General features: G+C 51.0%; 5 protein-coding genes across 7 annotated transcripts; 3 read left to right on the forward strand and 2 right to left on the reverse strand.

Moving 5' to 3' along the window:
* Positions 1–748: 748 nt before the first annotated feature.
* Positions 749–2,828, reverse strand: ERICH4 (glutamate rich 4). The gene is made up of 2 exons (XM_080645540.1): positions 2,615–2,828; positions 749–1,523 (listed from the first exon to the last, which is right to left on the reverse strand). The coding sequence occupies exons 1-2, from the start codon at positions 2,786–2,788 to the stop codon at positions 1,293–1,295; spliced, it is 405 nt and encodes a 134-aa protein (XP_080501666.1). The 5' UTR covers positions 2,789–2,828; the 3' UTR covers positions 749–1,292.
* A 2,324-nt stretch (positions 2,829–5,152) lies between these two features.
* DMAC2 (distal membrane arm assembly component 2) lies at positions 5,153–11,281 on the forward strand. 3 transcript variants are annotated; one of them, XM_080645542.1, is made up of 6 exons: positions 5,153–5,205; positions 6,536–6,732; positions 7,930–8,010; positions 8,739–8,875; positions 8,980–9,142; positions 9,587–11,281. In XM_080645542.1, exons 1-6 carry the CDS (start codon positions 5,188–5,190, stop codon positions 9,762–9,764), a joined length of 774 nt encoding a protein of 257 aa, XP_080501668.1. In that variant the 5' UTR covers positions 5,153–5,187; the 3' UTR covers positions 9,765–11,281. The 3 variants fall into 3 exon arrangements, with proteins under 3 accessions (XP_080501668.1, XP_080501669.1, XP_080501670.1); XM_080645543.1 differs by having other exon boundaries at positions 6,536–6,702; positions 9,587–11,232; XM_080645544.1 differs by lacking the exon at positions 7,930–8,010 and having other exon boundaries at positions 5,164–5,205; positions 9,587–11,224.
* Positions 11,282–13,360: 2,079 nt separating this feature from the next.
* On the forward strand, positions 13,361–15,855 carry B3GNT8 (UDP-GlcNAc:betaGal beta-1,3-N-acetylglucosaminyltransferase 8). Its single transcript, XM_080645546.1, has 2 exons — positions 13,361–13,479; positions 13,793–15,855. The coding sequence occupies exon 2, from the start codon at positions 13,828–13,830 to the stop codon at positions 15,019–15,021; it is 1,194 nt and encodes a 397-aa protein (XP_080501672.1). The 5' UTR covers positions 13,361–13,479; positions 13,793–13,827; the 3' UTR covers positions 15,022–15,855.
* Positions 15,856–16,058: 203 nt separating this feature from the next.
* BCKDHA (branched chain keto acid dehydrogenase E1 subunit alpha) lies at positions 16,059–38,730 on the reverse strand. The gene is made up of 9 exons (XM_080645545.1): positions 38,582–38,730; positions 28,186–28,368; positions 28,010–28,096; positions 22,391–22,499; positions 20,090–20,251; positions 17,919–18,125; positions 17,598–17,739; positions 17,295–17,466; positions 16,059–16,593 (listed from the first exon to the last, which is right to left on the reverse strand). The coding sequence occupies exons 1-9, from the start codon at positions 38,687–38,689 to the stop codon at positions 16,423–16,425; spliced, it is 1,341 nt and encodes a 446-aa protein (XP_080501671.1). The 5' UTR covers positions 38,690–38,730; the 3' UTR covers positions 16,059–16,422.
* Positions 38,731–39,037: 307 nt separating this feature from the next.
* Positions 39,038–48,911, forward strand: EXOSC5 (exosome component 5). Its single transcript, XM_080644731.1, has 6 exons — positions 39,038–39,326; positions 44,553–44,666; positions 45,168–45,289; positions 46,508–46,648; positions 47,773–47,862; positions 48,733–48,911. Exons 1-6 carry the CDS (start codon positions 39,179–39,181, stop codon positions 48,823–48,825), a joined length of 708 nt encoding a protein of 235 aa, XP_080500857.1. The 5' UTR covers positions 39,038–39,178; the 3' UTR covers positions 48,826–48,911.
* Positions 48,912–52,086: the final 3,175 nt, after the last annotated feature.

Raw genomic sequence — 52,086 nt, forward strand, 5'->3', positions numbered from 1 at the left:
CAGGTTTGGCTCAGTGGATAGAGCACCAGCCTGTGGACTGAGGGGTCCTGGGTTCGGTTCCGGTCAAGGGCATGTACCTTGGTTGCAGGCACATCCCCAGTGGGGGGCGTGCAGGAGGCAGCTGATCGATGTTTCTCTCTCATCCATGTTTCAACTCTCTATCCCTCTCCCTTCTTCTCTGTAAAAAAATCAATAAAATATATAAATAAATAAATATAAAAAATTAAACATAGAATTACTATATGATCCAGAAATCCCACTTCTAGGTATAGACCCAAGAGAACTGAAAGCCAGGACTTGAACAGATATCTGTACACCCATGTTTATAACAGCATTATTCATCCTAGCCAAAAGGTAGAAACAACCCAAGTGTCCATGGGCAGATGACTGATGAACAAAATGTGGCATGTACACACTATGGGATATTATTCAGCATAAAAAAGAAAGACAATTCTGGCACATGCCACAACATGGGTGAACCTTAAAGACGTTGTGCTAAGTAAAATAAGTGAGACACAAAAGGACAAATACTATATAATCCCACTTACATGAGGTTCCTGGAGTAGCCAAATTTGTGGAGACACAAAGTAGAAAGGGGCTGAGGGAAGAGGGGCATGGGGAGCTGTTTAATGGGTAGTTTCAGTTTTGTAAGATGAAAAGGGCTCTGGAGATGGATGCCGGTGATGGCTGCGCAACAATGTGAATGTACTTAATTAACACTACTGAACTGTACACTTACAAAGTAAGTTAAAACCATTAATTTTAATGTACATTTTACCACAATAAAAATCTTAAACAGGTGAAATTAGTTTTAGTCATATTTTATGTATTACAATATACTCAAAATATTATCATTTCATTGTAATTTTTAATGTTATTGAAATGTTTTACATTCTTGTTGCCATACTAAGCCTTTGAAAATTTAGCATTCAGCATGTATGTTACACTTACAGTGCACCTCAGTTAGGGCCTGCCCATTTCAAGTGCTCAACAGCCACACGGAGCCAGTGGATGCCTTGCTCTCAAACCTCATCTGCAAGCATCTGCATTCTGCTTGCAAAGGCCCACATCTCCCCTGCAACACTCCTGCAGCTCATCTGCAAACACACCTGCAGTTTTTCTGAAAACGTCCCACACCACCTTCAAACACGCCCACAGCTCCAGGCCAATCCCCGAATCTCATTGCAGGCATCTTCAGAACCTTCGCAGGTTGATCTGACCTTCAAATCACTCCTCTTTGCATAAATTTTCATCAAGTTCCATATGCCAATGAGAAACACCCTGGCAGGGCCTCAGATAGTCATCTCAAAGTCGGGGAGCCGGTGGCCTGAGGCTGGGCAGGAGACCCCCAGATGTACTTCCTCTTGCTTTCCCTCTGGCTCTTCATCCTCCTCCTCTTCCTTGAAGATCTCCTCCTCCTCCTCTTCCAGGAAATCAACCAGCTCCTCCCGCAGCACCGCCATCTCCAGCCCCAAGCTACACAGCTGGCCAAGCAGCTGGACATCCACTCTGCGAAGGTTCTCCTGCCAGAGGGAAATGGAAGTCATAGGCATTCCACCTAAGAGAGTATCCTGCCTTCCTCTCCCCCATCCCACCCCCCAACCTGGGTGGGAGCAGGTCCCAGCTCAAGACCTAACAAAGATTCTTTGCTTGACAAAACTTTAGTCAGTCTCCTGTATCTTTTCCTAGGCCTACCGCTGCACCTCCTTGTTAAATCCACTTTTAGCGAGAATCCCCAGCCTCCACACCTGAATACTCTCCATATCCTATCTAATCGGGTTCCTCATCCTCCCATTTCCCCCAGGTGATGTCTGATCACCCTGGCCCCCCTTCAGCAGGAATCCTGCTGAGTCACTTTACCCAAAATGCCCCCTTTCCGTTCATGTAATTTTCTACCCACTAATCCCCAGCGGCTCCTAGGTTGTAAATTTCCACTTGCCCATGCTGTATTTGGAGGTGAGCTCTCTCTCTCTCTCTTCCACTGCACAATCCCATCACGATGGTCCCTGTACCCATCACCTTACCACCTGTAACATGTGTTCTTGGGCAGGTCCTCACTATGTCCCTGGACCTAACTGTCACCCTGCTTCTCAGTGTCTCTTGATCTGTTTCTGCATTTCATTGTCCCTCCCTGTCTCTACCTCCCTCTGTATGTGTCTGACTCCGAATCTCTTTTGTCTCTCGTTTCCCTCTCTTGTTATCTATCTCTGTGTCGCCACCTGTCTTTGTCTCTATGTCTTTCCATATCCATCTTTCTCTATTTCTCTGTCGTCCTCTTTCAGATAATCTGAGTCTGTCTCTGTTGCTATCCTCAATCTCTTCTTTCCATCTCTACCTCTTTCTTTCTGGGTCCCTCTCTGTGTCTCTGTCTCTATTCCTATCTCTCACTCTTTGGGTCTATGTGTCTGTCTCTCTGTCTCTCTCTCTTTAGCTGTGTGTGTGTGTGTGTGTGTGTGTGTGTGTGTGTGTGTGTGTGTGTGTGTGTTTATTTCTCTATTCCTGTCTCTCAATTTCTGTCTTTCAATCTCTGGCCCTTTCTATTTTCAGACATTGCCACTCATTCACTCTCCCGCACCCCTACTCTATCTCTTGCCCCTCCAAACTCCTCACTCACCAGCTCCTCCCAGATCCACAGCAGACTCTCCCTGGCACCTTCAGTGTCTGTCCCTGGGGACATGAGGGTCTGGCCAGCTCTCCATGCTGGGGGGACACCCCTCAGGGCCCTGGGGGGTGGTCCCAGCCCTGGGGGCACCAGTCCAGCCTGCCTCAGCTGTCTCCACAGCTCCATAGTCTCTGAGCAGTGGCCAGGAGCAGGAAGTAGCAAGGTCCAGAATGACCCCACCCCCTGGAGATCTGGGGGGGTGAGGGAGTAAAGGGCAGTGGAAGGGTGGTGGTAGGAGGGTCTGACATGGCGTCCCAAAGTCCATTCTTCAGTGAGAATCAGCATTTTTTTTTCTTTCTGAAATCTAACCTCAACTCTGTTCACAAGGGTCCATCTCCACCCCCAACCCCCACCCCCACCCCCACCCCCTCTCAGGCCTAACCCCTTCCTGTGTTTGGTGTCTATTGATGCCTGGCCTCATCCTGTCTAGCCCTCTCCTGAGTCCCTCCCACCACTCATTGTCAAACCCCAGGGTGGTTCTTGCCTTTCTCCACTCAGGCCACCCCAGGGCTTCCCAACCAGTCGCCTGAGGAGCCAGGAGTAGCTTCCAAGAGAATGGTCCCTCAGCAGGGCTGTCTCCGTGTCCAGGCTGCTGACTTTCACTGAGCAACCAATTCTGCTGACTCTAGACTTGCCCACAGATATTATTACTATCAGCATAGGGCCCCGCCAGGGAAAAGGTTGGAACACACTCCAGGCCTCTCTGCTAGAGCCCCTTCGTCAGGCCCAGGCGTTCGAATTCCTTTGATGTGTCAATGGCTCCTAAGTTCCTGACTCCAGTCCTGACCTCCCTCCAGAGATTCAGACCCCTGCTCAGCCTCTCCACCTGGATGTCTCAAGGTGAATATGGTCAAAACAGAACTCCCAGTCGGGACCTTCCCCATTGTATTAGTTTCCTGGTGCTGCTATAACAAATTACCACAAACGTAGCAGCTTAAAATAGCACCAAGTTATCCTCCTACAGTTCTGGAGGTCAGAAGTCTGAAGTGGGTTCACAGGGCTCGGTTCCTTCTGGAGGCTCTAGGGGAGAATGTTTCCTAACCTTACCCAGCTTCTAGAAGCCACCCACACTCCTTGACTCATAGCCCCTTCCTTGCATCACTCCACCCTCTTGCATCTACCATCAGGACTCTCCTGCCGCCGTTTTATAATACCCTCATGATTACACTGGGCCCCCCTCAATTATCCAGGATAATCTCCCCATCTCAAGATTGTTAAACTTAACCACATGTTTTGTTTACCATAGAAAGTAACATATGTACAGTCCCAGGATCAAAACATGGATATTGGAGGCGGTGGGAGGTTGGGTCATTTCCAACCTATCACACCTGTCCTTCCAAACACCTGCTATTCCCCATCTCTATCATTTTAGTTTCCCAAGCTGTTGGCCCAACCTTCAAAACAGACTCATAAACTGAACACTTCTCACCATGTCCATTGCCCCATCCCTGCTCCTGTCCCCTCATCTCTGGTCTGGATGATGACAGTAGCCTCTTTGCTGCCCCCTGCTTCCACCCTTGCCCTCTAAGATCTGTTTTCAGCCTGGCAGACAGATTTACACAAATCTGTCCTGTGAATGGAATAATATCCTACCAAGCTCACCTCCAAATACAGCTTCCTGCCCTCCTGTCTGACCCCGTCTTCTACCTCTCTTTTCAAGATGGTTCCCATCTCTGGGCCTTTGCACTGGCTGTTACACTTCCAGTGCCTGGAACATTTTCCTCCCAGAATTTTGAATGGCTGTTTCCTTCTTATCCTCCACTTAAATGTCACCTCTTCTGATGGCCCTATACCACAGTCACTCCCTATTATATTACCTGTTTTTATTTGCCTCTTATCAAATACTAGCTGAAATTATGCTGCTTATTCATGTTTCTTATCCACCCTCTCCTTGCCTGGAATGTTGACTCCCTGAGAAAGGGGCTGGGTCTGTCCTGTTCACCACGGTAACCTCAGCACCCAGAGCAGTGCCTGCCCCATGGTACATGCTCAGTAAATATCTGTGGGATGGATGGATGGATGGATGGATGGATGGATGACTAATTCTATCCACAAGGCTTCACATTGAAGCTTCACTTTTAACTCCAAACTGAAATCACAAACACATCACAATACTAATCTTGAGACCTCACCTCCTCCTCTTACCCTGAAGTCTAACCTCACGACCCACTCCGACCTTTTCCCCTTCCAGGGAAAAGAATGCTGGTCAGCTTTGGAGGTGCATCATTCCTTATTGTAAGGAGGTAGCGAGTGAGAGCTGGAGAAGAGGGAAGCTCAGGGGAACCGTGGCTGCAGTCAAAGGAAAGGAAGGTACTCTGACAGGAAGGACTGCCCACCCTCTCCTCGGGAAAGGCTAGGGTCCCATTATAAAGCCTACAGAGTGGGCGCTCAGAGCAATCCCTTTACCAAGAGTAAAAAGTGCGTGTGCCTTTAAGAGGAGACTGCAACCATAAAAAGATAAAGACAGAGCCAGGTGGGTGGGATAAGAAAGGAGCGGCCCCTTCCGGTTACATAATGTCAACAAGATGGCGGCGCCCAGGGCGGTAGGTCACGGGGTTCCTAGAATCCCCAAATTGAAGTCCGCTCGGCTGCCGCTGCCTTCGGGGCCTCTGCCGGCGCCCAGGAAGCGAGGGGCGTGGGGTAGCAGGAGGACCCCGGCTAGGCCTCGCGCTGGCAGTGGAGACGTGGCTCTTGGGGGCCGGGAAGGACGGGTGTGGATCGCAGGCTGCTGGGGAGCTTCTGAGAGGAAGAGGGGGCGGGGACTGGCAGAAAGAAACCAATAAAGAAGCAGATAATACGTTCCGATTGGCTCACCCAGCCAATCAGAGGCAGGGATGAGGGAGTCGAGGGGCCAGCGAGATTGGGACTTGCCCTGACCGGTAGTTCAGTGGTTAAAGCAACGTGTTTCCCGACCCACCGAAGGGTTGCGGGTTCGATTCTCGGCCAGGGGCACACGAATCTGGGTTGCTGGCTCGATACCCTGAGGGAGGCAACCAATCTCTATCTCCCTTCCACTCTTTCTAAAACATTGAGGGGGAAATATCCTCGCGTGAGGATTGACAAAAAAAGAGAGTGAAACCTACAAGGGAAAGGGGGTTTGGAAGGATAAGACTCCAAAGAGTCAGGGAAATTCAGGACAGTTAGGAATCTTGACGGAAACCAAAGGGATGTTGATGGGATGGGGGAACCAAAAGGAAAATACCTGGGAGGATTAAGGGGAAATTTTTCAGTATTTGTGGAGAATTTTGGAAAGAATTGGGTAAAATCAGCAATGAAGTTAGAGAAAATTAAAATAAAAGGTTGAGAGCTTATGAGGAATTTTGAGGGGACATAAAGATTTGGGCAAGTTTTTGGGAAAAAAGAGAAGTTGGTTAAAGCATAAAAAAAATTGGGGACAGGCCAAGAATACTTTGAAGAGAAGTTGAAGGAAGAGTTTGAGGGTGGTTTGAAAACAAACTAAACAAATTAAGATTATATTTGGGGGAAAGAATTTGGTTATTCAGGAAGACTAGGGAAAATTGGGTAAAATTAAGGGAAGAATTTGTGGGAAATTAATAGGTCAGATAATGGAGGTTTTGAGAGAAAATAAGCATTTGAGGGGAAAATAGAGAATTTGGGAAAACCAAGAATGTTTGGCTAAATCAAAGAGACAATTTAGGGTTAAGAGGAAGAACTTGGGGAAAACATGGAGGGGAATTTGGGAATCCCAAATGCAGAATTTGAAAATTCTGAAAGGATTTAGTGAATCAGGAACATTGTGTGTGGGGGTTGGGGGTTGGGGGGAGTGTTCATAAACCAAGAACAGAACAGAGGGGTTCAGCTCGGTCTCACAGGAGGCTCTCCAGACTCAGCCTCTCCTCTCTTCCTTCCCAGTCCCTGCACCTGGTGGCCCCCGTATGGAATTTGGGTACCAGCGGTATCCGTGGTCTGAGCAGTGCAGTGACCCCAGAGGGCAATCAGAGGAAGGGGAGGATGCTGCTCCAACTCCTGACTGACCGCTTCTATGATGTGGAGGCTTTGAGGGAGTATCTGTTCCAAAGGCAGGTGTCAAAAGTGCGCAAGGAAAATCGGTGAGAACCCCTGGCCTGCAAGACCCTACTGCTCTGCCTCACTGGTCAGAATCCATCCCTGCCCTTGCCACTCCTAGGTGGTCCTGTGGCTTCTAGTACTCGCCATGTGTCTTATACCCTTGTATGGCTCCTACCCTTCCCAAGGACTCCAGTTCATGTAGGCAACCTGCTGCCCACCATCTCCTCTTGGTCTAGCTGGCTCCTCAGACCTAACCTGGTTAACAGCAAACGCTTGATTTCCCCTAAAAGGTCTGCTTACCTCCAAGCCTTCCCCATCCCAATAAACAGCACCACTGCCCACCCAGTTGTTCCGGCCAAATTCTAAGGAGTCATCCCTGATTCCTCTGTTTCTCTGCCGTCTACATCCAGTCGGTCAATAAAATACTAGAATATCTCAAATTTGACCAGATCTCACCTCCTTCAGTGTTTGTAGCCAGAGCAGAGACTCTTCACTTTATGGTTGGATTACTGCAGTAATCTAGCTGGTCACTGTTTGCCCCTACAGTCTCTTTATAGATTACAAAGCAGCCAAAGGACTTTTTAGAAAGTAAAATTAAGAACATTACCATTTTGCTTGAAACCCTGAAACGGTTTCCTGTTGCAACTAGAATGAAAGCCAAACTCCAAAGCCCAAAACCTGGTACCTACAGAGCTTTGAGACACCTACCAGGGACTCTCCTCACCCCTGCAACATGGTGTCTTTATTGCTGTTTGTTCCACTGTCCTAATTTGAGCTGCTGAGCCTTGCACTAGCTGTTCCCCTTGGCCTGGCAGCCTCATGCCTTGACCTCTGCATTCCTTCCTGCCACTCAGATCTCTGCACAAGTTTCACCACCTCCAAGAAGCATTTCTTATCAGCCAAACTGCATTAGCCTTCTCCATCCCCACCCTGACCCAAGCCACTCCTAGTCAGTCTCTGTTCTACTCTCCTCCTGGAATTGACACTGCCTGCCACTCTGGTTTATTACTGTTTCTTCCTGTAAATTAACTTCAGAAGGGCAGGGACAGTTATCTGCCTTGGTCACCACTGCCCCCCTGTGCCCAGCACTTAGTAGTCACTCAGTTAATATTTGTAGCCTGACTCTGTGTACCCGTCAGTCCTGATACTGTGGACTCTGACCGTCTCAGCAGCACTGGGACATGGTGAGGGGTGCGGTGCTCCCCAGGCCTCACCCTCAGCTACTGTTCTCTCGGCAGATCCTTCACCGGTATCAAGAACCAATACGGCCCATACGTCGCAGGAGCCTATTTTGTCCTGAAGCAGGGAGGCGCGGTCAAGTATGACAGCAAAGGTGTCAAACGGGGATGGGGGAGGCCAAAGATGGGCTCTGTAAGCCTCAGGCTCTTCAGTCAGACAGGCTTCCCTGTGAGTTCCCCAGCCTCTGCCCCCTACTGGCTGTGGCTTGGGGCTTGGTCCCAAGCTTCCGTTTTGTCATCTGGAACATGGAATGGTAGTGTACCTAACCTATAAACACATTTTGCAATGTAAATGCTTGTAACAAAGTCTGGCATGGCACATGTGTTCAATAAACACTAGTTTCTTTTCTCTCCTTCTTCCCTCTTCCTCCTCCAACCTTTGGGAGATTCCCACCACCACCTTTTCTTTTCTTCTTGCTTGAAAAGCAAAATTTATGTAGACTTTACCTACTTCTCATCATTCTAATTAAAATTTTTACTTGGTTTGTGCATTTCCCCCAGCACCTTCCTTAGAAAAGGTTTACGTATCTGAAAATGACTCAACTTTTGCCCATCTAGAAAGGTTCTTACATTGTAGCTCTTTTACATTATCAGTAATGTCTCCAGCCCTCAGCTTCTAGGTATATAAAACTGGCCAAACATTCCATATTTGACAGGATCATCATGGGATCCAATGAGACCAGATGTGTATACCCCTTAGAACAAGAGCAGACACAGTACCATCATTGTATTATATGGGCTGGGTAGTGGTCTCAGGAGGCTGGAGGTTTGGGGACAAATGGGGTACCCACCTGGAACCTCCTTTCTAGATTCCAAGGCAAAGAGTGGATTCGGTCCACTGAGCATGGCTACTCCCCTCTCCAGTTGTTGAATTTCCAGGCAGTACCTATAGAGGCGGTGGATGCCAGTGACTGTGCCATCAACTACGAAGGCCTGGACCACCTCTGTGAGTGGGGTGGGTGGGGTAGAGATGGGCGGGGCTCTGCATTTTCCCTTTCATGGTGGGCTCCAGAGGGGTTCTCAGTGCCATCTGCCCTCTCCCTTCTGCAGTGGCCCTGAAGGAGCTGCAATCCCTGTTGCTGCAGCGCTGTCCCCATGTGGATGACTGGTGTCTCAGCCGCCTCCACCAGCTGGCCAATTCATTGCAGGAGCTCTCGCTGGCTGGTTGCCCCCGAATCTCCGAAAGGGGCCTCGCCTGCCTCCATCACCTCCAGTAAGACCTCAGCTCAGCCTATCCCCTAACCCCACACTCCCACCCCCCGAGCCAGGGCAGGGGCTCCCACCCAGCTCACATATGGGAAAGTGGGGCAGGAGCAGTGTCAGGCAGTTCCCTGTCTCCCTGCCTCCGTGACAAACCTAGTGTTTGTGGTGGGTAAGCACAGATAAGCAGTGGCAGTGAGTCTGGGGGAATTAAAGGACTCCCTAGTTTTTCTTTTGGTTTTAATGAAAACTCCATGATATTTACACTGTTGTAGAACCATAGGAGCCAGAGGTGTCTATTTGTAATTAACACAATGGATTCATGGATTTGGGCATTCTCTAGACAGTTAAAAGATTTTTTAAGAAGCTAGGGGTTGAATGGGGGCCAGTGCACCCCCTCCATACACTCTCACAGATGCTGTCCTTATGCGGGCCTTCCCCCTTCTTGATTCCTCAGGAACCTCCGCAGGCTGGACATCTCAGACCTACCTGCTGTGTCCAACCCAGGCCTCATTCAGATCTTGGTGGAGGAGATGCTGCCCAAGTGCGAGGTTCTGGGGGCTGACTGGGCCCAAGGCCTGAAGTCGGGGCCGCAAGAGCAGTCTCGGGACACAGCCAGCCCCATCCCTACCTAGTCACAGCCCCTCCCCATCCGGATGGATCTCAGCCAGGCTGTGTGGAGTCTCTGACAGTTGTACTTCTGGCTTCCAGTTGGGCTCACTCATTGTGGGGGTTGGGGTGGGACGAGGGATGTGGCACTGGCGGGTCAGGGGGGAGGAGAGCAGGTGATCCCCACCTCATGGACTGGCTACACTCTGGACTGAAGGTCACAGCTCCTGTCATCCTGTCAGGCAGCCTTTCCCACATACTTCTAGTTCTAGTAACTTCCTGCCTGGCCAGGCCTGGGGCAGGTAAGGACTCTCGGTTGCAAATAGCCCCAGGGAGCTGCATTCTCTCTTGTGGCCTCCCCACTTTGCCCACTACTGTGTCAAGACTTCTCAAATTAACCTTTTAAGTATGCTGTTTCCTATCGCAACCCTACAATATAGGGGTGCTCCTGGTATCCCAAAGGAATGGTTATTCCGTGTGGGACTAGTCAGTTCACTGCAGGGTATAGCATCCCTTGCCCACACTCACTAAATGCCAGTAGCATCCCCAGTCCTATGGTGTTCTAGCTTATTGACTGACTTAGCTTCAGATTCAACTTTTTATCTGCAGTGAAAACTGATCTGGGCCTTTGAAATATTTTTCCTTTGTTAACTGGCATAAGCCTTGTCAGTAGGAGGCGCTCAAGAGACTTTGCAGGAAGCAAGGCTTTTGCTTCCTGGTTCCTGTTCATGTGTGCAGGCTCCTGCCTCGCTAGCTCTCTGGTGGCTTCTCCATTGCCGGGGGGGGGGGGGGGGGGGGGGGGGGGGGGGGGGGGGGTCAGCAGCCTCCCCTGAAACCCCACCCTGCCCCACCTGGCAGTTTCCTAGAGGCGTATTTCACTGGGCTACCTCCGGTGAATGACTCCACCATACCCCAGAGGTGATTTCCAAAGCACCTTACCGGTGAATCCCTCGTCACTTCAATTCGCTGTTGGAGTCAATAATTCTTTATATTAAACGTTCCCTGTTCCGATTGCTGGGGTTTTTCCCCCCTCTCCTGATTGGATCCAAACTGGTACGGCATTGGTATCCAGAGTGTTCCAGGAGATAGGCTCACGGAGATGGGACTGACATCCATGGCATGCAGTCACAGTCAGGCCATCACGGGTTTATTGTGATGAGGTGCAGCTGAAGCACGAGCCCCAGGAGCCCCTCTGGCTGCAACACTTGACTGCTGTGGCAGTGGTGACCATTCTAAAGATAGGCACTAGACAGGTTCTCTGCGGTGCCCTGGAGTGCCTACAGACAGACAAGGACCAGCTCGGGTCTGCCACCTCAGCTCACATCACTGAGAACTGAAGCACTTCTGTGACAGCCCCCTAAGGTTAGTTCTCATAGCCGCAGGGCTGAGAGTCCTGAAAATGCAACACAGCACTGAAGTCTGCAGGTTGATGGTTGAATTCATCTCATGTGAAAGTGAGGGTGCTGACTGGTAAACAGTGAGATCTTGAAATTTCGAATGCGGTTGTCTGGTTGGACCACAAGAAACACGATCTTGAAAACCCACCTCACTCAGCCTCCTTAGCAGCATCTGAGGAGACCACCAGTCTTCCTGTGCTTGAAACCCCAGGGATGTAATGGGAAAGAAGCCTTGAGAGTGTCCATTGTCAAGAGTCATCACAAGCACCCTGCTATCACTACACCCATAAATACCCTGGGCCAAATCTCAGCATGCCCCAGGGGACAGGTGCTCACTATGACCCAGGAGCAACAGCTTATACACTAAAATACTTGTACAGTCAGAAACCTGGGGAGCCCATGCAGGAATGGATTCTAAGGTTGTAAGACCAGTGAGGGTGGGCAAGTTCACTGGTACAAGGGTACTTTCTAACAGCTGTCTTGGTTGGGTGACTTGGACTTGGATTCGGATTCAACACTGGCCTACAGTTAATGAGGCAAGAAGTCAGAAGGGATCCAAAGGCTTAGGAAGGCAGCGATGTTGGGTTAATCATGATCTACCTGCACCCCGCACCCCGCTCTGTTCCACAGAAGGCACCTCTTCTTGACACTCAACTTTCCTTGTTCCCATTGCTGTGTGCTTTCCCTCCTGATTGGACCCAGATTGATGCACATAAAAATTGTACCCTCTGAGATTTCCAAAAACACTTCCAGAAGGGGTAGTGTCTCCCCTCTGGAGAACCTCTGCACCCCCTGGGAGTAGATAGCTGAGCCAGGAGAGCTCAGGGGGCTTGGACCCCTCTCCAAGCCCTGAGGGAGGGCTTAGACCCCCACCAGGGATGCTGAGGCCCCTGACCCCAGTGCCCCTGGTTGTCATTTCCCACTCTAGCTTTTATTCCATTAATATCCCCCACTTCCTCCATACTGTCTTCCTCCAGCTGGTCCCATGGGCTCCATTATTCAAACTTAGGGGGAGGAAATCAGCACTGGACAGATAATCCACTGCTGTGGCTAATAGGGTCCCTGAGACAGTCCTCCCTAACCCCAAGTGGAGTGAAGGGGGTCAGGCCAGGGTTAGTCCCACCCCAGGTTCCAGGAGGTCTGGGATGAGGAGGCCCCACCTGCTACCCTCCTCAGACAGCTGCTGCAGCCCCAACAGCAGAATTCTCAGGAGGGCATCCGGTGTAAACAGGCAGACAACCCCTCCTGTCCCTGGGGGCCGGATGTGAGTGTTCTCGTGTCCCTGTGCAGCTATGGGCAGGACTGAACGGGGGCCGGGTAGGAATAAGTTCCCACCCTGCTAGTCAGGCAGCCAGGCTCCAAAGAGGATGAAGATGCAGGGTTGGCTCAGCTTGAAGGCTTCCTGTGCCCCAACCCTCTAATGCCCTCTAGCTTGGCTCCACCTGCAGCTGCCCCTTCTCCTTCCATCTGGTCCTCTCCTGCTCCTCCCTGGCTTCCTTCTCCGCCTCTCCCTGGGTCTGGCTCGGTTTGCAGATTCCCTCCACCTGCCTCTCTTAAATCTTCCCCTTTACCCTCCCCCAACAGGGGCTTCCTGGCCATCCCTTATCTCTGGCTCACTGTCTCCATTTCTCTCCTCATATTCTCTCTCTCTCCCTGCCCCCTGCCCCGCCCCCCCTCTTCTCTTTGCATTCTTGAGTTCCATCTCCTGTCTCTCCTCCCTGCCTCCTCATGAGGTCTCCCTGGCTATTTGTCCTCACCAGCACCCCTTCCCCATTCCACCCCGACTCTGGGCAGCAACACCACCCCCACCTCTGGCAGGCTGACTCCTACCCGCTCAGCACATTCTCTGCCGCCTCCTCCTTCCACCAATCATTAGCCCCTCGCCTCTGTTTTGCAACTCTGGGACTGTGCCTGTCTCTGGGCCATTCCACCACCACCGAGGTTCAGGCCTAGCTCTCAGTCTCACCCTCCCTCAGATTCTCCCAGGCCCCTGGTTCTCCCGTCCCAGGCCTCACCAGGTGCCCCAGTCTACAGCCAATCCCTTCTGCTTCACCAGAAAACCAGCCCCAACAAGCCAGAGCCCCATCTCTCAGGTCGGCCTCAGCCCTCCCCCTCTCCCCTGCCTCCCTCAGCCCCGCCCCGGTCCCTCCCAGCCCTTGGGGCCCTCCCAGCTGCCTGCTCCCCTCCCCGCCCCACCCCTCTGGTCGGGCTGGGCTGGGCTGGGCTGGGCTGAAGAACAATGACACTCGGAGAAAGAAGATTCAGCCCCAGCAGGACCTGGGCAAAAGGGAGGGAGCAGGGAGGGCCTGACCAGAGGCCCGGGGTGCCGGAGCCGGACCCAGAGGTAAAGAGGGCTCCCCAGTCCCTGGGGTGGGGGCAGTCGGAGCAAGGGAGTTTGAGTTTCTCTGACGCTGGAAGGAGCTGACCCCAGAGATCCTGATTCCTGGAGAGGGGGATGAATGGGGGAATGGGAACAAGCTGTGGAAGGGATTGAGCTGAGAGTGGAAAGAGCGGGTGTTGGAATGGGATTGGAGCAGTGATTCCAGGTTCAGGAATAGGGGCCGGTTTAGGGTCTGGGACTAAGAGGCCATTACTGGGTTGGTGGGAATTATGAAGGCTCATCCTGCACTCCAAAGGCCTCTGTGGCTCCTTTGCAGCTCCCACCGCGGCCATCCCTACCCCAGGCTGGGTCATGCGCTGCCCCAAGTGCCTTCTCTGCCTGTCAGCACTGCTCACGCTCCTGGGCCTCAAAGTGTACATTGAGTGGACATCGGAGTCTCGGTTGAACAAGGTCTATCTGGCACCCCAGGGCACCCTGCCAGGCCCCACGCCAGCCAGTCCTGAGCCCACCCTGCCAGCTAACCTCTCAGCCCGTCTGGGCCAAACTGGCCCACTGCCCTTGGCTTACTGGAACCAGCAGCAGTGGCGGCTGGGGGCCCTGCCCAGTGGGAACAGCACTGAGGAGGGAGACTGCCGGGCTTGGGGGGCTGCCGCAGCTGCTGAAATTCCCGATTTCACCTCCTACCCTGAGGACCTCCGCCGCTTCTTGCTGTCAGCAGCCTGCCGGAGCTTCCCTCAGTGGCTGCCTGGAGGTGGCCGTGGCCAAGTGCCCAGCTGTGGGGAAACCAATATCCCCTACCTGCTGCTGGCTGTCAAGTCGGAACCAGGGCGATTTGCTGAACGACAGGCCGTGAGGGAGACCTGGGGTGGTCCCGCTCCTGGAATCCGCCTGCTCTTCCTACTGGGGTCCCCAGTAGGTGAGGGGGGTCCTGACCTAGGCCCTCTGGTGGCCTGGGAGAGCCACCGCTACAGTGACCTGCTGCTCTGGGACTTCCTGGATGTTCCCTTCAATGAGACACTCAAGGACCTGCTGCTGCTGTCCTGGCTTGGCCACCACTGCGCTGGTGTGAGCTTCGTCCTGCAAGCTCAGGATGATGCCTTTGTGCACACTCCTGCCCTGCTGGACTACCTGCGGGCCCTGCCACCCAGCTGGGCCCGAGGCCTCTACCTGGGTGAGGTCTTTACCCAGGCCAAGCCCCTCCGGAAGCCTGGAGGACCTTTCTACGTGCCCATGTCCTTCTTTGAAGGTGACTACCCGGCCTATGCCAGCGGGGGTGGCTACATCATCGCTGGGCGCCTGGCACCCTGGCTGTTGCAGGCAGCAGCCCGTGTGGCACCGTTCCCCTTCAACGATGTCTACATTGGCCTGTGCTTCCGTGCTCTTGGCCTAGCGCCCAGGGCCCACATAGGCTTCTTCACAGCCTGGCCAGCAGACCGTAGGGCTGACCCCTGCACTCTCCGTGACCTGTTGCTGGTGCGACCCATCAGACCCCAGGACAGCATTTGGCTCTGGAAACACCTGCAGGACCCTCAGCTCCAATGCTGACCCTCGGTGGGGATGGGAGGGGAGGGCCAACCTGGCCTGGGCCCAGGGCCTCAGTGCCTGCCCCTTGCTCAGCCTCTCTTTCTAGGCCTTCTTGTGAGGAGGAAGTCCTAGAATCACGACTGCTTGAGCCCCTCCTGGGCTGGCCCAGGCTATGGGACTGAGCAGCAGGAGGCAGAGGACTGTTTTTGTCTTTTTGTTTTTTAAAAATATGAATGTCCCCCTCGGAGGCCTGGAGTTTTCTTTGTGCCTATGGGGTCTTGGGAACTTTGTAAGAGCAGAGCACGGCCACCCATACCCTGCACACCCTGACCTTTACACTAGACACCCTCCCCACCACTACTGGCCAGGGCCAGCTCCAACAGCCGCCTGGCCACCTTGCTGGACACCAGGTTTGCCTCACTCTATGGGTGAGCAGGAGTCCAACTCTGGAACAGCCCACCCCACCCTGTCTGCTGAAGCTGGCCCTCCACCTTGTGAAAGTTTCCAGGGAAGTGGGTACCTCAACGGCCTTGGCCTTATCCATCTAACTCAGTGGTTCCCAACCTAGGGCACATGCCCCACAGGGGGGCAATTTGAGAATGAGTTAACATTAAGTTTTTTGCATTTTTATTGTAGTAAGTATATACTGTGACATATTTATGCATTTCAGTTCTCTATTATGTTTAAAAACTTTGCTATTTTTTCATATTATTCTTTTTTAAACTATTTCTTAGTGATTTCTTCCTCAGTCCTTCAACTATCCTTTCATTTTTTTATTTTTCTCTTTCATGGATGCCATGTTCTTTGGAAGCTTGTTTAGACCAAGTAAATGGCCTTTTAGGCTTCCTCCACGTGAATAGGAGTTCACTTTTTGAATAAGAATTGTGTGTTACAGGGGGGCATCAGGATTTCAGAGATGCTTAGGTGGGGCATGGCCAAAAATAGGTTGGGAACCACTGCTCTAACTGAAGGGGCAGGGTCCCAAACCAGTCATGCAGGACTCTCCTCCCACCTCCAAAACTCCAGGAAACAGAGACCAAAGGAGGCAGAGAACCAAATGTAGCGAGAAAGTTTATTCACTGCCTGCTGATCACCTCTCACTTTGAGTAAGTTCCACAGGCTAACTTGCCATGCTTGCCCCTAGCCCAGAGGGGCTTCCAGTCCTGGAGGCATCCCACCTAGCCCCTGGGAAAAGGCACTGCAACCACAAAGTGGGGGCTGAGAGGGCCCCCCCAACAATGTAACAGCCAAGAGGAGCTGGTATAGTGAGCAGAAGCCCCACCCTTACTATCTCAGTCCTGCCCTGGCCCCTTGGAGGGTGCTGGCTGGGGAAGAGGGTAGTGTCCTGCCAGCTGCCTCCACCCCTCAGCCTGGGACTGCCTCTCGGGGTACCTGAGATGGGTGGGGTGGGGTGAGCAGGCCTCACTTCTCAAAGTGGTCCAGGGGATAGTGCTCGCCATAGGTCTGGAGGTGACGGGCCAAGGACTCCTGCTGTTTGCGGAGCTGGGCAGGCATCTCCTGATACACATCCGAGAAGAGCAGACTGGGATTGGGCTTCAGCTTCCGCTCGGCCTGCTCGAAGGCCTCCATCACCTGGAGGACACGGGACGGTGGGCAGGTAACTGGCCTCCCACCCAGGGCCTGCCTCCTACCTGTAGGGCTTCAGTGAGGCATTAACCCCCTGAGCCTTTGTGTTCCCATCTGGACAACAAAGACGATCATCATCACAGTGCTGATAGCTAACATCCCCATCAGTGCCCCCAACACCAGCATTTCCATCCTTCGCAGGACTAGGTACTGACCTAAGCCTATAGAATGGTTTCAGACTCAACAGCCCTAAGAAGCAGGCAGCTTAGGGATAAGGAAACCAAGGCACAGAAAAGAGACTTGCCCTTGACAATGTAGTTAGGGGCAGAGCTGGACACACTGCTCCCCTTACCTCTGGCTCCTGATGACCAGGGCCAGGGAGGACACAGGCTGGCTGTGGGTGGGACACGTACACCACCTGCGGATTAAGTTATCCCATCCCCAACCTTCTGAAGCGGGTACCCAGGATCCCTTCTTCAGAGATGAGAGAGCAGAGGGCAGACATCGTGCCAAGAACATGGCTGAGGTGCATGTGCCCAGGCAGCCTGGCTCCACAGGCCACATTTACAGGTATCCCTGGGGTGATCCCTGAGTCTCCCAGTTCAATGTCCCCCAAATCCCAGCCTCCATCCTTCCAGGGTTCCCCATGATGCCCCACCTCCGGACACCCCCTGGGACTTCAGTTTCCAACAGAGGGAGCCCCTCACCTTCTTGCGGGACTGCTTCCTCCAGGCCTTCTCCTGCTCATCATCCCACCAGCCACGGCTCTGCATGTAGTGCCTCAGCCTGGAGATGGGGTGGTCCTGCTTGTCCCAGTAATTGACCTCGTCCACCGAGCGGTATGCCGAGCTGTCGTCACTGGTGCTGTGGTGCCCAATCCTGCTCCAGGCAAGGAAGGGAATACAACTTGGGGTGATAGGGTCAGGCTTTAGAGACCCCAGTGATCGATGTGGGGAAGATGGTAAAGATGGTGGCTGTCAAGGCTGATGGGAATGGGGGGAGGCAGGCACCTATAGGTCATGGCTTCAATGAGGAAGGGCTGGTTCTCTGCCACGGCCCGCCGCCGGGCCTCCTTGGTGGCATTATACACGGCGAACACGTCATTGCCATCCACACGGATTGACAAGATGCCGTACCCGGGGCCTCGAGCCGCTGTGGGAACAGAGAGAGGCAGCTCAAACCCCACGGCTCTGATGAGGACAATGAGCAGGGAAGGAAAGGGGAGGAGAGCAAACAGGGCAGCGCTCCGTTCACTGGCTCCTGCGACCTCCCTTGTGCCGAAAGCACAGGCAGAGAACAGGAGGGGAGAGGAGGAGATGACAGATCCATACCGATGCCATCCCCGCGGTACTGCTCAGAAGTGGGTGTGGAAATGGCATAGCCATTGTTTCGGCAGAAGAAGATGATGGGGCACTCAAGGGTGGCGGCGAAGTTGAAACCGGCATGGGCATCCCCCTCACTGGCTGCCCCCTCACCGAAGTAACAGATGACAATCCTGTTGGCATTGGCCCGCTTGGCTGCGTAGGCTGCTCCCACGGCTGTAGGCAGTGAGAGGGTGGTAAGCAGGAGCAGAGCACCATGAATACTCACCACCCTCACACACACACACACGCATTCACACGCACGCACGCACACAAGCACACCATCACCCCAACCCCAGGCTCTAGGGTTCAGGCTGGCTGTGACCAAGCTATCACTGGGAAGAAAATACCTGATATCAGCCCTGGCTGGTGTGGCTCAGTTGGTTGAGCACCCATTGCCCCATGCACTGAAAGGTCACCAGTTTGATTCCCAGTTTTATGGCATATACCCAGGTTGTGGGTTCAATCCCTGGATGGGATGCATACAGGAGGCAATCGATTGGTATTTCTCTGACATCAATGATTCAGTTTCTCTCTCTCTCTACCTCTCACTTCCTCTCTCTCTAAAAGTCAATAAAAACCTATTTTTAAAAAATCACCTAATATCCTGACTGTTCCCCAAACCTGCCCCATCCCCTCTTCTCCCCTCAGCTGACATCCACTCCTCAGTCCCAAAACATGAGCACCATCTTTGACTCCTAACTCTCTGTCATCCCCACACTTACTCTACCTTCAAAAATAGAGCCAGAATCTGACACCTTTTCCCCATCTCCTTCACCTCACTGGCCCAACCTAGGCCCCTCCTATTACCTTCAGAGCAGCCAAAGGACTGGTCAATTGTGAGCCAGGCCAAGTCACTGCACAGCTGACCACATCTCTCCTGCGGCCCTATGGCACCAATTCCACTCTGGGTTAAAGTCAAAGGCCCTGAGGCCCCACAGATCTGCACTCTCCATATCTGACACCCCCACCCCCATTCATAGCTCCTCCCTACCCACAAACACCTCAAGAACCCTGCTGGTTCCCCACTTGCCTCCTGGTCTGTCGTGAAATGTCACCTAGTGATACCATCCCACCTTTCCCATCACACAACACTCCTACCTCCCTGCGCCCCGCCCCTCCCCCCCCCCCCCCCCCCCGCCCCGCCGCCCGGCCTCATTTTCCCCTGTGGGACTTAACCCGACATGCTCCATGGGTCACTTCTTCACCTTGTTTACTGTCCGTCTCCCCTATCCCCATGTCAGTATCAGGATGGCAGAGGGTTTTGTCTGTCTCTTGTTCACTGTACCTAGAATGGCACCCACATAGCAGGGACTCTATACATTTGCACCCAAAAGGAAGGTGAAGGCCAGGGTCCCACCTTATGAAAATCCTACCTACCTTCAGCAAAAATGCCACCTGCACCTAGAAGGCTGTCCTGCCTACCTGCCACCTCAGAGACACAAATGACTTATTCCTTGTTTCCAAACAGAACACTACGAGTGAATGTGCATGGGGCCAGGCACTCTGCTAAGACCAGGTAGACACAGCAATTCATGTATCTGAGTTTCCCTGAGCAGAGAAAGCCGGAGCCCAGTCTGACCCTCAACCAAGGGAAGGGAGAGCAGTCCTCTCCCATAGTCCCCGCACTGTGTGTGCGGCAGGCCCAGCCCTGGTGTGTCTGCTTCCCAAGCAGTCGCCTTTAACAGAAGCCACCCAACTGCTCTAAGTGCTGTGGACTTCCAGAATAAGCTTTAGGGGACCTGGATTGAGGCAGAGAAGAGTAGGGGTCAAGAACCCAGGCTCTGGAGCCACAGTCCATGATTTGAGTCCTGCTTTTCTAATTACCTGCCAGATGACCTGCAAGGAACCTGGCATACACTCAGTCACATGCAGTTGGCTATGTTTGTGCACAGACAAATGGGGTGGGCACAAGTTTCTGAAACCAAGAGTGTGGGCATGCCTGCCAAACAGATGAAGACACCACCATAACCCTCCTCTGAAGGATCCCAGACAAGAAGGGTCTTGAAAGTCTGGAGGCCAGACCAATGCTCTGCCTGTGTCAACAACCAGAAAGCCCCGATGGGATGGAGAAGGGCTGGGGCCTGCACAGGGGTATGGCATTGGTCTGTGTGTTCCAGGCCCAGGACATGCATCCTCACCCTGAGGAATCTGTGTGGCCAGTGGAGAGGAGATGGTGACGAAGTGACGCTCCTTGCAGCCATAGTGGACGGGCATCTGGCGCCCCTTACCCAGGTCGTTCACGTTGCCGTAGCACTGGTTCATGAACTGTTCCAGGGGGAAGTCCCGATACATCAGCACGCCTGCATGGGGAGGAGGCAGCAGTTAGTGGGGGAGGGGAACCCAAAGGTGTAGACCAACCCCATGGGGGTCCCAGGGCAAGGCTCTTCCTGCCCAAGCTTCCAATTTCCTGTTTGTACAGTAAGGGAGCTGGACAAGAGCAGGGGAGGCATACTGGCATGCTGAGGGGACCAGCAGGTGCAAGAACCAGGTGGACAGGCCAGAAAACACACGGCCTGGCCCTGGCTGGTTTTACACAGTGGTTAGAGCAGACTCAAGGGTCAAGGGTTCAGTTCCCGATCAAGAGCATGTACCTCGGTGGCAGGTTCCATCCCGGCAACCAGTCAATGTGCCTCTCTCACATCAGTGTCTCCCCCCACCCCGCCCCCTGACTCCGTCCCCTCTCTTTCACTCTCTTTTTTTAAAAAAACGAAAAAAATATCCTCCGGTGAAGATTTTAATGAAAAAAAATTTTTTTTAAAGAAAGCACAGGCTTATCTCAAGAAGGAAGCCACTGTTCAGACCAACTAATTGCTACCCAGGGAGGCTAAATCATCCAGTTTTTCAAAAGATGAAGACATCTAGCTTGCTTTTTTTTTTTTTAATGAGAAAATACCTAATTTCTTTAAACAAATCTCTGGTGGACGCCTATCTACCATCAAAGAGAAGCCGACCACAAGGCTCTGACAGGGAACTGTAATGCCCACCTCACCTGGCTGGTGAGGGGTTCCCTGAGGCAGCACAATCCCGGCACTGTGGTTCTGAGTACCACTGTTCTTCACACTCCACAGCGGGGAGATTGAGAGAGTCAAGGATGGGCACAGAGTCCACCTCACCTTACCTGGCACGAGTGTCCTCAGCAGCTGCCCAGAAGCCGGGCCTTGTGTTGACTGTGGTGCCAGGGCCCAGCTGCCACCATGAGTCCAGGCCCCTCACTTGGTCCTGCCTGGAGACCCCATCAGCAAAAACAGGCAGGAAGCACTCTGCAAACCTGGCTTGTAGCCCAGTCTCTGGGGAAATCTTCCTTGCTAACAATGCTGAACCACAGACTATCACAGGGTGTCTGTCCTCTTACAGCATGTGGGGTTGGGGATCAGGTGCAGCGGAGAGGGGAGTAGACAGTCCAAGAGTAGACCAGAACACCCTATTGGTCGAGGGAGGGCTCTGCACAGCCAGCCTGGCCAAGCCCTGTCCCCCTCCTGAAAAGCTATCCCAGGGTCAGAGGCCCCCGCCGGTCACAATATCACTCCGACACTGAGTGCTTACCCCATGCCAAGCCCTGAACTAACAGCTTCTCCCACAAACGCCCTCAATAACCATGTTGAAAGAAAGGGTTCACCATCTCCCATTATACATGAGAAAACTAAGGAGCAGTTAAGCCACTTGCCCTCGGTCATAAAGTACCTATGAGGAAGGCTCAAGATTTGTCTCCCGGGAAGCCCCAGAGGGGAGGCTCCCTGGCAAGGCCCCCATACCAACAACCAGTCTGGAACCACCCCTTCAACTCCCCAGGCTAACTCCTTCACCCCAATCACTCTTTTATGCACATTGATTTTCTTCAGTCCTAGCCTTTGATCCTTCCTTCCCTGCACTTGTTCACTTAGAAGTAAGCCAACTCCCTGGCTGGGACCTGCCAGGCCTTCCCATCTGCTTCTGCTCCCGGAAGGCTACGGCACCTGGAGGGAGGCCAGCAGAGCTTACACAGTGTGGACAGGGGCCCACACCTATAGCTAGACCTGCCCTCACTGCATGTTCCCAGCAACCCCCGGTGCAGGGGTTACAATACCATCATCATCTTGATTTTGGAGATGAGAAAACTGACACTCAGAGAAGGGAAATGACCTGCCCCAAATCTGACAACTGGTAGCCATGGACCAATTAGGAGCACAGCTTTTAACCTCAACAGTGCTGGGCTTACACAGAGGGGAAGCCCACCCCCTCCGAACTCCTGTACCTGGCTTGGCTCTCTCTTACTTGAAAAGCTCTTCCTCCAGCTCCTTGGACCTCCCTGACATCATACCACTCCTTGAAGAGCACCCGGGGTAACTCATGTGGGCTGTGCCTTCACGCCAAGAGGGACTGGGCCTGACCTGCCTCGATGGGGACCACAGACCCAGGCCTCTGGCATGTGTTCCCCAGGGCAGGGCCACGGGCAGACGTACCTGCCTCCCGGTACTGGCCAAACACCAGGTCAGTGTTGTCCAGGGCTGCTGCACTCCCCACGTGCGTCCCTTCCTCACCATAGTTGGTCATGTAGAAGGAGATCCGGCCCTGGAGGTAGAGGGAGGCCCAGAGGCCCGGGATGAGTTATGCTTGGAAACCACAGAGAACCATCCAAATATTGACCATCTGATGACTCCGTTGATCGACTTCCTGAAGGCTGTTCTGGGCCAGGCCACACTGGGGTTTCACCCTTCATGGAAGATCTGCAAGACTGGTTAGAGCCAGAGTGAGGGAGCTGTGTGATGGAAGCTATAAGGACATACCTACCCCACCAGGGAGGGGCACCAGGGAGCAATGCCTAAGCTGAGCGAAGGTTGGAGTGGGTGGAAGTTTCCAGGCAGAGAGAACAATAAAGGCTATGAGGCTGGAAGGGCTGGGACATGAAGTGGAAAAAGTGGGGAAGGATGAGGTGGGAGACAGAAGCAGAACCCAGGTAGTGCAGGGAATTACACATCCTGGACTTTACCTGGAGTGTTTTAGAAAGGTCTCTCAGGCTACAGTGTGGGAAATGGATGGAGGAAACAGGACTGAGTGCAGCAAGTCATGCAGAAGGGCCAGTGGCCTGGCCTGGTAGTGCCGAGAAGCAGGGAGAGGAGTTGATGGTTGACAGTCTTAAGAAGCAGTCTCCAGCCCTAGTTGGTTTGGCTCAGTGAATAGAGCATTGGCCTGCGGACTGAAGGGTCCCAGGTTCGATTCCGGTTAAGGGCACATGCCCAGGTTGTAGGCTCGATCCCTAGTAGGGGGCGTGCGGGAGGCAGCCGATCAATGATTCTCTCTCTTCATTGATGTTTCTATCTCCCTCTCCCTTCCTCTCTGAAATCAATAAAGTTAAAAAAAAAAAAGAAGCAGTCTCCGTGCTCAATTTGACAACACATATACTAAAACTGAAATGATACCAAGATTAGCATGGCCTCTATACAAAGATAACATGCAAATTCATGAAGCGTTCCATATTTTTTATTTACAATAACCACGATATGGAAGCAACCCAAGTACCTATCAATAGAAGATGTGGTACATATATACAATGGAATATTACGTAGCTATAAAAAAAGCATGAAATCTTACCATTTCCAACAACAGAGACCTAGAGAGTGTTACGTTAAGTGAAATATGTCAGTCAGAGAAATACAAATACCATATGATTTCAATTATATGTGGAATCTAAAGAACAAAATAAACAAAACACAAAACAGCCCTGGCTGGGTAGAGCTCAATTGGTTAGAGCATCGTCCCAATAAACCAAGGTTGGGTTTGATCTCTGTTCAGGGAACATACAGAAGAAACCAATGAATGCATAAATAAGTGGAACAACAAATCAATATGGCTCTCTCTAAAACTCAATCAATAAATAAAAGTTTTTTAAAAAAGAAGTACAAATCAGTAGTTACAAAATAGTCATGGGAATATAAAGTACAGCATAGAGAATACAGTCAATAATACTGTAATAACTATGTATGGTGCCAGGTGGGCACTTGAATTATTGGGGGGATCACTTTGTAAATTATATAACTGTTCTAGTATGCTGTACACCTGAAACTAGTATAAAATAATACTGAATAAAAATAAAAAATAAATTTAAAAAATAGTACTGAATGTCAACTGTAATTGAAAAATAAAAATTTTAAAAAATTACATTAGCCCGCCCAGCTGGTGTGGCTCAGTGGTTGAGTGTTAACCCATGAACCAAGAGGTCCCCGGTTTGATTCTGGGTCAAGGCACATGCCCTGGTTGCCAACTTGATCCCCAGTGGGGGGTGTGCGGGAGGCAACCAATCAATGTGTCTCACATCGATGTCTCTCTGTCTCTCTTTCCTCCTTTCCCTCACTCCCTCCCTTCCACTCTTTCTATTTTTATTTTTTTTAATATATTTTATTGATTTTTTACAGAGAAGAAGGGAGAGGGATAGAGAGTTAGAAACATCGATGAGAGAGAAACATCGATCAGCTGCCTCCTGCACACCTCCCACTGGGGATGTGCCCGCAACCAAGGTACATGCCCTTGACTGGAATCGAACCTGGGACCCTTGAGTCCGCAGGCCGATGCTCTATCCACTGAGCCAAACCAGTTAGGGCTCTTCCACTCTTTCTAAAAGTCAATTGAAAAAAAATATCCTCAGGTTAGGATTAATCAAAATAATAATAATAAGTTTAATTTTTTTAAAAAGCAGTCTATGGCAGACCCCCATGGCTGGCTATAATGGTGCCCAACCCCAGAGCCTGGAAAAGCCAAATGTTAGGTTCCGAGCCTCCCTCACAGCCAGAGGTGGCCACAGGACACAGCTCTAGCCAGATATTTAAGTGGAAGTCTGCTTTTGCTTTCTTCTTTCTTCCTGCCTGGCACACAGCCCTGAAGCCTGGACCTGTGGCAGCCGTCTTGGAATATGAGGCAATAAGCATCCGATGAAAGGCAACTCATCCAGCAGAATGGATTTCTAACTAAATGTCTAGGGCAGTGGTTGGCAAACTGCGGCTCGCGAGCCACATGCGGCTCTTTGGCCCTTTGAGTGTGGCTCTTCCACAAAATACCACGTGCGGGCGCGCACATACAGTGCGATTGAAACTTCGTGGCCCATGCGCAGAAGTCGGTTTTCGGCTCTCAAAAGAAATTTCAATCGTTGTACTGTTGATATTTGGCTCTGTTGACGAATGAGTTTGCCGACCACTGGTCTAAGGACAGAGAAAGTGATAGTAAGGGGGAAGAAGGAGTGAGAAATTAAATGCAGGCCTCCACTTTGGGCAAATGGGGATGGTGGGGCACCCTTCACTGAGAACTGGCCTAAGGGTGGGAGGGGAGCAGGTCTGGGAGGAAGATGCAGAGGCCAAGTCTGGACAGGCTGAATTTGGAGTGGACAGCAGGGCAAGAAGCCAACTAGAGCTGGGGCTAAGAGGAGAGCTCTGATTGGAGATCTGGGAAGACCCTGGCATAGAGATAGACATGAGCTCCCTAGAACTACATGTAAAGTGAAAGAGAGAGAGCCTGGGCTGGCACCTGCAGGATGCCCTCTGCATAGTCCTCATGTGTTCTGCAGGCCTGGTCTTCTGCCATGGTGGGGGAACCAGGTGAATAATGCTTTCTTCTAGGTGGGGAGCCAATTAAAAGTTAATTGACCTCCCAGAGCCAAGTGAGTGGGTGGATGCCAGGTGCTGAGTGCCTGGCAGGGCTGTGAGATTGGTGAGGGGAGGAGCCTAAGAGGGTCCCCTGAGGAAACAGGACCTGGGTTACTGGCAGAGTTCACTGGTTGCCACCCCGTATCCTACCCCTCTTCCTCTCTGCTAACAGAGATCTCATTCACCACAGGCAGCGACTGCACAGACTAAAACACTACATTTCTCATTCTCCCTTGTAGCTAGGAGTGACCAATGAAATGTGAGGTATTATTAGGAAGTCCTATACAGGTGGCTATGGGAGATACCTGAGAAGTGGCATGTCTGACTTTCCACCTTCCTTCTACTACCTGCCTAGAAGGAAATGTGATGGAGAGAACCCCAGCAGCCATTAGATTCATGAGGGGTCCTCAAGGCTAGAAGCCAACACTGGGTATCGAATGACATTGTGGTGCCACCATACCAGCCCAGACCACCCGTTTCCAGATGTCTTTTCTGCAGAGAAAAAAAACGATTAATCTGTTGACGCTACTGCTTTTATTTTTGTTAGGATTTTTTTTGAGGCGGGGTGGGGAGGACTGTTACTTGCAGGTGAAAGTAATCCTAGCTAACAGGATAAACCTTGATGGATGAGTTGAGTTCATTGAGGGCTTCCTTGTCAGCCACTGGGCAAGGGGCCTTACATGTTGGTTCTCACAGAATTCCTTCCCCAACCCTACAGGGTAGGTTCTCTTCTTATCCCCATTTTTAAAATATATTGAAGAAATTGAGACAAAGACAAGAAAAATCATCTGCCCAAAGCCATAGCTGTGATTGGACCCACATCTGTGGGATTACAAAGCCCCTGTTTGTGCAGCCAATGCAGGGGCAGGAAGGAACCCAGGCACGTGTGAGGGTAGGAAGATTGCCTGGCCTGGCCTGGCCTGGCACTGAGGCTATGGAGAGGCCACGGCCACAGTGGAATAGGAGACAGAATGAACAGGAAGGGCCAGATGTGATCCTGTGGACATGGGAGCCACAGGAAGTTTCTGGGCAGGGTGGAGACACCACCCTAACTTGGAGAGCCCATACGGAGTGTTCCTGAGAGCAAGAATCCAGGAGTAGGCTGTCTGTCTGATCTGCTCAGTCCTGTCTTCTAAGCCAGTGAGCCTCATACTTTAGATCACAGCAGTCACCTGAGGCTTGATGCAAATGCAAATTTCCAGCAGGGGTGGTGACATCCGAGGACCTGCGTGCTCAATATTCTCCCCCCTTTTCTAACCGGAACCCCAGCACTCATGCTCTCGGTCTACTCCTCTATTCCCTTGGTTCCTGGGATGGCCCCAGCCTGGCCTATCACAGGAGCTGGTTCAGGGAGGGGTCTGTGACCAAAGCCTGGCCAATGAGCATCAGCCTAGGCCAGTGGTCGGCAAACTGCGGCTCGCAAGCCACATGTGGCTCTTTGGCCCTTTGAGTGTGGCTCTTCCACAAAATACCACGTGCGGTGATTGAAACTTCGTGGCCCAGGCGCAGAAGTCAGTTTTCGGCTCTCAAAAGAAATTTCAATCGTTGTACTGTTGATATTTGGCTCTGTTGACTAAAGAGTTTGCCGACCACTGGCCTAGGCCTTCTGCTGGAACATTAGGGACTACTTTCTTTCCATTACTAAGAAGCAGGTTTAATTATCGTGAGGCTGGTAAGATCATGACAAATAGCTAATATTGGTTTTGGGCTGACTAAATGCCAAGTTCACTGTTCCTAAGGCCATTCATTACATATGCCACCATCAACCCTCATGGCAACCCCATGCAGACCAGAAAACTGATGCATTGAGAGGCTAAGCAGCTTTCCCGGGGCTGCAAAACCAGAAAAGTAACAGATGAGCACTTCAATCACACCCTGAACTCTTTCTCCACCACCTCTCCATGAGCTGGAGCATCCAGAGACCACCACTGTTTGAGAATGAAGGAAGACAAGGCAAAAGAGAGGAGAAAAGACACTCAGAGAAACAGGTCTGATTACATCTTTCAAGCCCCCAGACCCAGCTGTGCCCTCTGGACTTTAGTTACTTGAGTCAATATTTCCCTCTTTGACTGGATCTCTGGCCACTGAGGATCACAGCATATTTGGCATGGGCATCCGGGGAGCACCAAGGGTCACTGTTTCTCAGGACTATGAGTTCCCGAGAAGCGCCCTCACATCTCCTACCTTCCCTCTCCCTGCAAGGTTAAGTCCCCAATCTGGCGCACATTAGGTGTTTTCAGTGATCTGGTCCATCCTTCTGCCCCTGAGCAGCACCCTTCCCACATTCCCCCTCCAGAGCTCCAAAAGAACCCCAAGAACTCTAAGGACCCCAAGACAAAGGCTCCATTCCACTCTCTCCTCCTTGGGAACTGTCTTTTGGCCCACACACAAGTAGGAGAACCTCAGGTAATTCCAAGCTCCCCCCACCCCCAGCTTGTCCCCACCCACCTGCCGCTGGGACTCATAGAGGATGCGATCCATGGTGTTCAGCAGCGTCATGCTCTTATAGAACTTGAGCACCTTCTCCTGCGGCAGCTGAAGATAGAGGCACAGAAATGTGGGGCCTGTGGGACCAGAGAGGACATAGGCAAGGGAAGCAGGGGGTGGGGGAGAAGGCCTCTTACATGGGGATCCTCACTGGGGTTGATGATCTGGCCCTGCCGATCCATGACACGGTAGATGGGGATCCCAGAGATGACATTGGGTTGCATGAATTCCAGCTTGTCTATGAACTCTGCTGAGGCCCCTGGGAACTGGGGCTTGTCATCCAGGGATGAGAAGGGCTGCTGCTGCTGTCTCTGCGGATGCTGGGGAGGGAAGCGGGGACACCTGAGTCAGGAGCAGCACCCAGGTTCCACTGGCTCAACTCCATGGGGACAGTCAATATGGCCTGATGGTTAAGTCACCATGGCTCAGGTGGACTCTGGGGCCTGACACATAGGGTGTGAATTCCAGCTCCACCATGCTCCCACTGCATAATCTTGGGCAAGTTACTAGAGCGTCTTTGTGTCTTAGTTCCTCATCCAATTGGGGTGAAGATAACAACTATCCCACAGGGTTGTTGTCAAGATTAAATAACTCAATAAAATGGCAGGAAGCTCAAGAACTGGCAGCTATTATTATTATCAGAGGCCCCTGGCATTCAAGACCTCCCCAGTCTGGCCACAGAGAACTGCCTCCCTCTTTCAATCGCCCACAGCTACCACCACAGGCACAGACATCCCTGCACGGTGCCCTCGAGTCAGCCAGATAAATTTTTTATTGACATCTGTACCCACCAGGGAGGCCACCCAAAATAGAGCTAAATCTGTGAGTTTTTAAGAGTCAGCCTGCCTGAGTTCAAATTCCTTGTTTGGTGACCATGGAAAAGTGACTTCCCCTTTTCAAGTCTGTCCTTTCTCATCTGTAAAATGGAGAACAAGAACACCTTGTGGAATGTTATGAGGCTAGCCCTAGCTAGTTTGGCTCCAAGCATCAGCCTGGGGACTGAAGGGTCCAGGGTTCTATTCTGGTCAAGGGCACATACGTGCCCAGGTTGCGGGCTTGATTCCCAGTAGGGGGCGTGCAGGAGGCAGCCAATCAATGATTCTCATTATTGATGTTTCTATGTCTCTCTCCCTCTCTCCCTCTCTGATATCAATAAAAATATATATTTTTAAAAGAAATGTTATGAGGCTAAAATGAGATCATGCATGTAAAATGTTAGCAAAGCACTTATAAGTCATACAGTAAATGCTCAAAAAAATGTTGATTATCATTTATTCCACCATATCACTGCACTCATCTCTTTCCTATTTCTTCCCCCATAACTGGGCAAAATGCTCCACACACATCAGTGCCCTCTCCATGCCAGGCCTAACTCCCCCCCCCCCCCCATAAGCCCAGTCTGACTCACTCAACAAATATTTGAGCACCTGCTTCATTCCAAGCCCTGTGCTGGGTTCTGGGGATCCAGCATGGAAGACAGATGCTGAACAAGTACTGATGAGGGTGAGTCATGTTCTCCTAGAAGCCAAGGGACTCTGCACAGCTTAGTGCCGTGGTCGGCAAAATGCGGCTCACGAGCCACATGCGGCTCTTTGGCCCCTTGAGTGTGGCTCTTCCACAAAATACCACGGCCTGGGCAAGTCTATTTTGAAGAAGTGGCGTTAGAAGAAGTTTAAGTTTAAAAAATTTGGCTCTCAAAAGAAATTTCAATCGTTATACTGTTGATATTTGGCTCTGTTGACTAATGAGTTTGCCGACCACTGGCCTAGTGGAAAGAGGGGCAGGCTTCTCTGATGAAGGGACATGAGAGCTGAGACCTGAAGGATATCTACGAGTCAGGGAAAGAGCATTCGATATCAGCGGAACAAAACATGCAAAAGGCAAAATGTGAGGAGTGGCGTGTCCCTGTGGAACCTGGAAGGAGCTCAGATTGGCTGGAGGAGTTCTGTGGGGAGCATCACACCTGCTGGGATCAGGGGAAAGCCCGTGAGAAGTCTACATATGTGACAGGATATGAACCAATTCCATTTCTTAGCTCTTGAACTAACCTTGAACTGGTCTCAATATGGCAATAGCTCCCCTTGATTAAGCACTTGCTGGGTGCCAAGCTGAACTCTGCATGCACAATCTTAATACTGCCCTTGAGTAGATGAGAAAACTGTGGCTCAGGGAGGTAAAATAACCTGCACTGGGCCACAGAGCTAAAACTAAATAAATAAGTCAGGATTGGCTTCAAACCTGGGTAGGTCCAACATTCAGACCCCAAAACCCATGCTCCTAACCCAACTGTGATAGCTGGCTTGGTTTCCACATGTCTACATCTGTACTTCCCACTGGTCGCCAGATCCCTCTTAGCTCAGAATGGTGGCTTTACTTCCAACAGGAGCTAAAGAAGAATGACTGGATTTGCCGTGAGCTGGACCGCACACACTGGTGCTCAAGTGTGTTTCCCTTCCCTCTCTCCTTTAATTGCAGTGAAGAAGCCATCCAAGGTTCCAGAGGGGAGCATGAACATGTGTGCGTTTATCTGTGATTATAGTTGTGAGGAAATAAAGGAAATTCCACTCCCAACAGCAGGGCAGGTCCAGGCTCGACATCACGGCAGACTTACCCTCTGCGTGCGAGGGAAGCAACTAAACTGCAGAACAAACTCTGCAGACTGTGCTTCCCCCTCTGAGCACTCACATGGCCGGACCTTTCCATCCACCAGAGGATCCTTTTGTGTTGTGTCTGTCCACACACACATCACAAGCTCTGGGAAGGCAGGGATCATGTCCAGGTTGATTACAGAGCAGGCACTCAACAGGCAATTATTGAACAAACGCAAACGGATGGATGAATGGTTACATTCACTGGCACTGGAATCCCACTGGCCTGGGTTCCAATTTCTTAGCTCACTGTATGGCCCTCTGCTAGACACTGTATCTCTTTTAATTTCTCCCTCTATAAAAGGTTGCAGAAGGCTGCTGTGAAAAGTTCCTAAGATAAGGCACACAAAGGGTTCAGTACAGGTGTGGGACATACTATGCACAGGAAAATTGGTAGAAGGGCAAAAACAAAGTCTAGAAGGTTAGGAAATGGGAAAAAGGGAAATGACTGGCACCTCAGGAGGAAGACAAAGAGGAGTTGGGGAGAAGGGCTGGCTACACCTCAAACTGGGTTGTGACGCCAGACCATTCCAAAGAAGGTCTGAGGTCCAGGGGAGACAGATGGAATGAGGCTGCGATCTGGGAAGGAGCTCTAAGAGGGTAGTCCAGAGGCCAGCAGAGGTCAGGACCATAGCATCTCAGGGTGTGGAGGCAGCACTAGAGACTGGAGAGCTACTGTCAGGGCACTGTGGCACACCCCACACATTAGAGTTGACCCTTGGCTATGCCCCTTCTCTGCGGCCATCTCAGGGTTACTGTGCTAATTCAATGAGCTCCATGAAGGGCTCAGCAGTGCCTGGTCCTGAAGAAATGCTCCATCATGGGAGGGAGTGGGTGGTAAATGCCTGCAGAGGAAGGATGGGACTCCACCTACTTCTTTTGTTTTTGGTGAGGGGGTGGGTTTGTCCTGGTGGCCAGGGAGTCACAATGGCAGAGGCTACACACATTTACACAAAGCCTTGAAGCCACATCCTCTTCCACCACACAGGAAACAGGGAAACCTGATCTGGATGGTCTGGTCTGCGCAGGTCAGTGCTGGGGTGATCCCTCACGGAGTCACTCCCTACAGCACCAAGGTTATGAGCAAGGACTTGAACAAACTGCTGTCCCCTGGCTGTGTAACTAAAGCTCCCTGAGCCTCAGTTTCCTCATGTGTAAACAGAGGATGGTATGAGTACTTAGCCCAGCACCTGGCACATAATGAACATGCAATACACCCAAGTAACCAAATAATGTATTTGACAATTGTTGTCAAACAGGTAGATATGGAACACTTGCTCCAAGTCAGGCCTGAACTGAGGGCTGGAGATGAAGGGAAGGGATGGATGACAGATACTTAACACACAAGTTACAATCAAAAGGGGTGAACTCAGAGGCAGCATAGTTTAGTGGTTAGCACAGGGCAGGGTAGGATGAGACTTAAACTGCCTGTGTTTGAATCCTGACTTTGTCCCTTTCCAGCTATGTCATCTTGGGCAGGAGACAGTCGCCCTGACCCTGCGTCGCCTTATGGAAAAAATAAGAATTGCTACTTCACAGACATCGTGGTGAGATGGATATAAAGCCCTGCCATAGCTCTGGGGGAACCTTTTACTACCAGCATCAGATGGAGCATGAGGAAAAGCTTCCTAGAGAAGTGGGGGGCGGGGTGTAAAGCTGAGGCCTGCTGGACAAGCAGGGGTGAGCCAGGTAAAGGCTGGGGAAAGAGCACTTCAGTCCCTGGGAACAACGAAGGCTCTGAGGCAAGAGAAGAGAGCCTAGAACTCTGGCACGCTGGAGACCAGTATGGCTGCAACACATTAATAGCTAACTATCATGGTGCTGGGCGCCACACAATGCACTTCCTCACTGAACACGCACAGCAGCCAGGTGAGGCAGGCACTATTACCACACCACAGTAAAACAGAGGTGGTCCTGAGGCTCAGAGGGGTCAAGTGACTAGTCCAAGGGCACAGAGGTCATGAGTGGTGAAGTCAGCATATGAAGTCAGGCAGCCTGACCACTACTGCCTGGGGAGGCTGGGGAGAAAGGTGGGGTCCAGCCACAGAAGGCACTACAGATGAGCTAGATAACTGAGTCCTCTGTATGCAGGACACTAAGGCCACCCAAATCCACTCCCTCCTGGGGTCTGAAGCACTCTGCCTTCCAATAGCCCAAACTGCTGGGTCCTAACTTTGCTTCCAGCTCAGGAATGTCAGCAGCCTCATCAGAGACCTTGCCTCCTGGGAGAGCTGGTCAGGGAGGCCAGGGAAGTGTGATTAATCAGGCTTTCTCTGGCCTCGGGGGCCCAGGGACCAGGAAGCTTGAGCAGCAATATGCTCTCCCAGGTACTGGAGGTATGGAGCCCTGAGGGAGGCCATCCTTCCCCAGCATCAGTCATAGCCACCGCAGTGGAGAGAAACAGTAGCCATGTCTTGGGCCCTTACTGACCACAAAGTATATGTGATAGGTGTTTCATAAGAACCATTTCCTTTCATTCTCACATCTCTCTGAAGGGGTACCACTGTAATCCCTATTTTACAGATGGGAACTGGTGCTGAAGTCGGGAAAGCTTCTCTGAGGAAGTGGCCTGTCAACTGACATCTGAAGGACCATATTCCTACAAAGACCTCTCGGTAAAAGGGGCTCGTCCAAAGAGGGGGGAAATGGCCAGCAGGGCTGAGGAAAGGAGGGAAAGGGCTGAGGCCAGCTCTGTCACCCAGCTTCCCACCAGCCACCTGGGCAAAGGCTTGTGATACAAGACTGGACTAAGCAAGATGTTGCAAGACCTAAAGGAAAGCTCTAATGCTCTCCTCCTGGCAGCCTGGTACTATGAAAAGAAACTGGGCTTTGGAGTCCTGAGCTCCAAGTTCAGACTTCACCTTTCTGAGTCTCAATTTCCTCACCTGTAATGAGAGAAAACTACCAATAGGCACCTCACAGTGTGGCTATAATAAATCTAATAATGGGTGTGAGTGAGCACTGTAAATCATAAAGTGCTTCATGATGTGAAAAAAGAGGCTGGGTTCCTTAAGACACAAGCCAAGGAGATGGACACATACAGTTAGGAGACCAGTAATGTCCATCTCCATTCATCCCACAATACACACTGGACACCAACCACTTGGGAGACACTGGAGCCCTTGGACAGGCAGCCTGAACAGCTGGGAAGGAGAAATACTTCTAATTTGCACAGACCAAGTTCTAGGTGCTTCCTAATTTCCAACAGGGCAGGAACTCTAGTTACCCACTTGCTAAGCTCAGAGAAGTGAAGCATCTTGGCCAAGGTCCCACTTACTTCTTGGGGTGGTGGCTGAGAAACCGACTCAGGACACCTTGACAATCAAGTTTTCCTTCTTCCTCTTCTCCCTGAGCACTAACACATCTGCCAGCAACTGGAAGGGGAGGAAGGGAGACAGAACGGGGCAACCGCCTCCAAGGTGAAAGGAAGTGCAAGCAGGCAGGGAGAAGGCAGCCCCACTCTTCCTCCCAATCCAGCCTGCTCCAACAACCCAACCAGGCCACTACAACACAGCCTCCCAACCTTCTCCCAAGGCACTATCTCCTGGCTCCACTGTGATCAGCTAAAACTGCACCATCCAATATAGCAGCCAGCAGCCACCTGTGGCTATTTAAATTTCAATTCATTAAAATTAAATACAGATGCTAATTGTGTTACAATGGGGTTAAGTACTGATAAACCCACCATAATTGAAAATTCCATAAATTGAAATGTATTTAAAACACCTGACCTACTTTGACTCAGCTGGTTGGGTGTCATCCCATGCACCAATTGCAGGTCAGGGCACATGCCTGGGTTGCCGGCTCCATCCCCTGGTAGGGGGCATGCAGGAGGCAGCCAACTGATGTTTTGCTCTCACATCAATATTTCTCTCTCTCTCTCTCCCTCTCCCTTCCTCTCAATAAACTATTTTTAAAAGTAGAAATAGAAAAAAATAGATATTTAATAAAATAAAATAAAAAGCTAACCTACTGAACATCACAGCCTACCTTAAATGTACTCAGAACACTTACATTAACCTATAGCTGGCATTATCTTGAGTTTCATCTCAAGAGTTAACTGCCTTTCAAAGGACCTAAATAGACACTTTTTCAAAGTGGACATACAGATGGCCAAGAGTCATATTAAAAAATGCTCAAAGTCACTAATCATCAGAGAGATGCAAATTAAAATGACAATGAGGTATCACTTCATACCTGTCAGAATGGCTACCATCGACGAATGCCAAGTACTAGCAAGGATGTGGAGAAAAGGGAACCCTAGTACACTGCTGGTGGGAATGCAGACTGGTGCAGCCATTATGGAAAGCAGTATGGAGTTTCCTCAAAAAATTAAATATGGAACTGCCATTTAACCCAGTGATCCCACTTCTAGGAACATATCCTAAGAAACTCAAAACACCAATCAGAGAGAATGTATGCACCCCTATGTTCATAGCAATATAATTTACAATAGCTAAGATCTGGAAACACCCCAAGTGCCCATCAGTAGATGAGTGGATAAAAAAGCTGTGGTACATTTACACCATGGAATACTACGCAGCAGTAAAAAAGAATAATCTCTTGCCGAAACCGGTTTGGCTCAGTGGATAGAGCGTCGGCCTGCGGACTGAAGGGTCCTGGGTTCGATTCCGGTCAAGGGCATGTACCTGGGTTGCGGGCACATCCCCAGTAGGGGGTGTGCAGGAGGCAGCTGATCGATGTTTCTCTCTCATCGATGTTTCTAACTCTCTATCCCTCTCCCTTCCTCTCTGTAAAAAATCAATAAAATATATTTAAAAAAAAAAAAAAAAGAATAATCTCTTATCCTTTGAGACAGCATGGAGGGACCTGGAGAGTATTATGCTAAGCAAAATAAGACAGTCAGAGAAAGACGAGTATCACATGATCTCACTCATATGTGGAATCCATTGGATAAAAAAACCCTGATGAACAAAACAGATGCAGAGACATAGAAGCATGGCACAGGCTGCGGAACCCCAGAGGCAAGGGGGGAGGAGGGAGATGATTCAAAGAACTTGTATGCATATATACACAACCATAGACACAGACAATAGGATGGTGAAGGCCTGGGGCGGGCAGTGGAATGAGATAGAAGGGGTTAATGGAGGGAAAAGGGCACATATGTAATACTTGCAACAATAAAGATTTAAGTTTTTTAATATATTTTATTGATTTTTTAGAGAGAGAGGAAGGGAGAGGGCAAGAAAGAAACATCAATGAGAGGGAAACATCATGGCATTATCTTGAGTTTCATCTCAAGAGTTAACTGCCTTCCAAAGGACCTAAATAGACAGTTCTTCAAAGTGGACATACAGATGGCCAAGAGTCATATGAAAAAATACCTCCTGCACGCCCTGCACAGGGGATCAAGCCCACAACCTGGGCATGTGCCCTGACCGGGAATCGAACCAGTAGCCTCTTGGTTCCTGTCTTGATGCTCAACCAATGAGCTATACCGGCTGGGCAAGATTTAATTTAAAAAAAAAAAAAGAGTTAAGCCGAAACTGGTTTGGCTCAGTGGATAGAGCATAGGCCTGAGGACTGAAAGGTCCCGGGTTCAATTCCGGTCAAGGGCATGTACCTTGGTTGCGGGCACATCCTCAGTTGGTGGTGTGCAGGAGGCAGCTGACTGATGTTTCTAGCTCTCTATCCCTCTCCCTTCCTCTCTGTGAAATATCAATATATTTAAAAAAAAAAAAAGTTTTTCTAACCCTGGCCAGCTTGGCTCAGTGGATAGAGCATTGGCCTGCGGACTGAAGGGTCGCAGGTTTGATTCCAGTCAGGGGCATATGCCTGGGTTGCGGGCTCAATCCCCAGTGGGGGGCATGCAGGAGGCAGCTGATCAGTGATTCTCATCATCTCTCTCTTCCTCTGCCTTCTTCTCTGAAATCAATAACAAATATATTTTTTTAAAAAAAGAGGTTTTCTTCACTAGAAGCAGGAGACATAGATGGGCCTTTTGCAGACATCATGGGATGTGAAAACACAAAACACAATATCCAAAATATGTTGGCCACACAGTACATTGTGGTTGTTTGCCCTCGTGATCGTGTGGCTGACTGAGAGCTATAGCCACTGCCTCTGTCCAGCACAACCACATATTGCTAGTCCAGGAAAATACCAAAATTCAAAGTAAGGTTTATAATGAATGTTTCATTTTCCCCCATTATAACATTGAAAAATTGTAAGTCAAACCATCGTAAGTTAGAAACTATCTGTAAAGTGAAAATTTCAGTTCCTCAGTGGCACTACCCATGTTCCGAGTGCTCAGGTGGCTACCGTACTGGATAGCCCAGACAGAACCCTTCCAACATCACCAGAAGTCCCATAGGACAGCCCTGGCCTAAAACCTTCTTTGACTAAATGCTACTACTCCTTCCTTCCATTAAAAAAAAAAAAAAAAAGTATTTTTAATTTTAGAAAGAACAAGTAGGAGAAATAAAAGTGGGGAAGAAAAACCAAGACTCCAAAAATATGTATATTTTTAAATATATATACATAGAAAGTAGGACTTTGTAAGACCTTCTCTTCCTTCCCCCCACCCATCCCCAAAAAATGAAAGAGGGGAGTCAACAGGGAAGGGCAGCAGGGAGACAGAACCAGAAGGAAGCTGATTTAATCAGTCACAAATGACCTTTCCCAACTCCTGCCCCAGTTCTGCCCACATCCCGCCCACTGGCCCAGCCAATGGGCTCCTGGGACTGACACCAGCTACTACAGAGGATCTGATTGCTAAAAAAAAAAAAAAAAAAAAAAAAAAAAGCCACAAAGACCAACGTAAAGGCAGGAGCCTGCCCTGCCCCCATCAGGCTGTAGCAACCCTTACCTTCCCAATACCCCTCCCCTCATTCCTGGCCTCTCCACCCTCCTCCCATTTCTCCTCGCATCTAGAGTTTCTTCCCATAGTGTCTAGCTTCCCTTCCTTCTGGATTGGAGGGTCAGAGGGCCCAACCCCACAGGATCTTGACGGATTTCCCTCCAGGGCCCTCATCAATCCAGGCCCTCCAAAAATCACCTTTCTTCTCCCTCCCTTCCCTACAGCCTCACTTCCAAAAGCGGCCAACATTCCTACTGCCCACATCATATACCAGTTCTTGGCATTCTACCTGTTTAATTTTCACAACAACCCCATCAGGTGGCACTGTTAGCATTGTGCAGAGGGGGGAATTAGGTCCAGAGAGCACCAAGCCCTTGCCCAAGCTACACGGCTGGAAAGTGGCAGATTAGGAAGATGACCCAACGTGATCGAGCTTCATAACCTTCTAAACAGCTACTCTCTCTCTAATTGTGAGGTTTTAGTTCATAGCTCTAGCGCAGCCCACAAGGACTTCCAATAAGATGTTTTTCTAATAAATGGGGGCAAAGTGCCCCTGTGGACCTCTTTCCCTCCTCCTCTCTAATTCAACAAATATTTACGGATCATCTCCTCTAGTCTGACCACAACAGACAAGGTCCTTGTCCTGGCATTTGATTAGGGGGACACGGGATCAAACTACGTTTTATGCAACTCATTTTAAAATCTGAATTGTAGCAAAAGAGCAAAGAAGCACTGGGCACTATATTAAAAAGCCCGTGACTGGAGACCTGATCTCTCTTTTCTCCTCTTTGAAGGGGAGGGGTCTTTACGGAGAAGTCCTTCCTCTTCATAAGGCAGTTTCACTCCTCACGACCTGAGGCAAAAGTCTCGCTCCAAGCGGCTCTCCAAACGGCCACCCCCTTCCCTGAGGATGGATGGCAACTCAAGAGGAACCCCGTCACTCTTTACAAGTGGTCTCTTCTGTGACAGCCTTTCCTTCACTCCCTGCAGGACTCACATTCTGAAGACAGCATTGACATTCCTATTTCCCCCTGGGGAAGACGCCCTGGTGCCTCAGGTACTCACAGATACAGCCAGCCCCCGAGTCCCAAGCCGCCGCAGGAGCTGAAAGCTAGCCCGGCCCAAGCCTCTACTTGGTCCCCATATCCGCGCCACACCGGCCGCCAACGCCATCTTGACTAACAACCCGTTGGTGACCCGCCCCTCTCCTCCGCGATACTGGGGGATGCCCCTCCATGAGCCTGACTCAAATGCCAGCACCACCCTGCAAATAAAGCACCAGCTACTATTCCCGATGTTTCTAAAATACATCTATGAGTGGGTAAAACAAACTAGTTTCCCCAAAAAATTACTCTGGTGGCCGCATCGTAGTTGTTTTTATAACAGGCAAAGAAGAGGGCAACCTGGCCAGAGCCTCGCGGCTTTAAGGCCCGGAGCCTCGGGTAGGACTAGCCCTGGCCAAGGACCGCCCCCTCTTTTCCATTGTCCAATGGCTTTTCTTGAATTTCGAGGCGGGAGTGGGAGGAATCAAATTGTTAGTAAACGGGAAGACACGTGCAGGCCCAGGGTTCTGGGCGGGATTGGCGCGTGCGCACTGGGGACGCAGCCTGCACGCCGGCGCGCGCTTCTGTGCGGAAGCGACTACACTCGTGGTGTTGACGGATGAATCGGGCAATGCAGTCTGACGCCAAGATCCGCACTGAGTATGGAACAGATTCCGGTCCTCAGGGTCCCGGCTGCAGCCTCCGGCACTTTGCTTGCGAACAGAACCTGCTGTCCCGGCCGGATGGCTCTGCCTCGTTCCTGCAAGGTGAGAACTTAATCCAACTTGATACTGCCCGGGCCACGTTCATCCAGATCGTATTTGTTTTAGGGAATGGCTATGGTGTATTTTGCAAAGGAGTGCCCACCTCCTCTGATACTAGCCTGTTAATGTTCCTCCTGGCCTCGTACAGAACTTCTTGCCCAGGTGAATACTACTAGCTACTCTAGGGTACCTCTCTCTCTCTCTCTGCTCCCCCCTCTCCCTCCCTCCCTTTCTCCCTCGCGACTTGAAGGGAGAAGATATCAGGAGAGAGGGGCAGACCTCCCACAAGCATGAATACTCCAGAATAGGAAAAATCTCACCAGAGTAAATAACCCCTTGATTAGATTCCTTCTCCGCCTCCCACACACATACCCTAGGTCCATACATCCCAGACTGAGGCAAACCTGCCTATTTGTATAAACCCCCTGTAGCCTGGCAGATCACCATTACAGGCCTAGTTACTCCTGCCATGGCAGATCTTTCACCCAAGTACATACTTTTCAGATTGAGGGTGATGTCCACACCCTGGGTTGAAAAAGATTTTCCCCACACCTACCCCACCAATCAGGTAAATATCCCTTTGACTGGGATACACTTCTCTCCATATGAATAAATATTCCAGAGATTGGGGTAGATCTTACCATCCCCTTCCTCTAGCTAAATACCTTTCAGACTTCCTGACCCAGGTAAATATTCCTCTGGAGATAGGCCTAATGATCACCCCCATAGATGCTTTAGTCCTCCCAGGGCACTACCTTCTACTCAGTTACAAACCTGCTTTCATTCATTGAATAGATATGTATTTGTACTAAGTACTGTTCTAAGCACTGAGAATATAGCAATAATTTTTTTTTAATTTCTGACCTAGCCCTGGCTGGTCTGGCTCAGTTGGTTAGGTGTCATCCTGTGCACTGAGGGCTTGCTGGTTCAATTCCCGGTCAAGGCACATGCCCTGGTAATAGACTCCATCCCCAAGGGGGGACGTGCAGGAGGCAGCAGAGCAATGTTCCGCTCTCACATCAATGTTTCTCTCTCTCTCTCTCTCTCTCTCTCTCTCTCTTTCTCCCCCCCCCCGACCACCTTCATCTCTCTCAAAAAAAAAAAATTAATAAAAAATATATTTTTTAAATTAGTGAAGAGCCCTAACCGGTTTGGCTCAGTGGATAGAGCGTCGGCCTGCGGACTCAAGGGTCCCAGGTTCGATTCCAGTCAAGGGCATGTACCTTGGTTGCTGGCACATCCCCAGTAGGGAGTGTGCAGGAGGCAGCTGATCGATGTTTCTCTCTCATCGATGTTACTAACTCCCTATCCCTCTCCTTTCCTCTCTGTAAAAAATCAATAAAATATATTTTTTTTAAAAAATTAGTGAAGAATCTTTAAAATAAATCCCTGCTTGGCCAGTGTGGTTCAGTGGTTGAACATTGAACCATGAACCAAAAGGTCACTGGTTGGAATTTTGATCAGGGCATATGCCCAGGTTGCAGGCTCTAACCCCAATAAGTGGTGTGCAGGAGGCAGCCAATTGGTGATGTTTCTCTCATTGATGTTTCTATCTGTCTATCCCTCTCTCCTCCTCTATAAATATATAAATAAATCCCTGATCTAATGAAGTTTACACTCTAATCAAGAAGACAGACAGTAAATAAGTAAAATGCTGCAGAGAAAAATAGAGTAGGAAAGGGGAATAGGGTGTGCCAGAGAGGGTTGCAATTTTATTTTTTAAATCCTCACTCAAGGATATGTTTTGTGTGTTCCTTTTTTTTTTTCTTCATTGATTCTAGAGAGAGAGAATGAAACATCTATGTGAGAGAAAACATCAATCGGTTGCCTCCCATGCATGCCCCGACTGGAGATAGAACCTGCAACCTGGGTATGTGCCCTGTCCGGGAATTGAACCCACAATCCTTCAATGCACAGGGCGATGTTCTAACCACTGAGAACATCAGCCAGGGCAAGGGTTGCAATCTTAAATAGGTCAGGAAAGGCCTCAATGAGATGGTAACATTTGAATAAAGACCTAAGCAGGGGTCCTCAAACTTTTTAAACAGGGGGCCAGTTCACTGTCCTTCAGACCGTTGGAGGACCAGACTATAGTTTAAAAAAAAAACTATGAACAAATTCCTATGCACACTGCGGGCCCGGGACGAGTCGGCTGCTAAGCAGGACAGGCAGCGCCACCCAGCGGGCTGGATAAATGTCCTCGGTGGGCCGCATGTGGCCCGCGGGCCGTAGTTTGAGGACCCCTGAAAAGGTAAGGTAGCAAACCCTGAAACTATAAGGAGGGAAAGTATACCAAGCATGGAGAACAGCAGGTGCAAAGGCCCTACGGCAGAACTTGCCTGGTATGCTTGAGGAAGTCGGGAGACCAATATGGCTGCAGCAGCGCGAGGAGGTTTTGGAGAGAGGTAAGCAGGCTTGCACATCATATAAGGCCTAGTAAATGAGATGAGAGCCCTTGGAAGTTTTGCTCAGAAGAGTGACATGATCTGAATATATTTCAACAAAGTCTCTGGCTTCAGTGCTGCCTGTAGAGGTTATGGGGGAAATGGGGAGATGATGATGGCTCAGACTAGAGTGGAAGCAATGGAAGTTGTAAAACTCTGGATATATTTTGAAGGTAAAACTGACACAATTTGCAGATGGTTTGGTTTTGGAGTTTGAGAAGAAAGGGACAGCACTAAGTTTTTTACCCAGATCAGCTGTGCTGGGGAGAGATGAGGTATTCAGTCTGGAATACGAAGTTTGTGTTGGCCAGTGGATATCACAGTGTCAAGGTGGACTGGGCAGTTGGACATACAAATCTGGAATTCAGAAGTGAGACCCAATACGGACATATAATTTGCAATCCTCTGGCTATAGATAGTATTTTGAGCTCTTGATGAAATGAAATCGCCAACAAACTGAGTATAGATGGGAAAGGAAAGAGGTCCCAGGACTAAGCCCTGAGTCTTCTCACTGTGAGGAGCTAGCAAAAAGACACTGAGAAGGAGCCAGTAAGGGATGCGGAAAACCGAGAGAGGGCAGTGACCTGGAGCCCAGAGAACGTGTTTGAGATGTAAGGGCCAGCCCGCTGCCTCAGTCCCACTGACAGGTTGCATCCTATGAGGATGGAATGGACCTGTGGGTTGACAGTTTGGATGTATGTGAAGCACTTAACAGTGTGGGCACTGTCAAGAGCTGCTCCAGTGGAGTGGTGGGGTCAAGGAGGAAAAAGAGACAGTGAGTTGAGACAGCTCTTTGGGAGTTTGTCTTTAAGAGGATCAGGTCTGTGGGGCAGGACTTGAAGATGGATGCGGGTAGAGAATTGCTCCAGAGAACTGTTGGAGCTCTGTCGTGGAGAAGGTGAGAGGGGAGGGACCCCTGTAACCACAGATAGCTCATCTGGAGTAACAGGAATGAAGACCCCATCATGGATCTAATTCTCTTAGGTAACTTCCCCCCTTGGGGCAAATTCTCCTAGAACACAGAGAAGCCCTCGGTAGTGCAGCAGTCTCTCCTCCCAACCCCAGGAAAAACAGCCCCAACTGGGAACCATCTCAGGCCCACCCATAGGCTTAGCTCTCTTGCTGAATTCAGATGCCTCAAATGTCTTAGAACTTAGCAACACGGGTAAGGGTAGCCTCTTCTGTGTTCTAAAACCCCAGAGCCCCGGGACCTGGTACAAGGGGAGTCCTTGAAGACCCTGGAACGTGTGTTCCACGTGCTTCTGGCCTCAGAACCTCTGGTCAGCTTAAAAGGCAGAGCCTGAAGGCACCCACACCTGCTAAGGCTGCCTTCTACATTTTTCACTAAGTGCTGCGGGGTTCTGATTGCAGACCAGTGTTTGAAAGCACTGCTTGAGCTCATTTCCTCACGTTGCAGGTCGCAGGTCCCCCCTTCCTCACCACACATCAGAATGGCCTGTGCAGCTCTGGGCATCCGTTATTTAAAGCTTTGGGGTGATTTTGATGTGCAGTCAGGGTTGAGAAGCACTGCATTCGTTTTTGCTGGAATCAAGTAGAAAAATAGCAGTGTGTCAAAGCAGTAATGGTCAGGTGTTCTGTGAGGCCTTTGTTCCGTTTACACACACGCAGGTCTGTGGGCGTTTTGATTCCCGCTGTAAAATGTATTTCTTGGGAACTGTGGTCAGAAGGGTTTGGAAGCCACTGCTGTAGTCCAGTCCCTCCATTTTGCAGATGGTATAACTGAGGTCCAGAGAAGTGATCAAAATCAGCCAAGGGGTGCCGAAACCAGTTTGGCTCAGTGGATAGAGCGTCGGCCTGCGGACTGAAGGGTCCCGGGTTCGATTCCGGTCGAGGGCGTGTGCCTTGGTTGCGGGCACATCCCCAGTGGGAGGTGTGCAGGAGGCAGCTGATCGATGTTTCTCTCTCATCGATGTTTCTAGCTCTCTATCCCTCTCCCTTCCTCTCTGTGAAATATCAATAAAATATATTTTAAAAAAAAATCAGCCAAGGGAGCAGAGCCAGGAGGAGGCGGACAGAAAGAACTACAAGCCAGGCTTTTTATTTCCCAGGTCTTGCTTCTCTTCTCTGGTCCATACCCACTCTGGGAAATAAGCAGCAGCCAGGACCCTCACCCAGAGATTTATCCCTTTCTTAGGTTTCCTGACTGCTACAGAGTTTGGGGACAAGAGTCTGGGTGAGGGCGGAGAGTGGGGCTGGGTGAAGCTTTGTGCGCAGTCGAGACCAGCTGCAGTAAGAAGAAGGAAGGTTAACCCGGCCGGTGTAGCTCAGTGGTTGAGCATTGACCTATGACCCAAGAGGTCACGGTTCACTTCCCAGTCAGGGCACATGCCCAGGTTACGGCTCGATCCCCAGTGTGGGGTGCACAGGAGGCAGCCAATCAATGATTCTCATCATTGATGTTTCTCTCTCCCTCTCCCTTCCTCTCTGAAATCAATAAAAATATATTTTTAAAAAAGGAAGGTGCTAAGAACTTCCTATTAAAGTTAATATTACTAAAGCCTGTTGAATACTCAGCATGTACCAGGCAGTGTCATGGATTATTTCATCCTCGCAATGCTGTGAGGGAGATACTGTTACTATCCCCATTTTACAGTGAGGAAGTGGAGGGAGGGAATGAAGCAAGTGCTCAAAGAATCACTGCCAACAAATGGTGGACCAGAGTGATGGGGGTTGAGGGGACCCTGGCCATCTGCCTCAGCGCCCACACTGTTAAAGGCTCCGAGGCAGGGCACATGTGAGTGAGGCCTCCATGCTCTCTCCCTAGGGGATACCTCTGTCCTGGCAGGCGTGTACGGGCCAGCTGAGGTGAAAGTCAGCAAAGAGATCTTCAACAAGGCCACACTGGAAGTGATCCTGAGGCCGAAGATCGGGCTGCCTGGTAATTGGTCTCCAGATGTCCATTCTGTTGGGACCTCCCGCCCAACTCCTCCCTCACTGCTGTCCCCAGTCTCTACTGTCCCCTCATTTCCCCTCAGCTATTTCTGTCTCTTTCTCCAACTCTGCCTCTGAGTCTCTGTGTCTATGCTTCTGTTACTTTTCTCTTTGCCTCTCTCTGTTTCTCTGAGTCTTCCCTTCCTCTCCTCTTTCCTGGCTCCATCTCCCCTTCTTTCCATTAATTTGCTTTTCTGCTCTCTAACTCCCATCTCCCTCACTTCTGTGAACTGAGCCCACTGAATGGGCCTGGGCAGTAGCATGGGACATGGGAACTCGGGTTTTCCTCCCCCAGGAGGCTCCCTTGCTAAATGCTGCAGGTGGCAGGGATGGGGTGGGTAGCAGCCAGGCCCTGCCTCCTGCCCACTCAGAATCCCGTGTCATCCATGCGGTGTCCTGCACCAACCCAGGCTGAGACTGCAGGTCCTCCCCACCCTGGTTTCCCCAGGTGTAGCAGAGAAGAGCCGGGAGCGGCTGATCAGGAACACGTGTGAAGCGGTGGTGCTGGGGGCGCTGCACCCCCGCACCTCCATCACCATCGTGCTGCAGGTCATCAGCGATGCTGGCTCTGTATCCTTTCTCCCAAGCTACCTCCTCCAGGAAGTTCTCCAGAATCTCCCTAGTCACCTCCCTTGCTGATGGACAAGAGCGCCTAACACTTGACAGGCACCAACTTGTTGAAAAAGATTAGCAAACAGCTTGAGTGCTTACTGTGTGTCAAGCACTATTCTGAGTGCTTTACACATGTTAATCCGTTTAATCTACACAACAGAGTCAACTCACATAACTAGTAATTGGCAGAGCCAGGACTTGAACCCAAATCATGTGGTTCCACAGCCCAAGGCCCCTGGCAGATGGAATTCTTATGTTCCTGTGTTTCAGGTGAGGAAACTAGGCCCAGAGAGGGGAAGTCACTTGTCCAAGGTCACATAGCTGAAGACAGCAGAGACAAAATTCACACTCACTCCTGACTCCAAAGCCTGTGCCATTGACCTCCACTCTGACCCTGAGCTTATGTTTGAGACTCAATGCTGGGAGAGCCCTGAGCAAGCAGAGTAGTTGGGCCAACAGTTCATCTTTGGGCGGCAGGTTGAGGCTGAGGACCAGAAATAGGCTTTTCATAGACAGGAGGAAGGAAGAGCTATTGTATCCCCATTTCACAGAGGGGGAAACCAAAGCTCAGAGGGAGGTAATAGAGGGTCAGTGGCAGAGGTGGGATGGATTGATTCTAAAGCTGGGCCCTTACCTGCTCTATAGACCTGGGGAGCAAACAGGTGGGTCCAGCTGTCTGGCTCAGCCTTGTACTTGCCTTCCACCTCGCCACAGCCACACCCCTCCCCTGGATGGTGGGCTCCCTGCGGGCAGCGATAATGACTCCTCCCTCCATGTCCCTGCCAGTCTGTCATGGTGGCGGCCGGCTGCCTGCCTGCCTGCCAGATTCCCAGGCTCCAGGCCTGGCTCTGCCAATACCTCCCAGGTGATCTGGAAGGTTTCTCCCCCTCTCTGCACTCATTCCCTACAGGTGCTTGGCCACATGCCATTACATAACTGTTGAATATCCTGATCCCTGATTGAGGCTCAGAGAGAGTAAGTCACTTGCTCAAGGTCACAAAGTCAGTTCTGGAATCCAAGGATACTTGATCCCAGAACCACTTGGAACTCTGCCATGCTGCCTTCCTGTGACCAGTTAGGGATGCAGCCACAGCACTGGCTGGGGGTGGAGGCAAGGACACACTCTGCTGGCCAGACCTGCAGTAGGAACTCTTAACCACTCCCTGTGGCACTCAGCTCATGGCCTGTTGCCTGAACGCCACCTGCATGGCATTGGTCGACGCAGGCGTGCCGATGCAAGCCCTCTTCTGTGGGGTCACCTGTGCCCTGGACTCTGATGGGACTCTCGTGCTGGACCCCACAGCCAAGCAAGAAAAGGTAGGTGTGAAGGCCAGGGTGGTGAAGGGCTGTCACGGTGGCGGCTGGCTGGCTGCCTACCACATTCCTGGGCTCCAGGCCTGGCTGCCAGGACCCTGTCCCTCTCCTCCTCTAGGCCGCGCTTCTCTACAGCAGTTGGCTACCAGCTCACTCCCAACTAGCAAGGTCTGTTCTGCTCATCAGGGAAGTGCTAGAAACCCAACTCAAACTGCTTGAGCAAAAAGGGAATTTATTGACATTCAGTGCCAAACTCAGGAAGAGCAGAGACTGAGCCAGAGCCAGAGCCTCAGACGCCATCAGGATTTTCTTCCTTAGTCCTGCTCTTTTCTGCATATCAGATCCATTCTCTGGCCAGCATCTCGCCTGAGGCTGCAGCTGGCCCCTTAAGCTCTGTGCTTACATCTTAAGAGGCTCAGAAGCAAAGGAGGAGGGAGCGTTCCTCATCCACTCAAGTTCACAGTGTCCTAGGGCTGTGGTTACTTTGAGTTATTTGCCCAGTCACATCCAGTCAGAAATGCAGAAACCACCTGGAGGATTTCCCACGGAGAGTTGAATGCAGGGAACTGGTTACAACAGTGTTGGAAGAGCTGAAGGAGCAAAAAGGAAGAAGGGGGGTCACCCAGAGATCAAGAGCCTACAGCCAACTTGCACTTAAGCTGTTAAAGGCATCCCTGCAGCCAGGTCTAGGTGCACAGACATCCTAGGTGCACAGACATCCTGGCTTTGCACTGGCTACAGAAGTCCAGAACCTGTCGCACCGCCATGGCTACTGAGGCAGCTGCCACAACCATAGCACCTGCCACTATCAGAGTGAGGACCTGGATGCTGTCCCTCCTGCCAGTCTCCCACCAGAGGAACAGGGAGGCACTGGGTAAATGACGTGCATTGTGACCACCCTACAGGACAGGAATACTGCTCGGCAGCCTGTCAGGACCATGTGGATGGAATCAGGTGTAGACCCAGAGGAAAGGCAGGGGAAGCTAGGAGGGGTAGTATATAGACAAACAGCCACACTCCATGCAAGAGTACCTGCCTGCAGGGAAGGCGAGTCCCTTCTTGGGATCAGCTGAGATTGTGTCTGAGGGGAGAGTCCAGGTCCCTCACCTTCTTTCCCTCATCTCTAGGAGGCCCGAGCAGTTCTGACGTTTGCACTTGACAGTGTGGACCAGAAGCTGCTCATGTCCACCACCAAGGGGCTCTACTCCAATGCTGAGGTACCAGCATGCAGATGCGGGTGAACCCTAGCTCTCCTCCTCCCTCCCCTCCCCCGCCTTCTCCCCCCCCCCCCCCCCCCCCCCCCCCGCCACGTGTTGTCCCAACTCTGCCCTACACTCAGGGATTCAGGGAAAACCCCCTCCTTGCATTCCTTCTGTAAATAGAGTTTGTAAACTTTGTAGCCACAGAAACCTCTGTGAGAATTTTAAAGGGGAAGCCCAATTAATGAGACAGGAAAAGAGAAGAGGAGCTCAGGTTGAAATCAGGAGGAGGTACCTGAAGGCCCCCACCAGCTTCCAGTTCTGAGCAGTGCTCCCCTCCCCCATCCCAGGTCTGAAGAGTTTGGAAACTGTTGGGCCAAATGGTCTCTAAGAGCGTTTCCATTCTGGGCTCCTGAGAATCTAGGGATATGTGGCAAAACAGATTTGGGGTCTCAGATTCCATAGCTCTCAACGTTATTTGGAGTCACAGGGCCTGTGGCTCTAAAATTCTAGGATCTCTCCAATTCCATGAGCTGAGCTCTTAAGTTTCCAGAGCTACGGTCTCTTCCAGATGTCAGAATGTCTGAGCCCGTTGATGTGAGGCCCTGGAGCTGCCGGAAGCTGGTTCCTGAACCCCTCACTTTCTCTTTTTTCCTTCACTTCCCCTCTAAAAGGGCCTTCAGTAGAGAAGAAAGAGATGCACTTGGAATAATCCCCTCCCGCCTGCCTCACCTGGGGGGTGGGAGGGTGGCCAGGTGAAGGGGAAAGTGGTAGGTTTGTGGGCCCTAAAAATCAGATGGGCCAGAAAAATCAGATGGGCCAGCCAGGCCATGTAGGTGCGGGGATGCCCCCCATATCCCCCGCACTGACCAGTCTCTTCCCACCCAGCTCCAGCAGTGCCTGGCTGCAGCCCAAGCTGCCTCACAACACGTCTTCCGCTTCTACCGAGAATCACTGCAGAGGCGTTACTCCAAGAGCTGAGGCAAGCTGGGGCAAAGTGCCCCACCCGCTGCCATCACCCACTACCTCAAGCACAAAATAAACCAGCAGCCCAGCCTTGCCTCTCCATCCTTGTGTGCCTGGGGAGCTTGTGGGCCTGTAGCTGCAGGGCCCCTAACCTGACCACCTGAGGAGAGCACTTATCTGCAGCCCCCCAGGGTTGGGGGTTGAGGGACACGGACACCCCCACTGGGAAAACACTACTAGGATTGCACATTTATTGAATGAATTCATTTAGTCTAACATATCTATTGAGCACCCACTTCTCAATAGTGAACGGGAAACCCAGGTTCAAGGAGCACAGGGGTGATGGGCAAATAAAATTGGTGTTTGTCAGATGACGGTAAATGCTATGACCAAACTAACAAGCAGGGAAGGGGGCTGGGGGAAGGCAAATTTAATACATCAGTCAGGGACACCTTCATAGAGGGGATAGCTGAGGGAGACAGGCAGCAGGCTCATAGACATGGGGGACAAGCCCCAGAAAGAGACCCATGGAAGTCGAGGACCAGCAAGGCCGCCAGTCTGGCTGGAGCTGAGCACATGAGGACAGAAGAAAAATGGTCTGGGAGAGAACATGGGCTTGGAGAGGGTCCATCTCTGAGCCCAATAACCCAGTGAGGTGGGGCTGTTGTTTAAGTCCACATTTTAAGATGAAGAAAAGCTCAAGCCAGTTAGCTGCCAGCAACGGAGCATGGATCCCACTCAGCCCCGCCCCAGGCCCTAGATATTCACACAAACCCAGGGAGGCCACACAACCGTGGTTCTCCATCTGCACAGGGATATGACAGGTCTGTTGGTTTTCAGGGCTGGTAGCACCCCCTAGGGGGCATTTGGAAATACACCGGGACCTTTTTAGTTGCCATTTGACTGCTCCTCCATCCTTTTATTTAGTGGGCAGGAACCAAGAATATGTGAGCATCAACCAAGGAATAACTCCCACAAGTGGGCCACCTGGTTGCTAGGTCCCATTGGTCGCTTACGTTTGGGGATTGGTGATGGGCCCTGTGCCTGTTTGAACTAGCTCACAGTTCCCACAACTGCCCCTTTGGTGGTGCCATGTTCATCCCTGAAAGGAAGGAAATGCATAAATATGCCTAGCTTGCAATTGTGCTCCATAAAATGCTCAGCAGAATGCCAAATGAGGAAGTGCTCTAGGAAGATCCACGGATGGCAGTAAACGGAGTGAGAAAACGGGATTGTCACTCATTGCTTGGTAATGTTAAGCCCCATTTAGTGAGCATATCTGCCCCTCTGCAAAGCGCTGTTCATGGCAGAGCTCCATTCTACCTGCCAGAAGCCAGCACTTTGATATTACCTTAAGTAAGGCTCCCTTCTCTCCCTACCCACACCCCCAGTGTCAGGCCGTGTGATTCAACTGGGGCTGCCTCTGAGTGGGCCCCTGGGAAAGGAGCCTCTGTAGTTCTTTGAGTTACCGCAGCCATTTTTCTCCGGAAGGGGGAGCCTGCATGGAATGGAGCCAAGAAGATGGAGAAATCAGAACATGCATTTCATTTGAGTCCTGAATCCTGCTCTGCCTCATCTTCCCTTTGTGTGTGTGTGTGTGTGTGTGTGTGTGTGTGTGTGTGTGTGTGTGTGTGTGTGTAAGGTGATCTGAGTTGATTTTCAGCCACTTGTTGAAAGAGCCCAAAAGGAGACTGCCTTTTACATGTGTGACCCATTTCCCAGGGGGGAAAATTAGTCCCATTTTGCAGATGACAAAAAGTGAGGCTCAAAGAGAAGTTACTCGGGCCAAGGTCACACACCTAACGTGTGGAGGAGTAAGTCCTTGGCACCCGGTTCTAATTCTCTGCTGATCACCCTCAGTTGTAAAGAACATTCTGCAACTTGGAAACCCTTCATCCCTCGGATTCCTCTTTCTCCAGCTCTGAGGTGTCCGGGAGCACCCTGGGGACAGCCTGTCAGGTGCTCCCAGCCCTACCTCCCCCACACACAGACTGATACAGGTTTGACTACAAGAGCATCTGGTGTTTAATCTCACACTGCAGTGGACAGGAAGGGGGAGGGATGGGGGGCATTGCTGGATGCTAACACTGCTACATCCACCCGGATTCTTCATTCTGCCAATGTATGCTCTGGGTCACCGGCCTCTGGTTCATGGTGGGGGCTGCAGGGGCAGCTAGGGCAAGTCTCAGGAGGCAAGGTAGGTAGCCAGGGTCACCAGGGCTGCCACATGTGCATACGCCCAGCCCTACGGCCAGGACCCCAAGCAGGAAGGCATGGCGGGAGGTGGCCCCTGTCCCCTGGACATCCCCCTTGGCCCAAGTCTTGGTCTGTGGAGGTGCTGGCATCAGTGACTCAGGCATCCCCTCTGCTCTCGCTGCTTCCTGAAGCCCGAGCCCCTTACCACAGGATACAACCATGCATTCATTCATCCATATATTCTAAAAGTGGGGCATCACTGGGTCAGGCACAGTTGGGCACTGGGGATTCCAGGTGACTAATAAGATATACATATATTAGTGTATGCCACCATCCTAACTCATTTGATCCTCACAATGACCCTGAGGCAGGAATTATTCCAATTTCACAGATGAGGAAAATGAGGCATAGAATACTTAACCTTTCAATCAAACCTTGAACTAGATTTTAAATGATACCCTCTGAGCCCCAACTTTCTTACACACTCTTCCTAAGTGATTCCTTGCACACTCCTAATCTCCCCAGCATCAGATCCCCCCATATGCACACATACACACAAGCTTCCCACACATGCGCCCCAGGACACCCTCCCCTGTTCCCATCACTTCCCTTGCACACCTGCTCCAAAGACCCAGTCCTTGCACCCCTCACCTAACTCCACCCACATCGATGACCCCACACAACCCTCTGCGCACCCAACATCTCCTAGGCACCTCCAGTTTTACCAGAATCCACCTTGGCATATCTACCCCATAACACACCCAACCCACCACACACTCGTATGTACTCAACAAAGAATATTTTCCTCGCCCCACAATCCCCCTAAGGGGGCCCGAAAGCCTCCAGCCCTCACTCCAAATCTGGTTTGAGCCGATTCCCTCACTAAGGATTTGCCTCCCCAGCCCCAACACCAGGACCCGGGGGAGGGGCGGTGCCCTTACCTGTGCCCCTCACTCACCGCCCACGGCTCGAAGCCGGGACCTCCTGGGTCCCTACCCGGACAACCGCTCTGACCCTGACTTGAGCTTGGGAACCTCAGTGAGCCCCACGCTTCCCCGCCCAAGCCTGGAGGCGCGGGGT

Source organism: Plecotus auritus, assembly GCF_963455305.1.
Source record: "Plecotus auritus genome assembly, chromosome: 10".
Taxonomy (NCBI): domain Eukaryota; kingdom Metazoa; phylum Chordata; class Mammalia; order Chiroptera; family Vespertilionidae; genus Plecotus; species Plecotus auritus.

Excerpts from the sequence above, each read along its gene's own strand:
- DMAC2 (XM_080645542.1), top strand. Across the intron at positions 6,733-7,929 it reads AAAGTGCGCAAGGAAAATCG|ATCCTTCACCGGTATCAAGA; the intron begins GTGAGAACCCCT and ends TTCTCTCGGCAG. Across the intron at positions 9,143-9,586 it reads GCCTGCCTCCATCACCTCCA|GAACCTCCGCAGGCTGGACA; the intron begins GTAAGACCTCAG and ends TTGATTCCTCAG.
- B3GNT8 (XM_080645546.1), top strand. The coding sequence starts at position 13,828 with ATGCGCTGCCCCAAGTGCCTTCTCTGCCTGTCAGCACTGCTCACGCTC.
- BCKDHA (XM_080645545.1), bottom strand. The coding sequence starts at position 38,689 with ATGGCGTTGGCGGCCGGTGTGGCGCGGATATGGGGACCAAGTAGAGGC. Across the intron at positions 20,252-22,390 it reads TGGCCAGTACCGGGAGGCAG|GCGTGCTGATGTATCGGGAC; the intron begins GTACGTCTGCCC and ends CTCCCCATGCAG. Across the intron at positions 17,740-17,918 it reads GTACCGCGGGGATGGCATCG|CGGCTCGAGGCCCCGGGTAC; the intron begins GTATGGATCTGT and ends CTGTTCCCACAG.
- EXOSC5 (XM_080644731.1), top strand. The coding sequence starts at position 39,179 with ATGAATCGGGCAATGCAGTCTGACGCCAAGATCCGCACTGAGTATGGA. Across the intron at positions 44,667-45,167 it reads GCCGAAGATCGGGCTGCCTG|GTGTAGCAGAGAAGAGCCGG; the intron begins GTAATTGGTCTC and ends TGGTTTCCCCAG. Across the intron at positions 45,290-46,507 it reads TCATCAGCGATGCTGGCTCT|CTCATGGCCTGTTGCCTGAA; the intron begins GTATCCTTTCTC and ends TGTGGCACTCAG.
- ERICH4 (XM_080645540.1), bottom strand. The coding sequence starts at position 2,788 with ATGGAGCTGTGGAGACAGCTGAGGCAGGCTGGACTGGTGCCCCCAGGG. Across the intron at positions 1,524-2,614 it reads TGTGGATCTGGGAGGAGCTG|GAGAACCTTCGCAGAGTGGA; the intron begins GTGAGTGAGGAG and ends TCCCTCTGGCAG.